Below are 72089 nucleotides of genomic sequence, written 5' to 3' on the forward strand. Positions count from 1 at the left end.
CCTTTCCGGGGGTTGGAATACCGTATAGTATGCCGGCAAAGCACTCCTAGTGTGGAGGCAGCATACCAGCCAAAGCTGGGCTTTGTACCCCTATAGTCAAACTACCCCCAGCAGAGCAAGCCATACCAGTGCAAGTGCAGCGGTGCCATTATAACACCAGCACAGCTGCGTCAGTGACGGATCCTGCCTCTTCACGCCCCTGACCGACAGAGCTAGGCCAGCAGAAGTACATAGTGTAGACCTGGCCTAAGCCTAAGAAATTAGGATCAGAGTTACTATTTTTTTGTTTTGTGATAGTATCTAGAGGCCCCAGTTGCAATCAGGACCCCATTGTGCTAGGCACTGTGCGGACACATAGTGAGAGACAGTCCCCGCCCTGGAGAGCTGACAACCTAAATAGTCAAGACGCACAAAGGGTAGGAGGGAGACCAGCGGCACAGAGATGTGGAGTCACATGCCCAAGGATCACTCAGCAGGTCAGTATCAGAGCTGTGAGTAGAACCCAGGCCCCCCGGTCCAGCGCCCTATCCAGTACCCCCCACTGTATTCCCAGCAATTTGTACAGCATGAGTGTGTAGTTTTGTTATTCTCCATGTGTGGTAGGTATTCAGTACAAGTGATTCCATTTAAAAATTTGAACCCAAGAGGTTGGCTCACAAAGTTACACGTGGCTCCTTAGAATGGAAACACTTTTGCCACCTTAATTATATGCATTACTATGCGCTCTGCCTATAATGTGTAGGAGAATATAGTGTATCACAGGAATATTTTGCACTGTTAATACTGCATAGTCCCTTACATCTGAGACCTTCAAGGTGCTTCACAAACAACAGTTAATTAAGCCTCACAAGGCCCCTAGTTGAGTATTATCCCCCTCTCGCAGGTCAGGAAACTCAAGCACAATGAGATTAAGCAATTTGCTCAAGATAACACAGGAAGTGCTCTTCAGATCCAGGAATATGACCATGATCTCTTGAGCCCCAGTCTTGTGTGACAACCAACAAGCCATTCTTGTTCCAACGCTTCTAGTACACACAGTAATAACTAGCTGTATCCCCCCCCCCCCCCATATACATCACAATGTTTAATTTACTATTGTATAGACAGAACCTAATACGCAGAAGGCTGGATTCCCTGGCCTATGCCTGTGTTAGCTCCATTGACTTTCATGGAGACACTCTGATCTACACCAGCTACGGATCTGGCCCAGAGATTATCCTACCCTTTTTCCTAGGAGTGCCCCGTGACTATCTCCTCAGTCATGACACTTTACAGGCAGCAGGAGCTATGCGCAAACACCAGACACCCGATTTTATTTCAGTGCAAGTGAAACATGCCTTCAACTAACACTTGAAGAGAAGTGCTTTTCTAGCACATAGACTTACATCGCCCACAATTTCGCCTGTCCCGCTCTACAAGATAGTTTTGTTGTTAGTCTCCATTTAAAAACTGGGGTGGCTTGGTGCAGTTTAAAGTGTTGAGGAACGTGTCACACCTAATAGGAGACTAAGGGCTTGTCTACACTTGAAACGGTATAGCGGCACCCCTGTAGTGCTTCAATATAGACACTGAGTGGTGCTACAGGAGGGTTCTTCCCTCACTGTAGTTAATCCAACTCCCCAAGAGGTGGTAGCCAAGTCAATAGAAGAATTCTTCCACCAACCTGGCACTGTCTACAGCGTGGTTTAGGGCGGCTTAACTACATCACTTGGGGTGTGGACGTAGCTGGGTCGACGTAACTTTTGAGTGTAGACCTGGTCTGCAGTAGATAAGATCTCACTCAACCAGGAGATGAGGTCCCTCCCAAACAGAGCTGAGGGCATTAGCAGGGTAGTGCTAGGGGTCTGTGAGGGCACTTAGCTTCCTAACTGCAGTGCTGCTTGTTGGCTAGGGCAGAACATCTCAGCAATGCAGAGAAAGAAGAAGGAGGAAAATCAATGCTGAGGTGCATAATGAATTTTGGTTTCCTGAAACAGGGGCCCATCCAGGAATGGTGGCTGCTAATGAATGACAAAGGAAGCTCTGCAAACTCAAGAAAGCTATTCACGCCCATGCACTCTAGTGAAAAATAAAAAGCACCCACAAGAGTTTAATGGGTGAAGACCGGTTCACAAATAATGTACCCCTGGACACCCAAACAGCTCAGGAAGAGCATACTTATGGGAGATGCTCCATGATTAGAAGGGAAGAAAGAGAAATTCCCACACACGCTCTCTATTAGCTCTTATTAGTTACTTAGAGCTCTATTAGCTCTAAGTAACTTCCCAAGCAAAGAATCTAGTATCCCCCTTTCCTTCTCACTGATTATTTTGCATGTGTGGTTTGCATTGTTCCTCTCTAAACAATACCAAATGTGCACTCCTGTCTACAACTTCCAGATCTTTGTGTGGCTGCTCCCCACCCCTTCTCAGAATGTCACACTTCAACCCCAGCTGGCTCAGATGCGGTCAGCCTGCGAGTTGGAAAATGAAGTAACTCAATGATTCTGAATCCCTATTGATTTCATACAATGGTGGTCCTTGTTTAAAGAAGTACAAAGCTGGTTTTGAGCTAGCGGGGCAGATTGGCAAGGAGGTGGCCTGCGTGTGTAATATGCCTGATGCAGCATTCTCAAGGAAATGGGAAGTCTCAGCTTTTGCTTCAAATCAGCAACACGGGTGGAACCAGTGTGGGGCAGGTCAGCAGCCCCGCTGTAATACTACTGTGAAGACACTCCTACGCTGATGGGAGAGCTTCCCTCGGCAGTACAGCTCATCAGTCTCCACGAGAGGTACTAGCTATGTTGGTGGGAGAAGCTCTCCCATCAACAGAGCGCTGTCTACACAGGGGGGTTAAGGTCGGTATAACTACGTTGCTCAGGGTGTGCATTTTTCATACCCCCGAGCAACAGAATTATACTGCTATAGGTCTGTAAGGCAGACCTGGCCGAGGTATCTTAATCAGACATCTCCCAGTAATTCTGCCTCACTGTCCTTCTCTAGCCTACTTCCTCTGGCCTCTGCACTTCCTGTTAGATACCTGTGGTCTCCACAAGATGGCACAATGCCACACCTTACTTTATGATACACAGCTGCATCTTAACTACAGACTGGCTAAGGAGGTGGCATTCTGGTTTTGCACAACTTCAGCTGAGTTGCATAAAACTAAAGCTACAGCCAGGGATACTGCAGGTAGAGATCCATTTTCTCAGAACCAATAGGGTTTGCGAGTGGGAAGGTCATCTAAAAAGTTCTAAGTTTGAGGCCCATTTCTCATCCATCCCTTTTAAAAACACTCCCCGCCCTCTAATACAGGCTGATGCATTTGCTACTGGGCGAAGGGCCTGCAAATACCTTTTTCTTTTTCTTTTTTTGGGTACAGCAAATTTACTATTCTCGCAAAATAAACCTTGAAATAGGCCATGCTTAGATACATGATAGCAATCCTGAGAGACTTTTAAGGACCTGTATGAAGAGGTGTGAACAGGTCTGCTAAAAGGACATGCAGAATAATGGCAAGCAGGCTGAACTGCAAGTTCTGGGAGGAAATTTGCTGTAAGCAACAGCAGGCAGCCCATAACAATGATGGCTCGAATTGTCTCTAGACTGAGCTGCAGTGGAGATGGGAGGAGGTGCCGTGTGGCGCGGAGAGGAATTATGACGGTCAGAGCCCTGCACCAAGCAGGATGCGTCCCAGGGGCTGCGTGCAGCACACCAACCAGCAGCAGTTGTTCCGCAGCACGTGTTCCCCATAAACCAAGCCCTGTGCAAGGCCATGGCCCCACGCCTCTCAGAGCCACCCTTCTGGAGCACGGCAGGCTTCCAGCAGTGCTAACACAATGCAGAGAATGTAGCCAGCTGCATGATGGTAACCCCTGACTCAGGACTTTGGGGAGGGGGAAGGAGATCTCTGCCCCTTGCCCACCCATGCTGGAGAAGCCATAAGTTGGCCCAATACATTTTGAGTTTAGGCTTCTGGGTACCTAAACCAAGACATTTAGACCGCCGTCCTCAGACACATGCTAGACTATACCTACGTGGACACTGCTCATGTGTAAATCTTTGCAGGAGCGGGGCTACAGGCCTGAATCCTGCAGTCCTTATTCAGGCAAAACTCCCATTACCTTCGAGCAAGGACCCATTCATTAAGGAGAGAAAAACTGGACCCACAAGGTAACAAGCCCAAATAAGGCAGCAGAAATAGAAGCAGAAATAGAGCATCTGTCTCACCCCCAATCTGCACAGCACCGCTGCACACCACAGTTTAGAAAGTAGCCCAGCTATAGCCCAGGGAAAATCAGACCCCTCTGCTGTGGGGGACGAGTGCAGATCTGCTATTCTCATCAGTGACAATTTGTTTGGTTTTTTTAAACCCATTAAATCTCCACAGGCTTGGGTTTATTATTAATCGGTGGCAAATTGGTGACAGGCAAGGAAAGAGTTAAAAGGGAGAGCGCAAAGCTTTTGCAATAGGCATTCTGTCAAACCGGGTGAAAACATGAAGGTGGGCCCCAGAGGAGTAGATAATTGGAGCTCTGCGGCGTCTAATTTAAATTAATAACTCAGACTGAGACAGCAAATGTAAGCTGGTTAAACCTGCTGGAGATACAAGCCAAGCAGCAAGGAACCTTCAACAGGATCTGCATTGTAAGTTAGGAATGGAAAGTGAGTGAAGAGCAGCAAATGTGGGTTCTTGTTAGCAGGAGACATCTAAGCCACGGGAAGCAGGACACTGGCTCTCTGGAGGACGTCTGGGAGATAGCTGACACACCCATGTTCAGCCCCTGTGGGATGTCAAGGCCACAATCACGGGGCCTGATTGCAGCTCGTGTGGACGTACCTGAGCTAGCGTTAATCTGGCTAGGTCGGGTACTGGAGCAACGACACCTCTGCCGTGTGGGCTATCCAAGCTGGCCTAGCAATTGGATCCTGGGTCATTAATCAGGCAGCTTAGCCTGTGTTACTGCCGCTCCACGGCACCATGATTGTGGCACAGACATACCTGCAGCGGCTGAATGGTGTGCGTCAGATGTCCTCCAGAGAGGCAGCGTCCTCCTTCACATGGCTGTGATGTCTCTTGTTAACATGAACCCACAGGTACAGCTCGTCACTCACTTACCATTCCTAACTTCAGGTCCTGTTGAAGGTTTCTTGGACATACCCTGAGAGCAAAGGAGACCAGGAATAGCACGCACAGGCGCCAAGTGGATCCCCCTTCACAGCCAAACAAACCACTGCAGAAGAAGCAGGTTCGAGATTAAGAAGTGACCATGTGATCAGAAGACCCCTTGGGGTTCAGAGGTGTTGGTAACTGACGGACGTCCATAGCAAGCCTCCGGTTTGAGTGAAATTCTTTTATTTAGCGACATCTTCACAAGTCTCATGATATCTAGTGTTTTTCTCAGAATTTTTAAGCCAATCTCATGAGTTTTTGAGGCTGGACTCATGATGTTTGAATTCTTGCAGCTGCCAGTAGAGGTCCAATAAGAAGCAAAATAATCTTTTCATCTGACAAGGGGTACAAGTCATCTACCCTGCCTCCAACCTAGACATTGCTCTTTGGATGTTTGAATAAGTGACTGTGTTAGTATGTGATTGCTATTTGAGTTTGGTATTAAGTTATTTTTTAACTGTGTGAGATTCCACATGGGGTGAGGGATGGAGGGAAGAAAGTATGTGTGTGTGATTGCAAAGCAGGGGAGGAGGTATTGTGCCCTGACATATGAGCAAAAGAGGGAAAATCTCACATATGAGAGAAAGAGGGAAACACACACGCAGGTTGACAGTGCGTTTGCCTGGGCTGCTAAAATAAATGCTTTTGACAATTTTGCAAGGCTGATATGTTGAAAAAAGGAATACAGTTAAACAACATCATTCAAGAACATCTGGATCTACATAGCTAAATATGTAAAGATCCAAAGAGCAACCAGCAAACAGAAATCCACTACAGTAAATTATACCCACTCACCCATGGCCTTGCAGACAGCTCAGAGAGACATATAGGCTAGACTCCTGTGTGAACAAGACATTTTCTATACTTCCTAAGCCTTACATTAATGTTCACTCTAAAGTTGAAAAGGCAAGAACCTGAAACTTTTCTCTATTTTTACCATGTTCCCTCACTTCCAGCAAAAAAAAGGTCGAACCAACCCAAGATATTCCTCAAATGGTCTGCAGGACAAAAATACAGCCCTAGTTTGTGGTTAAGGGAGCTGTGCTTAGCTAAAACAGCTCCGAGCTGAAAGTACAATGTTTCCTTTTAAAACAGCTTCTCTGGCCATGACAGTGGAAATTTTGCCTAGTGTGATTCAGCCAGAGCAACTCAGGAGAGCAAGGATATGTGACAGGGTTTGGGTAAAATACAAGCACTCTCGAGCCTTCCCCCATTCATAGAACTGGGTTCACATTCAGCATTTTGGCAGATCTGATTTTTTTTTCCCCTTCCCCCTCGCCCCCCTGCTTTTTAGCCAAGACCAGATCTGGATATGTCAAAAATATCACAAGAAATGCTGTTTTCAGAGAAGTTCCAGCTACCCACAGCCTGGGTTGTGGGGAAGCAGACCCAGATTTGAGAATGAGGAGGATCTGGTGGTTAATGCCCTACACTGGAACTCAGAAGACCTCAGTTCAATTCTCTGCAGAGCCACAAGCTCTCTGTGTGCCTCAGTTTCCCATCCATCCTATGTGTATTTTCTCTCTCCCACCCTTTGTCTTCTCTTATCTATTTGGATTTTAAGCTCTTCAGGACAAGAACTGCCTCTAACTCATTTCTGAAGACACTGGAATTGGGTAGTAGGTCACTGGAATTTCCCTATCTCTAATAATATCTTGGGTGGAAGGACGCAAGGCCTAAGTCCCAGTCTGTGGGCTGGGCGGGAGGGTCAAGAGGGCTACTGAGGAACAAGGAGTTGTATGGCACACAGTAAGTTCTCCAGAGGTTTTGATCCTTTTGATAAGCCTTTGGAATTTGGCCTGTTACTAGCAAAGACCAGAGAGATGCAGGGGGAGCTGGAATAAAGTCTCCACTTTGTTTTTTCCGCAGAGGGCACCAAAGAAAAGACCCAAGTAAACTGTAGTCCCCAGAGCTCAGCAGGGTGCTGCTTTACAGCCCTTCCTCAGAGTCATATGTGCAAGGGGAACATGTCCTCACACTGATGCACTGGGCTTCTAATGTCTAACCTCCCTTTTAGCGCCAGGGGGGAGTCACATAGCGACAGCACAGTGCATAAAGGCTCTGATTTAGCAAAGCACGTGCTTGACTTCAAGCACGTGCTGAAATTCCAGTGAGACTAAGAAGGTCCTAAATGTTTTTGCTGACTAGGGCCCTAGACCAAATCTCTTCTCCTTAATTTGAAGTGAATTTGAATGTGCGCATGGCCTACGTGTAGAAGACGCAACTTTTGGTTGTGACCCTGGAGTAATTTCACATTAGAGATAGCGAGACTAGTAATTTTGTGCATTTCAAATCTCCATCTAGCCCAGGCGTGGGCCAACCAGGTCATACCCATTCTTCAGCTAATACAAACAAAACAGCGGCTTATTTAAACTCTTCTATATTCTCCACATTTCTTAAGGAATTCATGCAATCCTCAGTAGCCAAAATAAGAAGATTGTTTCCCCATGTGAGGTTTGAGTTGTGGTATAAAGTGTACCCACCTAGATTCAGTTCTCTTGTGCTCTGCTGAATAAATACTGAGGAGTTCAGAGCCTTTTAAAATGTTACGACATTACATTCCAGAGATGACATGACCAGAGACTGAGGCCCTTGGAAATCTGTTTCATTAAGCTGTAAAGACTGTAAATTACTACAGGATATCCTAGCTAGGTAGACGTGGCCTCGGATCCAACAGCATTGCACCTGGCTGTGGACAATATTGATGAACTTTTGCTATTTATATTGTACAGGATGAAATTACAGACGGGAGCACAAGACACCGTGGAAGAACAAGGAAAGGACATTGTATCCTGAAACTCACACCATCCTTTTAAGGAAAACTAGTGAACGTCAGCATTGGTTAGACACTGGCTGTGAGCTGTTACTACTAGTGATCCGTGTTGCGGCAATAGGTAGCAGTCAGGGATTAGAGCCCTGTTGTGCCAGGTACTGTCGGTGGAGTGGGGGTGGGACGGGGGCAGAGAGGGCTTGAGCACCCACAAGCGGGAGCAGAAGTCGGCGCCTGTGACAGTACCTGGCACAACAGGGCTATTGCCCCTATTGCCCCTTCCCCCCAAGTCCCCACCTCCCCTCTTCTGACCCCTGCTCTGCCTCCACGCCGCCCCCATTCCACCCCTTCCCCAAGTCCCTGCCCCACCCCGCCTCTTCCCTGCCTCCTCCTTTGAGCGCTCTGTGTCCCCGTTCCTCCCCCTCCCTCCCGGAGTGCCACCAAACAGCTGTTTGGCAGCGGGCAGAAGTGCTGGGAGGGAGGGGGAGGAGCAGGAACGTGGTGCGCTCGAGGGAGTAGGTGGGGAAGAGGCTGGGGGAGCTTGGCTGCCGGTGGGTGCAGAGCACCCACTAATTTTTCCCCGCGGGTGCTCCAGCCCTGGAGCATCCACGCAGTCGGCACCTATGGGTACTGTACACACACGCCACAAGCCACGGTCTCTGCCCAAAAGCTTGTGGCTAGAACTATCTGCCTATGCAGGGGAGTAAACCGATCCCCTGCCACACACAGACCCCTGTCTACCTGGGCCTTTGCCTCTGGCATGCAGGAGTACATGGGCTCCTGCTCACCCCCTCACAGAACCAGGTGAACAGTAACTGGGCTGAGCCTTAGCTCCACACCCACAACACACCAGCCAGCACAGCTAGGCTGGCACAGGGGAGGCTGTGAACAGCTGCCGACACAGGCATGCCACATGCGCCACCACCAGGGTGTGTAAGGTACAACGTGTCCCAGGGCTACTGCTGGTTTGGGGCAGCTTAAAGACCAACCTGGGCTCAGGGCTGCATCCAAAACTGTGCTCTAGCCCTGTTAAAGAGTCAGAAACGCGGTTCTCGCTGGTGCTGTTCATTAGTGATGGAGAAACCTCAATAGGGTCATCAGGAATTCTGACCCACTCCCAGAGTGCCGCTGCTCATCCTAATTAACTAAAACCGCCTTGCTGACAAATGGATTGGAGCAGGAAGGCTGGTCCAATAGCACTAGCCTAGGACTTCGGAGGCCAGAGTTCAATTCCCTACTCCATCACAGGACCCCCCTGCCTCCGTGTGACCCCTGGGCAAGTCATTCAGCCTCTCTGGGCCTCAAGTCTCCATTTCTAAAATAGGTCGAATGTTTCCCTGCCTAACGGGGGTGTTGCAAGCATAAATATGTTAAGGATTTGAGTAGAGCGGTACTGAGAGAGATAATCCCATTTTGTGGGGGATTTAGAGATTTCAAAATTTGGTTTGGTTTTAATTTGAAATGAAAACCAAAAATTTCATAGCTATCTGCGAGACAATGGATCCCAGACTCCAGTTGGCTGCCCCACAGCTGTGGGGCCTGGCATCTCTAGGGTCCCAGGCTGCCAAGGAACCAAAAGCCTGGGCTCTCAAAGCATCTAGGCCCCTCATCACTCTGCCTGGTGGGCTGCTGGGTAGCTGGTAGCCTGGTGTTATGGACCAGGATGTAGGCCATCTGGCCCAGTGGTCAGAGCAAGAGTCAGGTCTAGCAGGTAGAGCAGGCATCCAGGTTGGGGAATGAAGCTGCGGGTCAGTACCAGCACTAACTGCCAGTTTCCAAAGCCAGAGATTAAGTCAGCATCAGAGCCAGGAATCAAAGCTGAGAGTCAGATACCAAATGCCAGAGCCCAGGATCAAGACAGTGTTAGAGGCCAGAGGCAGAGCCAGGACTGGTAACTGACGGCTGGGGGAGGCATAAGGGCAGGGACCGGAGGAGAGACAAAGGATCAGGCACAGAGCAGGAGCATGGTGGAAACAAGAGCAAAGACAGGAGTGAGGCAGGAGCGGACCAGGAACCAGGAACAAGGTTGGGTGCAGGAGGCAGGCACAAGCAGGGCCCAGTGCCGCCATAACAGGAAATCACCAAGTTGCACAGAGAACTTCCTGTGCCTCCTTCTGTCTTAAATAGAGTGGCTGGACCAATCAGTGGAGCTGGGAAATCCTCCAATCAGGGCTCCTGTGGGTGGTGCCTTGTCTGAGGCTGTAGTCTACTAGCTTCTCGCCCCACCGAGTTTCCGCAGCTGTTGGGTGGAGGCCAGGATGCAGCAGCTGCCTGGAAACTCCCAGGCTTAGATTTAAGACCTGGGATGTTACACCCGGAAGCTTTAGGAGCCTTGCAGAAGAGCAAGGAATCTGTGAGCTTCAGATCCAAGACTCCCGCAGGCACTTGGCTCCCTATGAGCCCACATGATGGGCTGCTGAGGAGGGGCTGGACGTGCAAGCCAGCAGGAAACCTGCCTGGCAGACAGGGTTCCATTTGAGCCCTTCCTACAGTCCATCACAGCCTTGCCAAAAGTCAAACCAGCTCAGCAAAATGTTGCAAATTGGCATTCTCTGCCTGAAAAATGTTCCAGTGGAGAATTTCCAGCCAGTTCTAATTGTGAGGTGCTCAAATGTTATGGTAATGAGGGCCATGTAAGTACATAAGCTAACTCTCCTGAGATCCAGCTGGCTTATTCATGGGATTTCCAGGGTTTGCTGGGTTTGCACAGAAATAGTGAGAACAAGCTTTCCTGCAGTTTTGGGGATCTCTTTCAAAAGCAAGAACTACTTGGGATGTACACACAGGGAGGGATAAAAATATCCAAAATAGTTTCAAATTCCAGTAAAGTTTGGGTTTGATTTCGGTTGCTTTGAGACTGTTCATCTGTCCTTACATGTAGATGTAAGGCCAACAGACCCCGGTCGTTGTCGGGCAGGATCGAACCAGGGACCTCTGGAGCTTAGTGCATGAGTCTCTACAGCATGAGCTAAAAGCCAGCTCCCTCTTACCTAAGGCTGTAGAGCAGACTCATTTAACTCTTTCTTTCTCTCTATCTCTAAGTGATCTCGGTGCCACTAGATGGGATCTGTAAAAGCGGCAAAGAGTCCTGTGGCACCTTATAGACTATTCGTCGGATAGCTTCAACAATTCCATTCAACCGACTTCAACTTTTTACAAGTCACTTGCAGAAAGATTGCAAAAGATTTATTTACTAGTTGAAATTATTCAGAAATTTCTTCCACAAATAAACCTGGGTCTGCGGATCACTTCCAGTTGGTTCATCTGGAACAATCAGATTGCAATTTTTGCTGCGTTTTCGGTAATTACACGAGCCATGTGGCATTGTTTCTTCTCCCTGATTGGATGACTCATGTAATTAGTTACAGCACAAACGGTCAAATCTGAAATTCGGCAAATATTCACACATCCAACCTTAAAATTTGATTTCTGTGAATGCTGCTGCAGAAAAAAAGCCACAAAAAAGGTCAAATTGAAATTCACTTTCACATTTCAACAAATATTGGTGGACCATTTTTCCCTATTATTTTCATCTTTACATACTGTCCATCTGAAGTACTGTCATTTCAAAACATTCCTTGGGATTGCAACTGCTCCACATCCTCACCGCAATTAAAAAGCTGTCTATTCAAACACATTTTCTGCAAACAACAAGTTTATTTGCTATATATAGATTAATGCTGTCAGTGGAGTAATTTGGAAGCATTGTTGATTACCCATTGTAATGAGGCCCATTACATAATTAAAAGAGTTTTCTCCTACCTGCATTTTACTGCTAATTAACATTTTATGCCATCTACAATGGACATACTGGGCTGCAACACAGACATAATTATGCAAGTTTATCCTAAGAGCAGTTTATGAATTATTAATTAATGTTAAATCTGTTGATTAAACGGTAATTTGTAAGTAATCCTACCATTGCTTGGAACATATTTCTCCCATAAGTATTCCCTTGAAATATGCCCCAAAATAACATGGATGAAAGAAACGGCGGAAGTTTGGGAGCATGCAACTCAGGGGATTGGGATAATTTATTTATGAGAACCTTTGATGTTTTTCCAGAAATTCCAGTTGTCGGTATGTTAATTAGACAGACTCTTCTGAACTGTTTTGTCAAGTCCCAGCAGGACTCATCCAATTAGAGCAATATCTCCTTGTTCTTTGAATAAGTAAAACAACAAAAAATAAATGTTATCTCGATACAGGAAATTTAGACAAAAGAAATAACAGGAAGGCATGGAGCAATTCAAACAAACAGCCTCTGGCAGGCATGGAGAGATGTCCGAATACCTGAAGTGCCTTAAATGGAACATAAAACACTGGCAAGTGGGCTAAGTCAAGAAAGATTAGAAATATGCACATGGGGACGCTTCCCAGTGCACTTGTGCCTCTCTGGGAGATGTCAGTGGAGTGCATTTGTTTCAATAAATGCTTAGGGCAGAGATCAGTCAAAACAAGCCTCTTATTTAAAAAGAAATAGAGCCAAGCAGTGAAATTCTGGTCCCACTGAAGTCAACGGACAAACTAACACTGACTTTGATAGAACCAGGGTTCTCCATTGGCTGAATTCCATTGCAATCCATAGAAAACGTGCTCCAGAGTATTTAATCTGCACTGGCAGCACCCAGCTCTGTTTACAATTAAAGGTGAGCCCCAGGGGCACGGATTTCACTTTGGTTTTGCCGAGCCAAATCAGTCAGGTTTTCGGTTTCGAAGAGCCGGTTATGGTCGTGACAGGGTAGCAGTTCTGTTTTAAATAGATCACTAACGTTGGGGGAGAGAGAGGGTTTGGATAAAAAGGCTAGTTTTGTCCCATTATTACAATGGGAAAATTGGAGTCGTTTTGCAAAAAGAATAAACTGGCCAAAGTGGTTTTGTAAAGCAGAGAGAATTCAGATCCCAGTTCCATTTTATCAAACCACGCAGGGCAGACACAAGGGTCCAGTTTTTGGCCCATCTTTAGCCTGCTGGATTTTTAAGTCTTTTACTCTTGAGGCATGGAGTCACAAAAGGGCATAATGTGCCAAGCCCACCCAGTAGGCCGGGCATTGCGTTACCAGCATCAGTGAATTACAAGTACTAGTGCCACTTCTGCTGCTCTTACTTTTCTTCACCGCAGGATAGTTATTTCCGTAGTGACTCCACAGCTTTCGCATTTAAACTCAGGCCCCTTTGTACTGCAAAGGGGCCACAGAGTAGGAGTAAATTACAGAGCAGTGTGCCAGGGTAAATGAGAATCGGCCCACTGCACCTCCTGGAGGTGCAATACAGAGGCTATAATCCAGGGAATGAGGGTAGGGGCTTCATGCCACCTTTGCACCCTCCAGATCCTTGCACAGCCTGGTGGTTGCTCTCTCAACATAAGTTACAGCTGCCTTCTAATTTACTGCTGCCTGTCCCCGGCTCCCTGCATAAGCAGCCGAGTCAAACTGAGCCCTGGCATATCCCCTGTGCCCAGGCTTATGAGGCAGCACTGTGTCTGCACTGGTGGGATTTCCCTGTGGCTCTATCCAGAGCAGGGTACAGGGACTGATGTAAGGGACAGAATCTGCACCAATCCTTTGCGGAGTGGTCTCATATCATCATGTTGGGATGTTCCCTTCATTAATAGGGATATAGATGGGGAAGGGGGATACCTGTGGGCACCAGTGAATACTGGGCATATTGGGAAATCAATCAGAGGAATGAATGGGTATTAGAAAAATACAAATCCATGCATTTGTTTTTCAGATCAGACAAAGTTTTAGTTGGCAATTCAGTTTGCCACAGATTGTGTCTATTTCATTACAAGATACTGGATCATTCATTTTACATGATGTAAAAGAAGTGAGCTGCAGAAGTTATCTCTGGGTCTGTGTAAAAAACTCCACAGGGTTTTGCGAAGTTCACAATGGCAACCAGAGCGGTCAGCATGGAGCATTGTGGGCTGGCGGCTGGAGAATAGGTAGGGATAACACAGTGTCTACGCTCACACTGCATAGACCTAAGTACACTGACCATGGCTCTATGCCGCTCGGGGAGGTGGGGTTACTGTGTCAGCAAAACAGGGGGCTTACAGCGGTCGAAGACCACTTTAAGTGCGGAGACATGCACAACTAGGTCGACGTAAGCTGCCTTGCATTAACCGTTGTAGCGCAGACCAGGCCCTAGCCTGTTTTGTTCCCGCATTTCATAAAAAGCCCAGAATAGAAAAGTGAAATAAGCCCCCCGGAAAAGCCAGGCTCAGGGCTCAGATACGGGTACGAGGCTTGTGAACTGGACAATGCTGCACTACCCATGCACTGCAAAAATCAAGACTCGTTCATCACACACGTGAGGACGCGGCCCAAGGTTTCAGCCCAGTGAACATTCAGGAGAACGCCCCCCGCACCCAGGATCTGTTCGTTTCCTACGTATTCATACTTAAACTGGCTGCGTCCTGGCAAGTGTAATATATCTGTGACGTTCCCCACCACCACCGCATGGTCAAGCTGGAGACTGCTGAAATCTATTCCGTATGCAAATCAGCTCTGGGAAGGCAAGGGGCTGCTGGGATGCCTTGTAGGCCGTGATGGCCTGTCTGGAAAACCAGCATGTAGTGTAAGATCAAGTGTAAGTAGTCTCTTGGCCTATCAAAGGCCATGATCAAGTGTCTTGATGTTTTTGGTCTTTTGGCCTCGAGATGAAAACCTTGTCTGTGTCTCTTGGACCTTGAAGTGAAAAAATTATCTAAGTGATTCTTGTTTACTAACCTCATCAGGCTCCAGGAGCGCTGCGTGTTAGCGTGTTAGAGTGCAGCAATTAGAGCTAATAGCAGAAACATCACAGGAGGAAGGAGAAAGGGCAAGAGTTTACGCCTTGGTGTCTATTGTATGGTCAGGACCTAAGCTGTTTGCCATCCCTGCAATAAATTACAGCCTGTTTGCACATCCGAGTTGTTTTAAACTCTTATATTATAATCACATTGCGGCTCGTGACTCATGTGGAAAGCAAGAGAGTCTCACTGTCAAGTGAGTGGGCAAGTTCATGGTAGAGCGTGTCACGTTAAGACGGCCAGGGCGCATGTTGCGGACGTGCACACTGGCACCTTTAAGGGCCAGGGACGGTGGTGTGTTTGTGAAGTGTAGCAGAAAATGCGGCACTCATTCCTCTAGGTTCAGAACAAAGTGGTTCTGATCCCCACAGAGCAGAAAAACCTCCCCGGTTCTTGGTTCAAGCCAGTGCTTTGACCCCTGGGATTAAAGCCATCTCTGCCTTCTCCCTTCCAGTGCCCATGGGATTATCCATGGGAAGCCTGACTGGACATGTGGTCCTCACCTTATACACCTGGTTGTTAACCCCTTGTTTGCTACAATCAATGGTCCTTCATTGCTCCACCCCTACAAAGCACATACGGAGTTGCTGAGAACCATGAGCCCTTGTTCCAGTGATACTTCTAATAAAACCTGCTAACTACATAGAGCCTTGCAGAGAACATACAGATTGATGTAAACCTGCCTTTTGCTTTGTTTTGGCACCTTTGACTTCTGCAGTTACTCTGGATTACGTTATGCAGAATTCTTCTCAGCAATGCAAAAAGCATGCTAGGCTAGTTTTTAAAGCCCTAAGGGACACAGTGGGCTTATCTTCACTAGAGGTTTCTCTCTTTTTTTTTTTAACCTGAAGTTGGTTTTGAAGTATGCAGTGTACAAAAGAGGGGATATTTCCCTTTTCCTATACCTTATGTATGGATGCCTAATACAAAAGTTTGGAGAGTGTCAACACTAGCCTTTTCAAAGGTGTTAAGTACCTCAGGTTAGGCAGCAATTGCTTAACTCAAAGTAAAAACACCCTGTACAGATATCTCTAGTGTTGCCAGTTCTCTCCATTTTTGCTGTTTTTCTTAAAGCCCCAGATCCTGGAGTCATGTGTTTACAGGGGGAAAGTCAGCTTTTTTTTTTTTAATATGGGTTTCTATTTCTAGCCCTCATGGTCACAAAGGAAAGCTTGAAAGCATGACCCAAGCACATCCTACAGACTCAGAAACTAAAAGGCAAACACAAAGAACCCAACATTTATTTTTGTTAACTCTTGTGATTTTTAAGCCTATCTCGATTTTCAGAACACTTGGAATTACAATAAACAGCACCCCCTTTTTGGAAGCTAAGGGAAGGATCTGTCGAGGCACTTGACCCTACTTTCAGTAAGTGCTGGAGGACGGAGAGCAGCATGTGGGGAAAGAAGGAATAAAGCCCGAATGATGCACTCTCTTGGGAGTCTCTGTCTTTTTCTGCTTTAAAACTGAACTCCTGGGGCTGGCAATATGGGCCTTCTCCATGATCATCCTGCATAACTCAGGCTTTGGAAATTCATGCAGCAATCTCTGAACAGAGAACAGTAACTGGTGGTTGAGCACTTTTTTAAAAGGATATTCAGACACGATTTAAAGACTTCAATGATGGAGAATCTACCACATCCCCTGGTAAGCTTCCCCCTGTGGTTAATTTCCCTCATTGTTAAAACGTGTGCCATATTTCTGCTCCCGCCAGACAACGATATGGGCAGTCGAACACTGGGGTATTTGCTGAAATCCAGACTACAGCATTAGCACCTTATAAAAGAATTAATGTCGATTGGTGTATGTGAGCCTACAAAGAATTGGATTGTGTTAGGGCAAAGTTAGCACCCCAGCATTTTCCGACTAAACCGCTTGTGCTCAAAAATCAACCCCCTATCCAATTTAATACACACTGGCAGCTTTCAGCCTGCAAAAGACATATGGAAAGTTATATGCCATCTGACCCGTGGTATTAAATGCTAATGCACCATGAAAAATTCCAGTGCTTTATAATCTGTGCTTCTGGTTTTCAGGGTTTACTAATATTTTAGTTTTATGTAGATATCCAAAAATCAGAGGAGCTCAAGGCATTCTCTTTGTATATACTGTAATGAGCAATGTATAGAACATACATTATTATTATATACCTTACTCATTACAGTAGTATATACTGTGATGTGTAATCTCTCTATAGCATTCTTTAATGCGTGTTAACATTGAAACAGTACTATGTTAAAGCACACTATGGAACCTCTAGTGCACACCAGCCCAGTTTACATGGACCAATTAATGCATAACTCATTAGTGCACTTTAGAAATTACACCCCCATAGTCCCCACGACTGCACCGTGGAGCCAAGCCCTTAGATGCCGGAAACCATTTCTGGGGTTTATTAGATAAACACTGATCTCCTTTTTGTTTCCAGGGTATTGACTGGTGTTTATCCTTTAAAACTGAAAATCGGAATCCCTGTTAATGATTCATGCAGTAGCTAGCACCACTTTTCCTATTCGAAGGGCTACAACGTTTTTATATATTATACAATACTAGGCATCACCTTTAGGTCTTCGCTGTAAGCGCTGGGCCTATCTGTATCAGTGCGGAAAGACCAGCCCCCTGATTCAGCGCTGTCATAAATAGAAAGGGAAGGGTAAACCCCTTTAAAATCCCTCCTGGCCAGAGGAAATCTCCTCTCACCTGTAAAGGGTTAAGAAGCTAAAGGTAACCTCGCTGGCACCTGACCAAAATGACCAATGAGGAGACAAGATACTTTCAAAAGCTGGTAGGAGGGAGAGAAACAAAGGGTTTGTGTGTCTGTCTACATTTTGACTTTGCCGGGGATAGACCAGGAATGAAGCCTTAGAACTTTTAGTAAGTAATCTAGCTAGGTATGTGTTAGATTATGATTTCTTTAAATGGCTGAGAAAAGAATTGTGCTGAATAGAATAACTATTTCTGTCTGTGTATCTTTTTTGTAACTTAAGGTTTTTGCCTAGAGGGGTTCTCTATGTTTTGAATCTAATTACCCTGTAAGGTATTTACCATCCTGATTTTACAGGGGGGATTTCTTATTTCTAATTCTATTTTTATTAAAAGTCTTCTTGTAAGAAAACTGAATGCTTTTTCATTGTTCTCAGATCCAGGGGTTTGGGTCTGTGGTCACCTATGCAAATTGGTGAGGCTTTTTATCCAACATTTCCCAGGAAAGGGAGGGTGCAAGTGCTGGGAGGATTGTTCATTGTTCTTAAGATCCAAGGGTCTGGGTCTGTAGTCACCTAGGCAAATTGGTGAGGCTTTTTACCAAACCTTGTCCAGGAAGTGGGGTGCAAGGTTTTTGGGAAGTATTTGGGGGGGAAAGACGTGTCCAAACAGCTCTTCCCCAGTAACCAGTATTTGTTTGGTGGTGGTAGCGGCCAATCCAAGGACAAAAGGGTGGAATATTTTGTACCTTGGGGAAGTTTTGACCTAAGCTGGTAAAGATAAGCTTAGGAGGTTTTTTTAGCAGGTCCCCACATCTGTACCCTAGAGTTCAGAGTGGGGGAGGAACCTTGACAAGCGCACTTTCATGTGTGTTACAGATCAGGGCCGCACTGTGCTAGCTGCTGTACAAACACAGAACAAATCGTCTTTGCCCCAGAGAACGGACAGTAACTTGGGACTGTGTTGTTCTGATGCCGACAGAGGATGAGGAACACCATTTCCCTACTGCAGGGAGAGGCATAAGTAGCAATGCAACTCACTGAAAATTGTGGCCGGGAGGAGTTATAAAGCATCATTTTCATACCTGTCTCGATCTTCGGTACTTATGCAGCCCTCTTATGGGGGGAACTCACCACCACAGCGCCACCTCGGCCAGGATGCAACACTGCAGGGATATTCTTCCACACTTTTGTCCATTGTTCTTCAGCCGTTTTCTGCGGGGCGACTCAGCCCTCTGGCCAGGTCACACTGAAAGTTCAGTCCCTTCTCAGGGTCCCAAACATCCAACTAAACATCCTAACCAACACCCAAACAAACAGTTCTTCTGACCCTCTTGGGCTGCCTTCTGGGCCCAGGTCTCAGCCCCTTCCAAGCTAGTCCTACTGGTTCCCCACCAGGGGATTCTAGCACCTTCTCCCAGGGACCTCTCTGCTTCCTACTGACCCTACCTCTCACAGCAACCTAACCTGCTCCCTGTGGCTCCTGTTCCCAGCAGCTGCAGCCATGCCAATACCTGATCCCATTACTCCCACCCTCTCAAGCTGGGCTGGAGTGAATCACAGCACTGGTGGGGCTAGCCTCATTTCCCCTTAAAGGGGCCAGTCACACCATCCCCCTAGTACTTGAGCACCTCACAGTCTTTTATGGATTTATCCTCACAACACTCCTGTGAAGCTAGTAAGTGCTAGTCCTGTTTATAGATGGGGAACTGAAGCACAGGAAGATTAGGTGACTTGCCCAAGGGCACCTCAGAAATCTGTGGCAGGGCAGGGGAATCAAACCTGGGTCTCCCAAATCCTAAGCTAGGGCTCTAACCTAATAGAAGAGACACAGGCACTTATGAAAGCTTACAAACATTTGGTAGCCAGCTTGCGTACAGTGCCCAACTCAGGATCAATACTGAACGAGCTGTGTTACTCTACCCAGAGCATGGCCATAAACACCGAGCGACCAATGCTGACACCAATCCTGGGTAATCTTCTTATTCTTTCTGCTGACATGACACCACCGTCCTGACAACTCTTCACAGCTGGGGCTGGGAAGGGAGAAGGTCTCCTGCCACATATGTGCTATCTCAGCCAGGGCTAGTCTCAGAGGCAGGAAGGCTGCTTAAGCTTGAGCAACGTGACACCATGACCTTCTTTTCCCTGCTTGTAGCCGTCCCTTGATACTCCCCTAGGTCGATGCCTATGTGTGTCCAGGTCAGGGCAGGACCTAAAATACAATGTGAAAGATGTAGCCATCAGCCTCCCCTGGGATGGAAGAGACTCACTCCCTTGCTTTCATGCCAAGCACAGCTATCCTGCCTATCAGCACAGACTGCTTCTTTCAGCACAGCTGGGCTGTGATTGTATTTGGATGAGTGCTCTACTCCTTACAAGCATCTCCCTCTAATGCTCATGCTGTGATCCGGCTAACTCATCTTCTACCCCACTTATCATCTACCCGGCATAGGACTCCTCCGCGACTTGCCTAGTGGAGCGTGCTGCAGGCTGGTTCTGTGTGTTCAGCGACCAAAATTTGCAATGCTGGCAAGCCCTCTCTGTCCTTGTAAGAGGTCAGAGGAGCTGGTGTTAGAGGAGTGACACACAGACAACAACAAGTGGTTCCCAGAGGCCTTTTCCAACCGGGTGCAGATCCGCCTATTTCCTTGAAGAAAATATTGGAGGGGGCGGGGAGAAACCCAAGAGTTTTCCCACAAACTAGTGAGGGATACTTTGGTTTCCTGGCACCTGACCTTTCCTAGAGGTTAGGCTCCTGTGTTAAGTGAAAACAGAAGAGAAACAAACATAGAAACCGTCTCCTGAGTTTTCCAGCTTTAGACAAAAAAGTGACATACTGTCAATATTTTAACAAGGAGTGCCCCCCAAAATATCTCCCGTAGCCCGGGAAAAACCCACGATGAGCAGCGAGATATGCGCTTGCACGAAGGAGGGGTGACTCTACTGTTCTTATCTTTGTTTGCATTGCAGTAACACCTAGAAGCCCAACTGAAATCAGGGCCCCAGTGCACTAGGCACTGTACAAATGCATAGAAAGATACAGTTCCTGCCCCTGAAGAGTTAACCAGATAAACAAACAATAGATGCAGATTCTTATCCCTGTTTTACAGATGGAGAACGTAGGCTCAGAGAGATTAAGTGATTTGCCCAAGTTTACAGAAGACGTCTGTGATAGAATCAAGAACAGAACCTAGCTCTTCCAGTTCCTAACCTTAGCCCCGAGGCCATCCTTCTCATCTGTGCTCAGCCCCGTAGTTAAACACCGATACTTTCTCGGAATCATAGCAAAAGAGAAGCGACACCTCTTGGCAAACAAACAGACCATGTGAACCGCACTGGTGCCTGTACCTCGAAATATATCCAGCTAGTAAAGAGTAGCACAGTGTTCCCACTGAGTCATCTGAAGGAGGTGGAGCTTGGCAGGTGATATTCTTCTATGCAATCCAGAGTCATTCTCCCCTCAGAAAATATTTCCCAACACCTGGCCCTTGGTAGAGTCTGGCGCAGTTCAAAGATTTTTAAAAAACTTTTCTGCTCCTCGGAAGTATTTTTATGAGCCCCCAGGGCTCTAACCTTCAGCAGGGGATGATTTAGCAGTAGCCAGGGAGAGGAAGAACTGTCAGGTACAGAAGTCACCCCAAACCTCCCGGCAGGGTGGTGGCAGACTCAGAAAGCACTTGTAGGGCAAAAGAAAGCATTCCCCGGCACTTCAGTAACAGGAATCAAAACAGTTGTTTGCCAGTTGCTAGATGAGAATAATTAACCCCCAGTTCTCCAGGGTTACACTTTCATCTGCTTCATTTGTAAATCCCTGGAGCTTTCAGCTTGTACCATTAGTGCTTGGAGCCTCCTGCCAGTGGCCAAGGAGGGGAGAAAGCAGGCCATCTGCTATATGGTTGTTATTGAAATATGTTGTGAGTTTGGGAGTTGCCTGCTAGTTCTCCAGTGACAATGTAAGAGGTGACCCACACCCCGGTGGGTGTTAAATGACCATTGACCAGCAGGGGAATTGTAAATAAGAGATCTACAGTTCAATAGGGACGGCTGCACAAGCACCACGCAATTGGGATTGCTTAACTCTGACTCAGCAAGGCCCACCAGGACATGAGTATCCCCCCAGGGACATGGATTAAGAGTATAAAATAAGGGACAGTGGCATCGTGAAACCAGCTCTCTCCTCCCCCATCTATGCTGAAGGCAACAAGGATGCTGGAAAGACAAAGACTTGAACTGAGGAGACTGGTCCCAGGCTGAGCAGGAAATTCAGCCTGTGTATTAAGAACTGTAACCTACCTGCCACATCCAGTGAGGTGACAAAAGCTGTTTGCTTCAACTCTTGTTTAGTCTAAAAGTTTAGGGCTTAGAATGCGTGTTTACTTTTTACTTTCTTGAGGTAACTATCTCTGACCTTTATACCTACCACTTATAATCACTTAAAATCTACCTTTCTGTAGTCAATAAACTTATTTTAATGTTTTATCCTTACCAGTGCATGTGTCTAAAGTGCTTGGGAAATCTGCTCAGATTACAAAGGCTGATGCATTTCCACTTTCCTTTCATGAAGTAATGAACGGGTAGTGATCAATGGCTCCATGTCTAGTTGGCAGCCAGTATCAAGTGGAGTGCCCCAAGGGTCGGTCCTGGGGCCGGTTTTGTTCAATATCTTCATTAATGATCTGGAGGATGGTGTGGATTGCACCCTCAGCAAGTTTGCAGACGACACTAAACTGGGAGGAGTGGTAGATACGCTGGAGGGTAGGGATAAAATACAGAGGGACCTAGACAAATTGGAGGATTGGGCCAAAAGAAATCTGATGAGGTTCAGCAAGGACAAGTGCAGAGTCCTGCACTTAGGATGGAAGAATCCAATGCACCGCTACAGACTAGGGACCGAATGGCTCGGCAGCAGTTCTGCAGAAAAGGACCTAGGGGTTACAGTGGACGAGAAGCTGGATATGAGTCAACAGTGTGCCCTTGTTGCCAAGAAGGCCAATGGCATTTTGGGCTGTATAAGTAGGGGCATTGCCAGCAGATCAAGGGATGTGATCGTTCCCCTCTATTCGACATTGGTGAGGCCTCATCTGGAGTACTGTGTCCAGTTTTGGGCCCCACACTACAAGAAGGATGTGGAAAAATTGGAAAGAGCCCAGTGGAGGGCAACACAAATGATTAGGGGACTGGAACACATGACTTATGAGGAGAGGCTGAGGGAACTGGGGATGTTTAGTCTGCAGAAGAGAAGAATGAGGGGGGATTTGATGGCTGCTTTCAACTACCTGAAAGGGGGTTCCAAAGAGGATGGATCTAGACTATTCTCAGTGGTAGCGGATGACAGGACAAGGAGTAATGGTCTCAAGTTGCAGTGGGGGAGATTTAGGTTGGATATTAGGAAAAACTTTTTCACTAGGAGGGTGGTGAAACACTGGAATGCGTTACCTAGGGAGGTGGTGGAATCTCCTTCCTTAGAAGTTTTTAAGGTCAGGCTTGACAAAGCCCTGGCTGGGATGATTTAATTGGGGATCGGTCCTGCTTTGAGCAGGGGGTTGGACTAGATGACCTCCTGAGGTCCCTTCCAACCCTGATATTCTATGATTCTATGAACTAATTAATAAGCTTGCACTGTTCAAGAGAAGGCCTTGAGCAGTGTAAGACGGTATATTTCTGCATGCAAGACTGGGGACTTGGGAGATTTGCTGGTGTTTCCCTGCGTATAGTTCGTGGGGGACTTGGAGAGTATTCATGCAATTTAGCTGGGTGTGCCTCTGCATGCTGGTGGCTGAGTGGTAGCGCCTGGAGGGTTTTGCTGCTTGTCACTGGCAAAGCATTATGGGAGACAGCCCAGGCTGGAGAGTTAAGGGGGCACAGCAGTCCCACAGTTCCAGGTTGTACCCCGGGGATCCTGTCACGTCCAGGCACTATTGTAATGGGAGCACTATAGCTACGCAAGATAGATGGATAGACAAATCACCTAATGATAGACAGGACCACAGACCCCCAACTCCTTTTCTTGCCAGGTGGAGTCTGACAATTTGGATTAGGGGAAAAGAAATTCCATGGCAGAGCTCTGAGAGCAATTAGAATTGCATCGATTCCTACCCCCTACTGGGAGAGAACTACATACCAGCCAGGAATCTGTCCCACCCCCAATTTATGGCCGTCTCTCACTGTGCAGTTCCCTACACATAGTGAGAAGCAAGAATGTCCTTCCATGATTTATCACACAACTTTAATAAGTGCATTTTATAGTTTAGGTCATATCCGTTCATGAGTCTCATCATTTTAGACTAGTTTTATAGTAGCAAATATGTGCCATAAAGTGTCTTTCTCCACTGGAGTCAATTAGCTCTTCAGTTTAAGCACTCCTCGTGAATCTGAAGGAAGGAATTTTGTTTGTCAGTGTTAAATAAGATACTAAGATGACAATTTAAGTGCTTAAAAAGGTAGCTAAGGTTATTCCAACGGCATTTGAGCCTATTGAGAGAGGCTATAAAGTCTCTCATTCCCCACGGAGAACACTGGATATGCTGTCTTTTTATAATCTTCTAAATCATGCCCCTGTACAGAGGTGACACATGTAGGGGGGTCGTGTGGGGTCACATGCCCCCACCTCCCGATTCCTTGGTTACATGGTGCAGCCAGATCCCCTCCCCGCAGGGCAGCTGAGCTAATGAGCTGCAAGCTGCACCGGGCACAGAGAGGCTGAGGCAGGAGAAACAGCTGGAAGCTGCAGGGAGGAGCTGCTGCTTTCTGGGAGGTGGGGGAGGCCCTGCTTTTCAGGAGAGGAGGCCTGCCTGAGTGGGGGGCCTGACTCAAGCTGTTCCAGGGTTGTGCCCCCCCACTATCAGCAGGCACAGGTCATCTCTGCCCCTGTAGACAGCTGTGGCTATAACGGTGTTCTCACTCATGCTGGTTTTATACCAGTGACACTCCACATGGAGTTTATTTTTGATTTACAACCAGGCAAAGGAGATCACACCCAGTATTATGCCCTGGAAGATTAATCATCAATGGAACAATTCAACACTCATTGAAGTCAATGGGAGTCTTTCCAGAGACTTCAATGTGCATTGAATTGGGCCTTATATTTCTTCTGTGAATAAGAAATAACAAAAGTCATGAGAAGGGCCACAACCAGAATCATTTATCCAGAACTTGGCAGTTCATATAAAATTAGAAATGGACCCAAGCCCAAACCCCAGCTCCAAACGCCCCTATACTTCAGGGAAAGTTCAGCTCCAAAGTTTGCTATGCGTGCCTATTGCTAGGTAAACTAGAACCCAGATCCAAACCTCCCTGGCCTGGCTTTTACAAAACCCTGACCTGTCAGTCACAGAATCATAGAATCATAGAATATCAGGGTTGGAAGGGACCTCAGGAGGTCATCTAGTCCAACCCCCTGCTCAAAGCAGGACCAATCCCCGACTAAATCATCCCAGCCAGGGCTTTGTCAAGCCTCACCTTAAAAACTTCTAGGGAACGAGATTCCACCACCTCCCTAGGTAACACATTCCAGTGTTTCACCACCCTCCTAGTGAAAAAGTTTTTCCTAATATCCAACCTAAATCTCCCCCACTGCAACTTGAGACCATTACTCCTCGTTCTGTCATCTGCTACCACTGAGAACAGTCTAGAGCCATCCTCTTTGGAACCCCCTTTCAGGTAGTTGAAAGCAGCCATCAAATCCCCCCTCATTCTTCTCTTCTGCAGACTAAACATCCCCAGTTCCCTCAGCCGCTCCTCATAAGTCATGTGTTCCAGTCCCCTAATCATTTGTGTTGCCCTCCGCTGGGCTCTTTCCAATTTTTCCACATCCTTCTTGTAGTGTGGGGCCCAAAACTGGACACAGTACTCCAGATGAGGCCTCACCAATGTCGAATAGAGGGGAACGATCACATCCCTTGATCTGCTGGCAATGCCCCTACTTATACAGCCCAAAATGCCATTGGCCTTCTTGGCAACAAGGACACACTGTTGACTCATATCCAGCTTCTCGTCCACTGTAACCCCTAGGTCCTTTTCTGCAGAACTGCTGCCGAGCCATTCGGTCCCTAGTCTGTAGCGGTGCATTGGATTCTTCCGTCCTAAGTGCAAGACTCTGCACTTGTCCTTGCTGAACCTCATCAGATTTCTTTTGGCCCAATCCTCCAATTTGTCTAGGGCCCTCTGTATCCTATCCCTACCCTCCAGCGTATCTACCTCTCCTCCCAGTTTAGTGTCATCTGCAAGCTTGCTGAGGGTGCAATCCACACCATCCTCCAGATCATTTATGAAGATATTGAACAAAACCGGCCCCAGGACCAACCCCTGGGGCACTCCACTTGATACCAGCTGCCAATTAGACATGGAGCCATTGATCACTACCCGTTGAGCCCGACAATCTAGCCAGCTTTCTATCCACCTTATAGTCCAAAACTGTGGGAGATCGTGTCAAAAGCTTTGCTAAAGTCAAGGAACAACACGTCCACTGCTTTCCCTTCATCCACAGAGCCAGTTATCTCATCATAGAAGGCAATTAGATTAGTCAGGCATGACTTGCCCTTGGTGAATCCATGCTGACTGTTCCTGATCACTTTCCTCTCCTCTAAGTGCTTCAGAATTGATTCCTTGAGGACCTGCTCCATGATTTTTCCAGGGACTGAGGTGAGGCTGACTGGCCTTTAGTTCCCCGGATCCTCCTTCTTCCCTTTTTTAAAGATGGGCACTACATTAGCCTTTTTCCAGTCATCTGGGACCTCCCCCGATCGCCATGAGTTTTCAAAGATAATGGCCAATGGCTCTGCAATCACATCCGCCAACTCCTTTAGCACTCTCGGATGCAACGCATCCGGCCCCATGGACTTGTGCTCGTCCACCTTTTCTAAATAGTCCCGAACCACTTCTTTCTCTACAGAGCGCTGGTCACCTTCTTCCCATGCTGTGCTGCCCAATGCAGTAGTTTGGGAGCTGACCTTGTTTGTGAAGACAGAGGCAAAAAAAAGCATTGAGAACATTAGCTTTTTCCACATCCTCTGTCACTAGATTGCCTCCCTCATTCAGTAAGGGGCCCACACTTTCCTTTTCTTGTTGCTAACATACCTGAAGAAACCCTTCTTGTTACTCTTAACATCTCTTGCTAGCTGCAACTCCAGGTGTGATTTGGCCTTCCTGATTTCACTCCTGCAAGCCCGAGCAATATTTTTATACTCTTCCCTGGTCATTTGTCCAATCTTCCACTTCTTGTAAGCTTCTTTTTTGTATTTAAGAGCAGCAAGGATTTCACTGTTAAGCCAAGCTGGTCGCCTGCCATATTTACTATTCTTTCTACACATCGGGATGGTTTGTCCCTGTAACCTCAATAAGGATTCTTTAAAAAACAGCCAGCTCTCTTGGACTCCTTTCCCCCTCATGTTATTCTCCCAGGGGATCTTGCCCATCAGTTCCCTGAGAGAGTCAAAGTCTGCTTTTCTGAAGTCCAGGGTCTGTATTCTGCTGCTCAGTACACAACTGCCCCATCTTTTGCCCATCTCTAAATATATGAAATGCTCCGTGACGCAAGAAAAATCTGCAGTGAAGGATTAAGGTAGTAGAGATGCTGTATAATACCAACTAGTTGTCTGGTTAAAAAACAAATTCATTTCACCCATCTAGTTATTGGCAAAATGATTAGGTCCTTGATATATAGTTAGGGTTGGAAGGATTTGATTTTTATCAGTAAATCAGTACAGATTTTTATCAGTATCGATTTCACCATACACACACACACAACGCAAAAAATATTTCCATTGACAATCGTTGAAAAGTACAGATGTCAAAGAAAGAAACATGCTGCTTGAGAAATCAAAGCTTGATTGAATGCTATTTACCTTGTGTAGTTTGGCATGTGATGCTGCCAATTTGTCTTCTGATGGCTAGAACTTTTTGAACCCCAAATCTACCGGTATTAAATGTTTGTCTGATCCCATGCATTGTCTCACCTCCCCCATAATTTCCCACAACCGTGAACATTTAAATTGATGAAAATCAACTACAAAGGCTGAAAACCTGCCATTTTCCACAACTGGGAAAGTTTAAGTTGATAAAAAATTGAAAAAAATGCTTAAAAATAAACACTATTATCTGTTGAAATTAAAAACAAAAATTGAATTCTGCCGAGCCATCTATAGTATTTGTTGGGATCCAGATATTAGGTCCCGCTCTGCAGCACTTATGCGTGTGGGTCTTCCTTCTTAAAACAATATTTACCAACCTTTGTAAACATGTTTTGTTCTCTCTGGGTGAAAAGTGCTAGGTATTATTATTAATCACTGCAATTACCATGCAATCAGTTTATAAGTGTAAAGAACCTCTGGAAGCCAGGTTTCCAAACTCTGATGTTTTTCTTTATCGGTGATTTTATTTATGACTGTTGAGGGACAACAAACTGTTGGCAATGACAGATGTGCTCTCCCGTCACATTCTCCTTTCTGCCATGGCACGAAATCAGAGCGGAACTCATTGTCTCTCTTCAGCCGCATTAGTCTGTGCTTGCCGGGCCCTGATCATATCACTCAGTCTCTTGCCTTCTGTGTCAGCAGCCACAATTGCATATCTTCTCTCTGAAACTCCTCAGCCTGAAATCTTCCACTGCTCCAAACTTTTGTTCCTCTTGACATTCCAGTCTCAGCTTAATCCACTTCCCACTTTTGTTCCTCTTGCCACTTCCCAGTGTCTTTTTCTCTATGGCTGACCTTGAATGACTAGCTTTTAACAGTTACAACCCCGATCACGAGAGGCCTGACCCAGCTCCACTTAAAGTTAATGGGGGCCTAATGAAAAAGCTCCCGTTCATTTTAATGCACTTGGATTGGGTCCCAGCAGAGTAAGAGGACCAGAAGAGGGGACCATACAACAGTGAGAATCCAGAGAGACCTCAGGAAGAGGACATCTCTGCCATCCCCACATCATTCTTCAGGCGCAACCCCCATCCTCCTCCATGGACTAGGTGCCCTTAACGACAGAGGCCCCATGGCCTCTGCAGCAGCCTAGAATGACAATTTCCCCCTGCTCCCCGACCCTATGGAGGGGGTGCTGCAGGAAAACGGCTGCCATTCAGCCCACACTGCATGTCTTCTCTGGGTAACCTGTATGATTCCACAACAGGGACCACTCCTGCATTGCTTCTGCTGAGCTGCTCCTGGGGGGCATGGAGTTAGGAACTGTGCACTGCGGGGGAAGAATCCCTAAATCACATCAGAGTGGAGTTCTGGATTATTGCTGGGTGACATTTTTCATACACAACTTTTTTCAGTGAAAAATGCTGATTCCATTTCACTGAGACATTCTGCAAATTTGTGTCCATTTCACCAAATTGTTTCGGTCAGAAAAAAAAAAATCCTTAAAAAATCGAAACATTTCATTTTGACATTTTTGAAATAAAATGTTTCGATTTTTTGGTTCAAAAAATTCTGTGTGAATCATATTTTTCTTTAATTTCATGTAAAAAAAATCAGAAATGTTAAAAAATGCTGACAATTTAAATGAAACATTTCAATTGACCCCAAAATGTGAGTTTTTTGGTGGGGGGGGTGGGGGGGTACTTTTTGATTCACCAAAAAATTTGAAAATTGTTGGTTAAACTTGAAACAATTTTTTCCCTGTTTTTTTTTTCTTCCCAGAATTGCCAGTGAACGGAGGAACCCACTAGTCACCCAGCTGCACTCAGGATGTTCATAGAATCATAGAACTGGAAAGGACCTCGAGAGGTCATCTAGTCCAGTCCCCTGCACTCAAGGTAGCACTAAGTATTATCTGTTAGCTTCGTCCTCCTACAAGCGTCTCCTATTCTCCACAACTCAGGTCTTAAAATCATAGAATCTCAGGGTTGGAAGGGACCTCAGGAGGTCATCTAGTCCAACCCCCTGCTCAAAGCAGGACCAATTCCCAATTTTTGACCCAGATCCCTAAATGGACCCCTCAAGGATTGAACTTACAACCCTGGGTTTAGCAGGCCAGTGCTCAAACCACTGAGCTATCCCTCCCCCATGTCTGGTGTATATAGCAGGTTGCAAGCAAGAATAAAGAATATAAATCCTTAGGCTGCGTATGTGCCTTGCTCTGAGCACTTTAATTCTGGTTGGAGTATGTGCAGCAGAAAGTTGTCAAGAAGCATGTTCATTTTTCTCAACTGTCCAACACCTTTATTCATTTTTTTCTGCCTCTACTCACCGGTGGGAGATTTTACTATCTAATTTGAAGCCAGGCAGTAAAGTAATAAAAAGACTTTCTGAGACTCGATGGTCATCTTGAGCGGAAGCTTGTCATAATTTGAGTGAAAACTGGAATGCTATAATTAAAGCCTTAAATACAATAAAGAAGATGCTACTGAGAAACCTGTTACACGTAATGAAGCTGCAGGCCTGCAGCGAAAACTCCATCGACTTGAGGCAGCTTTTATTGCTGTATTTTGGAGCTCACTCTTGGAAAGATTTCAGATAACTAGCCAATAACTGCAAAATGTTTATATTGATATACAGAACTCTACAACTCACTAATAGGATACATTAACTCTATACGGGACTTGTCTGATATGTACGAAGAGACAGCCAAAGAAAAATCTGAAACTGAAGACTACGAATTTGACACAAGGCAAAAAAGAAAGCGTAAACTTCAACCTGATGAGACGCGAAGTTGAAATGTGTGGTAGAGATAAATTTAAAGTAAATACCTTTTTAACAATACTAGACCTTGTATGCTCCAGATTAAAATGCAGAAGTAATGCATATCAAGAAATTTAGGGCAGATTTCAGTTTCTCTCTAACATTACCAATACTTCAACAACAGATAAAACAGTTCACGCTAAAAAATTACAGCTATGCTACCAAGGAGATTTAGAAGAATCATTCATGAATGAGTGTCTACATTTTCGATCGTATCTGGAAGGTGTCGAAATTCCAGAAAATGAAAAGAAGTCAATTTTAAGATTTGCAGCCTTCTTCGACATCGAAACATTCATTCAGTATGTCCAAATATTGATATTGCCTTCCGAATGTTCATTTGCGCACCTGCTACAAACTGTTCAGCGGAATGACCATTTTCGGCATTATAAAGGGTGAAAAACTATTTGAGGGCTAATCTCAGTGAAGAAAAATTAAACTCCCTTTCTCTTCTGTCAATTGAAAAGGCTCTAACAACTTTTCTGGATTATACAGAATTAATTAATAAGTTTGCTGCTCAAAGGTGTAGGTGTAAACAAATGTAATTACTTACTACTCACATACTTTTATTTCTTTTATTGTATCTACGCAACAAAAAATAAATATTTGATATACAACGGACCCCCGCTTGAACGCGGGGTTTTGGATCCCTGCGCAGTCCCACGCTATAAGCGAAATCGCGCTATACGGACGCGCATTCAAGCGAGGGTCTGCTGTACTTGTAATTTTATTTGTAATAAAACTTGTAAATGTTCAATTATTTTAATGATATTTAAATTCATTTTAGTTCAAACAAATTTGTAAAAAAACTAAAACAAGTTCATATGGGGGGGGTGGCGACAATTATTTCAGGGCCTAGGGGCGGCAAAATCATTAATCCGCCACTGGGTACAGCCAACAAGGGAATTAGGGTGAAGCTGGAGAGGGCCGGAAAGGCTCTTAGTCTGAAGATTTGTTTGGACTTGGTCGTGCAACCCTGGAAGGGTTTAGACTTTTATGTGACGTGACCAGAGTCAAGCCACACAACACCCAGAGAGGGAGTTGGGAGAAAAACACAGGCTGAGACAGGCCATTGTAGGCCCAAGGATGAGCCCAGTAAGGGGGTGCCAGAGACGAGGACCACATGCAATGCCATGACCAGAGACGAGGGGTACCCACAAGGTGAGGATGTGCTACTACACACCCCAGCTCAGCTGTCCCCGGTTGCCCCTATGCAGATCTTTATGGAGAGTCAGCTGCATGACTGGGATGGGGAGTGGTGGTTCCCCTGGGGGACTGTGTCCTGCTCCTTGTGGGAGTGGAGTGACCCACATGTGAAAGATTGCTTCCACCAGTGGGCCTTGGGCCTCCTTATTCTGAAACTGCATTTCCCTAGTGTACAAACAGAGGCAAAATCACTCTAAAATGCAGTGCCATCCCAAATGAACAAAGCAGAGATAAACTGAAGGATTAAATAGAACGAAGCAAAGGCTGACTTATTTTTAAAAAGCTGGTCAAGGTGCAATAAATATTTGGGGGTGTTATGTACATTTCACTGATAGAATGAAAACCCAGCTGTCAGATAGCAAGCCAAGAAATTCCACAGCTAGGATGTGATCAGAGGGCTGTAACTGACGGCTAAGCGTTTCCTTGCAAGCTTTTGAACATCTATGTTTTCCATGGGCTGGAATAGATACATATGCTTGTCCTCTATTTATTGTATTGGTAATGATTAGATACAGGCCCACAGTCCAAAATGTGGATCTGGATTTTGGTCTTTCCAAAGCTGAGGAGTGTTTAGATCAAATCTAATTGACGTGGTGATGAGAACAACTGCTGGATAGTCACCTACCGTACAACTCCACAAGTACAGCCAAACTACGGGTAGCAAGGCCAATGGGCAGAAGGGTATTGTGCGGTGAAAAGCCATCTGTGATCCACAGACTAAATCTTCTCTCTCACACCACAGATCTTCCCCCACATCCTAGGCACAATACCCAGTATTGCCGACTCCACGTACTCAAAAATCACGAGTCAGCTCTCCCCCTTGTAAGACTGGCTTTAAAATGTGGTGGGTTTTTACGTGTTTTCCGGTGCTAGAGCCCTTCAGATTCACTTTTTCAAGCTTTTCTCCACAACCATGGTGGCTAGAAACTTGCTTTGATTTTTAAGTGGAAGCCAAGAGTCTTATGTACATGAATGAATCCAGGAGCGGAGGGTTCAGCTGCAAAACACCATATCACACATGACAAGATAGAAATCACATAACTATAACAGCCTAACTAGTACTCACACTCTCCCAGTTGGAGCTATATGCTTTGAGCTACATGACGTCTGTGACGCAATACATTTCACGCGAGCTCCCTCTCGCACGTCTTCCATTGCCTTAGAGGTGAACTGAAAAGTTTAGGTCAACGCTGAGATAAGCAGAGATTTATGTGCTGAATTCACCCATTAAGCCGCAACCTGGAGGAATTCCGTGCATGGAAAAGTTTCAATGTGCCTTTAAAAAAAGATTGGTCTTTTAAAGCAAAGTTATCACCGTCTCTTTGCATCCGATGAAGTGAGCTGTAGCTCACGAAAGCTTATGCTCAAATAAATTGGTTAGTCTCTAAGGTGCCACAAGTACTCCTTTTCTTTTTGCTAGCATTGTTGGCAGCCCCATCAGAACAGTGAAAGGCTGAATGAGCCTGGAGATTGAAGAGGAACACCTAAACCTGGAGAAAAACAACAAGGAGTCCAGTGGCACCTTAAAGACTAACAGATTTATTTGGGCATAAGCTTTTGTGGGTAAAAACCCCACTTCTTCAGATGCATGGAGTCAAGAAGTTGGTTTTTTACCCACAAAAGCCTATGCCCAAATAAATCTGTTAGTCTTTAAGGTGCCACCAGACTCGTTGTTGTTTTTGTGGCTACAGACTAACATGGCTACCCCTTTGATACTAAACCCTGGAGGTGATCGCTTCAAGCCAGGGATGATGCGTTATTGGCAAAGCTCTGTCAAAGGCAGCGGACAATAGAAATGATCCCCCACCGACCATGGCAAAAAAGAATAATGGGTGTGAGTGTCAGTCCTACAGTCAAAAAAGTCCATAGCTAGGACTTTGCAAATTTTGAGCCATCATCATCCCTGGGGCAATTCCACCACAGCCAGTGGGATTTCATCAGAGATCACTGGCCCATTGTCTGACATTTTAACACACTTCCTATCCCCGCAGTGAAGTTACACGCCATGGGGCACATCATCAGCTGGTGTAGATTGTCGTAGATCCAGTGAACCCAATGGCGCTGCGGCAATTTACAGCAGCTGATGAGCTGTTGACCTTGCAGACAGAGGCGAGATGCTATGCTTTACGAGTGTCGTTCAATACTCAGTAAAAGTTACCCAGCGAAAACGTATCTGGGTGTAAATTGTGCCCGCACACACATACACTCGCACAAATGCTCTCTCTTTGGGTAAAAGCGTGGCACCGTCCCGTGACATGAGCGCCGAGCATCGTAGAGTCAATTATTCATTGCGTGCCTCACACGGAGATCCAATGCGTCCCAACTCCCTTTAAGAAAAGGAGTACTAGTGGCACCTTAGAGACAACCAATTTATTTGAGCATAAGCTTTCGTGAGCTACAGCTCACTTCATCAGTGAGCTGTAGCTCACGAAAGCTTATGCTCAAATAAATTGGTTAGTCTCTAAGGTGCCACAAGGACTCCTTTTCTTTTTGCGAGTACAGACTAACACGGCTGCTACTCTGAAACCAACTCCCTTTGTGTCATATTTTGCAAACATTTGCCCTCAAGTGGTTGTGTTACTTTTGTTGTATATCCAGACTGAGTCCTTCAGGGAGAGCTTCACTGTGAACAAAGAGACCTCTGCTAAATAGAGATACACAAGAGATCTCGACAAATAAACACACGAAGGTAGAGGAGTCTTGGGCATTATGGGCACAACATTCAGTCTTTTATGTACCTGCAAATTACACTCTGCATAATGTCGCACAGTAACAAAGAGTAAATCTCCTTAGAATCTCTGCCTTTCTGAGCCTGGCTCTCTGAGTTGTTTTCATTGCAAGCCTTTGATTAGATAGGTTAAACTCTGTTTTCTTCATAGATATAGCTATTGTCTGCCCAGGCTTTTGAAACAAAAATGAGGAAAACAGGCTAAGCAAATACATTTGAGGATTCTGATTTAGATCTAATTGTGGATTGATGTGATGAGCTCCTAATATATTCTAGACACACAGATAGCCGGCATGTCAGACACCATACAGAACATATGACGTGCCAGAAAGCTTGGGGAAGTAATTGCTCCACAGAATCTCAAGCTTTATGGTTTTTATGCATAATGAATATTTTAGAATTGCACTTATCGCCAAGCTTTCTGGAAGATCATATGATATTATGACTCACAGATAAATCAATTGTCAGCTCTCTCGTCCCCAGGATAGACTGCATAATAGGTGATGCTGTATTATTTGTATTGTAAATACAATCAAATTGTAAAAGCCTCAATTGCAGAAACTTCATACCTGACAGCATTGCTGTGACGCTTTCTTGGGGTGTCCAGAACTGTAAGTCACCCTGTTATCCCTCTACCTCAGCATGAAAGGGATCTGCTGGTGTTCACCTGAGTGACAACTTCCTGCCACTCCAGTTTGTTAGCCAGCCCCATGGATTTCTCAGGACCCCGCCAGTCCTAACTTTGCCTAACAGGTGCATTTCAGTATCTGAGCTCCCCAGAAGCACCTCCCTTTGACATCCAGCCCATCACTGAATGCTCGTAGAAATTACCAAGTCCGCTGTCTCCAAAGTGACAGTGTACACAGCAGTTTACTAGATTTAACGAGGAATTCACACTCTGCTTAATATAACACCACTGAGATATACTGGAGATAAAACAAAGAGAAGCTCATTAGCCAAGCACTGAGATTTAAGTGATACTAAGCAATAGCAGTGGAGACAGAAATGGTTACAAAAAAACCAAACGTATAATACACTTCTAAGTGACTGAAACTTGACAGGCTACCATCCTTGACTAAGGTAAATTTCTTACTTGAAGCTACCTTCTGTGTCATCCACCCACATGGCAGGGGATCTACGGTTCAGAGATACAGAGCGCTGGCCCCTTTGTCCCAGGAGCGATGGATCACAAGATGCCCTTTTGCTTCTCCTTATATTCCCCAAAGTTCATTGTCTTTGTCTGAAGAGGCAGGATGTTGGAATTCGGACTGAGATGTGTCTTCCGGAGTGCTGGTGCCATAGTATTTCCATCAGCCCCCTGAAAACTGGTGTTTACCTCAGGTGCAAATGTATCTCCCATTGTATTTGCCTTATTCTGCTGAATTTACATTTGAGACCTAGGCAGGCAGACAGGCACAATTGACAATCCTTTGTCCAGGACAAACTTATCGACTCTGCCCTCAAAAACATATTTTAGGAACACATTTCCAGCACACATACGTAATGCTTCACACACCATCCATACATACATCACGCAATAATATTAATGACCAGCATGTCACCAGCTTCCATTTGATACTTCACACTGCACTCTTTACAGAGAAATACTAGGCCAGCAGTGTATTAGGTGTAGTGAGTGTGTTGGGCCTGATCGGAGTTACAGAACCATGGGCCCTCTGCCAGCTGGCACTGAAGGGCTCTGAGGGTCACAGCTGCATCGCACTGCTACTGCCTGGCAGTGGAGCACCACCCCCACAGTTTGCCATCGTTTGCGCTAACCCAGCAAGGTGGATTAGGGATTTGCAGGCCCCCCGGGCCAGAACAAGTGGGGGCCCACCCCACCCCTTCCCCATACAGTCCCCCCACATCCCCTGGTGCTCTTTTTAGGGAAATGGGGTTGGGGGTAGGGGGCTTGTCCCGCCCCACTCTCCACCCGGTGCTCCTGCCAGGGAGCGGGGTCAGGGCACGGGCTCTTCCCCCGCCCACCTGGCGCTCCTGCCGGGGAACGTGATTGGGATGCGCAGGCTTCCCCCTCTCCCCGGCAGGAGCGCCAGCTGGGCGGGTGGAGCACATAAGTGTGCAGGGGGGCCCCCTATTGGCCAGGGCCCAGGGCATGGGTCCCAGTGGCTAATCCGCCACTGCCTGCAATATGCAGTTATGGCCTCGATCCTGAAACCAGAACTGTGGGCCCGTGGAGCTCCTGATGGACACAAGGTTCTGTCTGTACTGATCCAACTGCCGGGGCCATAATCCATTGTGCATGCAGGTTCCACGTCCATGGTACATCTCTTTGGGGAAAAAAATGACAGCTTTTGCTAAGCAGAAAGGGAGTTTGTTTTTAAGGCCGTACCTTAAGCCTAAAGCTGTAACCGTTTTTTCCCCAAACATTCCTGGCTTTATTCTAATATTTATCATGTGGGGAGGGATGCTTGGGTGAGAGCAATGGGTAGCCCCACCTGGCAGAGGCCGCAGCAGCCAATTAACGCTCTCGGAATCATTTGACTTGCTCTTAGTTGCTTTCAGTGCCTTTCCCTGTGTTCACAGAGAGAAATGCTAGGCTCTTAGGGAACCAGGTTCAAAAACGTGTAAGTGACTTATTAGCCTAGATCCAGCTCCTCAGAGGTAATCTGCTCAGGCACTTTTGAAAATTCTACTAGGTTCCTATCTAGATTTTAGGCACCTAAATATCTTTGAAAATGTGGCCCTAACTCCAAAGGTCTTGAAATGGGACCTGGAGCTCAGATCCTCAAAAGGTATTTAGACACCTAACTCCCATTAAAATATGAGGGCGACATCGGTTTGCTTTAGAAGCCTTTCAACCTAAAATTATTCGACGTGCTGGACCTGACTGCAGCAGCCTTCTGTAAGTGGGGCTGCAAGGTAGAATATATCCCTGGCATCCTCCCTTGCTCTCCTTCTCTTAACAAGGTAGCCCTACAACAAGATGAATTTCCCATTCCTCTTCTTTAAGCCACATTATCAGTTGTTGGTCCCTGCCTTATCAGCCATCAAAGTGGCGTGAAAACACTGAATAAGATACAAATTGCAAATTAAGCTTTAATTAGACCGGCACCTGCTTCCTGAGCATGCAAAAAAAATACAATGAAGACATCTATCTATATGTTGCTATGGCAGTCCAAAGACATAGATTTCTATTTCACTGCCCTTTGAAGACAAATTTACTCAGTGCTATAGCTTGTGTGCCAAAGTGATTAACACTTTAATGCTACTATCAAGCTGGCGCAGTTACACACATTTCATTCATTAGAAGGCATCATTTTTCAACTGTCTCTCTTATCAGGATGTAAATTAGATTTTGACTCTTTAGTTGTCTGCTCCCAAAGCACAGCCAAAGTGAATTCAATTAGTGTGATTTACATTCCAATGTGATGCACCAGGCTGTGTCCGACTTGATAAGGCCTCCAAATGGGAGCCAGACTCCAAACGCAGGTCTGTAGCACCTTTACCTTCTCGGGAAGGCACTAGCTCACCGGTTGGCTTTTAAACAAAGAGTTGGATAAGGTCAAATCACTGAGTAAGGTTCAAAATCAAGACAGAAGTCTCAGGTGTGCTATATAGCAATGTGTGCTACAGTATCATTTCTGTCCCAGGACAATACCGAGGAGGCAGCCACAAAACAACTCGCTTTGCTTACTACACTAGGCCAGGTCCTGACTCTTGCTGATGTGCCCACCCATCAACACGTTCATTGCAACCAAGTGCTTTTCCTTAACTTATAAGTAGTAGCAAGGGGCTGTAGGTACATGGTGCACCCATCTCTGCCTGCATAGCATGGCTGAAGGAAGAGGAATTTACTAACGATGAGCTATACACTGCTTCCCAAGGGAAGCCATGGAAGCCCCATTGCTTGACACTATAAAGGCTGGACCGGCTAAAGCAGCAGCAATCTTGCTGGGTAAATAAATCACTTTCATGTAGGGACATCCAGGGCTGTGACAGAGTGCAGGGAGGTGGCAGGTGAGCCAGCACTCTGATCACTCTGACACTCATTCATTCTCCGGAGAAAGCTGATTGGGGTAATCAGGCCCACAGGCTGGGGGAGCGAACGAGCCAATTAGCCCATCAGATCAAGTCTGATAAAGAAGCACAGGAAGGGTGTGCCAGGGGAGAGGAACAGGGCTAGTTGAACCCTGTCTCACAGAGGCCTCAGGAAAGGGAGACCCCCTGCTCCTCTTGGGACACCCTGAGAGAGGGCTGAGGAGATATTGTAAGTGGCACTGTTGCAAGGGACGGTGAAAGGTGTTGATGGAGCGAGCTCAGATAAGGGGCATGGTGGATATACAACCAGTGGAGGCCAAGCTGGGGTCTGTGGCATGAAGACACAGGACTTGAGCATGCCCTGCCAGGAGGGCTCAGTCCTGCACCAGGGAACTTGTGGGAGTGGTGGTACTGAAGAAGTAAAGTCACTCACATGCGCTAATGTTTGCAGCGAGGGCTCTCAGATGGTAAGCTTTTCAGGCCAGGGCCCATGTTTGCGTCTCCAGTGCCTAGCACACTTTAGGTCAGCAGGTAAACTTGGGGGGGGGGGGGGGGAAGCGGGACTTGAGGGCAAGGCATTCCCTACAGCTCTCCCTCCTCCTTGGTTAGTGCCATGAGAACTCCCCACTCCTGTTCCAAACTCCTTTAACCTCTGCTCTGGGTATGATGATACTGAATAGTGTCTGGGGGCCTACGAGCCTCCCCACTAGGCTAAAGTATAAGCGAGATCCTCCACCTTGGGTGCCCTAATGTGTGAATTTCAGTCTAAGGTGCCCCTCTCTCCCCATTCATCGTCCAGGGAGCCTGACTCAGGCTTTGTGAATCGCAGTTTGGTTCCTCTGATTTTTCTAGGCACCAAAAAGCTAGGTGGTGTGATGCTCAGCATAACAATGCCTAAGTGCCTTTCAGAATGTAGGCCTTCAAGCCCAAAGCTCCAACCTCCTGCAATAAAGGCCAAGAATGCTGGTGTCAATGGCCCAGGAGATGATTTAGGCAGGATAACTTCCCAGTCCCTTTCTAGGTACTTCTGAGAGCCTCCCCACCAGAGTAGCCAACCCCAAGCGCTATCCCATCTACAGCATATGGGTAATTTGGGAGATAAATAGCTCTCAACGTTGCACTAAACCAGAGCTAGGCAGAGAGGATGAGACAGGAAATAAGGAACAGCATAAGAAACCGTAATAGAGAGGTTTCAGAGGAACAGCCATGTTAGTCTGTATTCGCAAAAAGAAAAGGAGTACTTGTGGCACCTTAGAGACTAACCAATTTATTTGAGCATAAGCTTTTGTGGCTCACGAAAGCTTATGCTCAAATAAATTGGTTAGTCTCTAAGGTGCCACTAGTACTCCTTTTCTTTTTGCGTAATAGAGAGGAAATCTGCTGCTTAGTGCAGGGGGCCGTGCAAAGGCCAGCTTTGGAGACAGCTGGTTCTCTGTGCTAGGTTTGACAGAAATCCTTGCACAAGCAGCGAGACCCTACAACTGTGTAGAATAAAGTGGGGAACGACAGGGGCTGAAGCATCCGCAGCTTTAACTACTGACAGACAGACCCAGTGAATGGCTGCACAGTGCTCCTGAGCCTCAGCTACCCCCAGAAAACTTAACAGAGCAGGAAAGGTTCTCGGGATCTGAGAAGAAACCGAAAGCCTATCAATGAGCTGCCAGCTGGGAGAGGCATCTGGTACATTTAGCGACAGATTTTCACAGCAGCTCAGGACCTGCACTGGCCTGTTCACACCTGAACTCTGGTCTCCCCACAGTCATGGATACTTCCTTAGCACCGCCCGGGCTGGATCTCACATCAGATTTGGCGTCCAAGGAATCTGACTGAAGTCAATGCGAGCGACTCTGAATTCACACCAGTGTGAATGAGATCAGAATCCTGCCCTATCATCTTCAGAGGACTATAAGGCAGATAAGCATTATTGCCGTTTTGCAGAGGAGGGAAACTGGAATAAGTGAAGTGACTTACCCAAGGCCACACAGCAAGTCAGTGGCTGAGCTGGGAGTGGCATTGAGGAGACCCTGGCTCCATACGCTGCATTCAGATCATCAATGCCACACCGTCTCTTCCAAGCAGCGGATGCATCAGTATAACTGAGAGGTTCTCATCCCCTTTTTTTTCCGCTATAGGGTGCTACCCCCTCGCCTATAGTTCCCTGTAGGCTGAAATCACTGTATGGTAACCATTCACTTCCAAAATCCTGTTGCTGCCTTGGATCTACTGATGCCACGAATAAAATTGTTTCAAAGAGGAGATGATCATTTTGGAGGCAGGAGATTGTCCTTGCATTTGTCTGTACAACACTCCCTCTGTCTCCTCCCGCCCATTTCAAAGCCATTTTACAACACACAGTTTGCTGTTTTAAGAACAGTTTTGCCTTTCACTCTGCTAGAGTCCCTCTGTTTAAAGCCCAAGTCCAGACTATGATATTTCCAGGCTTGCAGGACTCTCCGGTGGACACCTCCCCTCCAGATTCAGTGGGGGCGCTGGAGGGAGACAACACTGCCACATGCAAATCCATTGCCAGCCTGCTGACCTCACGTCGAATCGTTGCCATTTAATTTCCTCAGCACTGGTGGATCAAGAGCTCCTGTCACCAAGCATGGATGCATTTTGCAGTGGTCACATTGAGAAATCCTGACACCTGGTGCCCAAGGGATAAAAGGATAATTAAACTATTATTTGTTCAGGATGTAACAGGCAGCTAGTCAGCTACCTAGTCACAGCCATGCACAGGGTGATTTTGGCAGATCATTTTATGATCTACTCTTGAAGGTAAATCCTTCTGTTATACTTATAAGAAGCACGTGGGATCTTTATAGGGGAGAAGGCAGCATGCCACATTTATTGAGAATACAACAGTTAGCATATGCTTTTCAATCACACACACAGACGCACACGCACACAGTCCTGCCAGTTGATGTTTATAGTTACAGTCCAGAGTCTGGATCAATCTAGTGGCCAGCCGGATTGGTCACAGAGGAGAGCAGGGCTCTGTCGGTCACGATCCGATGCTCCTGGAGTGTGGCAAGACGAACCCAAAGTCCCATGGCCAAGCATCCTGTTCTTATAGTCTTTTTCTCTGTTGATTTGTGACCAGTTACTTCTTAATTGGTGTATTTTTTAAGTAAACATTCCAATACACCTCCGAGAGGGTCATCCTGTCCTGGTTCCGATTTAATCAATTGTCCTGTCTTTAGGGGTGCCAGCCTTCACCTCAGGATCATCAATCTGCCCTTCCTTCATTATGGATGAGCATTGATGGTTCTCTGATGTCGTTAAGTCTCTTCACTTCTTCTTCCTTGACCATCTGGCTATAACAATGGCCTTCACACCTTATCTTTTCCTGATGCATGCATTCCTCAATTTCACAAACAGTCTTTTACAGAGACCTTCAAAGGTATATAGCACTTTTTAAGTTGAGCAAGAAAGGCATTTTAAATTAAACCTTCCTCTAATCTCCTTAACATAGACACAATACAAGATCCTGTCTCTTACTTACTAAACCTTAAAACAAAGAAATGTATATTTAATGAGAGTGCCTAATTTGTAATACATATAGGAAACCATAGTAGACACTATAACTTATCCTAAAACAAAAGGGTGACCATAATCAGTCATAAGGATTGTTCTGGTCTGTCCCTGCCTTAACATCAATACAGACACTGGCAGTCTGTCAGATGCATTTCTACCAATGTCCCAGAGGGTCATTCCTTTCTGCTATTCCAATGGGGTGGCTGGAAAAATAAAATCAAGACATTTTTATAGTACAAATATAAAATCCTGCTCCTACACTTCTTTGTTCTAGAGGTAGTGACACGAGTGAGCCCCTGACTCTTTAAAGCTCACCTTAAAACCTGACTCCCCACTGGGAGCTTGCGGGCCAGCTTAAAATGGCTCACGAGCCGGATGTGGCCTGTGGAGCATAGTTTTGGCACCCCGGATCTAGAACCCCAAGCAAGGATCAGTTCCCCACTGTACGACACAGACATCTTACAAAGAAAATAGTCCCTGCCCCAGGGAACTCACAGACTGCATGTCAGAATGGACACAGTAGGTGAGTAAAGCAGACAGACTGGGTGGGATGACAATAGGACAGTTTACCATAAATCCCAGCTCATCTCTTGCCTGAAGAATGGAGCAATTTACAGCTTCCATGCTGTTTCTTTGCCTTCTCTCTTTCTCTCCAAAATTTCATTTAAAATCACTTGTTTTGTTTTGTTTTTAGCATGGGGGGGTGGGGAGGGGAGGGGAATAATCATGTTACTGCTTTGTACCTGAGCAGATAGCAAATATGTGGGGTCTTGCATGTTTCTATTAGAAGAATAAACTGATGGAGTCAGGTATTTCTTGGATGTGATCCCGTTTGCTTAAAAGTCCTGTGCCTCCGAACACAGTAGGAATCAAAGAGGAGGCAGTTTCCTTGGTAACAGTTCCAAGCCTCTTTCCAGTCAGCACTCTGCTCAAAAAGCTCTCTCTGAGCCACAGTCCCAGTCCTTCTGATTGTCTCCTGGTTCTCTATTCGCTTTTGACTCAGAGACAGGCTCCAATCAATAACCAGCCCCCTGTGTTTGCATTCAGTCCCCAGGGAAACCCCTCTGACGGCATAGGTCAGTCAGATTTGGGTGGTGGCTTCTGTTGTTTCAGATATTACTGAACAAAGAGCCATTGAACTGCCCCCTTGTTTAATAATAATTATACCTAGCTCTTTTCATCCATAGATAACAAAGTGCTTTACAAAGGACAGTATCATTAGCCCTGTCTTATAGATGGGGGAATGGAGGCACAGAGACAAAAAGTGACTTACTCAAGGTCACCCAGCAACCCAGTGGAAGAGCTGAGCACAGAACTCAGAACCCCTGAGTCCAAGTCCAGTGCATTGTCCACTAGTCTATACTGCCTGAAGGTTGACTGTCAAGCCTATAAGCTTCAACAAGGCTAGTGACTGCCCCTAGCTCAGAGACACGCTCCCTGGTAGCTGCCCAGCCTCCAGTATAACCCACAAAAGCTTATGCCCAAATAAATTTGTTAGTCTCTAAGATGCCACAAGAACTCCTCGTTATTTTTGCTGATACAGACTAACACGGCTGAAAATAATAATGGGTGTGAGTAGTATGAATAGTCTCAGATCCAAACACTCTCACGCCTGGAGCAGTTCAGATCAGGGTCCAGCATAACAGATGGAGACACAAACAAAAGCTGAGAAGTTTAATGCTAAATCTGCTTCTGTATTGCTGCATAAGAAGAGAACAATTCCTCCGCTCCATTAGGAAATGCCCGCCTGATGAACGGGGGGTTCTGTCTCTACCACTTCTGAATTTTTGACGATTTTATGAAATTGTGTCATGAAATTACTGTGTCACCCAAAGCCTGCCTGTCTGTGGACCCCCCATGAATTAGCAGAGGCGTGTCATGTCTCGGCCAGGCCAGACACACTGGCAAATGATCAGCACTCCGGGTTGGTTTACTCAAAGTCAAATACTTTGGGACAATAGGTTTGCTTTACTGGGAGAAGACATTTCTTCCTTTTGTCTGAAGGGAGAGGGGTGTTTGGGAGTAATGGAAAATTACCAAAAACAGAACAAAAGCAGCAGGCAACTGCAGCAGGAGTCTAGAAAGGGACTCACAGGAGGCAAACTGGGGAAGAGAGAGCGATCTTACACCAAGGTGAGGTGAAGGAGGCTGCTACAGGGGTAGGATAGACAATGGGGTGAAAGACACTGACCTAGGAAGCACAGATGATCCTCTCCCCCCTTCCTCCCCGACTCCTAAAGGAAGGGTGAGCTAATGAGGGACATCGCATTTGGGATGCTTTATTGTTTGCTCGCTCTCTTTTGCTTTCCATGATTAGCTGTAAAAAGTATAAAGTAGATCGACTGAACAAAGTGGGGTGCGGGGACTGCCTCATCACTGAGGGAGTTAAACTGTAAACCGGGAGCTTCACACCTGCTTGGTGGAGTTCTAGGAGAGGAGCATGTTGAAGTAATGGGGAGTCTGAAGGCTCCCAGAGAGGCTAGGCGGCTGGACAGCACTCGGAAGGCAGGTGCCAGATAGGAGGTCTGTGCCCCAACAGTGTGCTTAGGAACCCCAAAATTAGGGCAGTGGCTGGACTCCATTCAGACTCCAGGATCTTGAAACACGCAGGTGATCAAGAGCACAGAGGCTTGGGTTCCCTCACAGCAGGATGGGGCGCTTTCTAGGAACTGTGACAGGCTGGCTTTGGGACCCCAGTTGTACCAATCCATGCCGGCTGGGTAGGGGAAGGAACAGAGTGGCTAGAGATTCTGTCCTGACGTTTGTTAGGTTTATGGCAGACCTTTAGCTAGATCTTAACGGGCATCAGAACCTGGGGAAGCTGACCATATAATGCTGCCAACTACAGACTACGACCCCTCGGACTCCAAAAATCTCAGTGCTTCTCTATCAGTTCTCCCCTTGGGGTCAGAATAGTGCGTTAGGTATTTCTCATCCACACCGAAAAGTTATGCCAGGGCAGCTGTGGTGTAACTGGCTTCATTTCCTTTTTCTAGTTCCCCTAATTGTGCTAGGCACCATCTAGAGAAGCAGGGAAAGGCAGTCCCTGCCCCAGAGAGCTTACAAGCTGGGCTCGGTAGATTGGCAAGAGATGAAGTGAAACTTTGCATTGCTTCTATCCCTATGTGTAACCCACCGGGGAGCGTGTGACGGGTCTCCCTTTAGCTGATCCACACAGGGTGCAAGTCTGTTACAGCCTCAGGAACAAGCCCTGGCTGTTTTGCTCAAGCTGTAACAGCTCATGCTTTTAGCTGGGGAAGTCCCTTGCACGTCAGCCACTGTAGTGGCCATTCCACATGTGTCTAAGGGGCGAGACTGGCATCGTTTCAAAGGTCAAATCAAATCAAAGCCACCCATCAAGAGAACACGAATCCTTAACTTCCCAGTTTGAGTCCAGCCCCCAGATGCTCCCTCATGGTCACTGTATCCGCCAGCCAATTCTTCATTCTCACTGGGGACCCCTTTCTGCAGTGAACCCCTAGTTCAGGACAACCCCTTGGGGCCTGAATGATTTATGGAACATTTCTTTCAGTGTGAGGCTGAAAGCCAGATTCTCATTACACAGGATGCACAATTTGGACTCATGGGTAATGTATTGCTGTGTTCAAAGATAAACACTTGGTCATAGTTCCCCAGCAGGCGGGATTTTATTACTTTGTTTATGCAGCATGGCTTGTATTCCTCCCATCCTGCAGCAGGTAACTCACTAATTCCACCTAATGCTGGCCTGTCCTTTGGAACAATCGGCAGGGCCAAGGCCTGGGTAGCGACCAGGCTTTAAAGCAATGCCAATATTGAGTGACTTGTGGGTTGTGCTATGGCATAACAGTCATGGGTCTCTCACAGCATGGCCCCTTTCTAAAGGCGCATGGTGTCAGGGGTGCGGGCCCCTTGAAGGGGGGTGAGGGCCCAGGCCACCACTGATGAGTAGCTATGGAACCCCTGAGCCCAAATTTACTTGGAACCCCCACAAATGAATTTGTCTTTCACCCTTTTGGACTATGGGGAGTCCTACGGGGCCCTGAGCGAAGGGAATCTGAGGCAGGGAGTGCCTGCGGCACCACAGTAAGTCAGCAGGGGGCGCTATAGGGCAGGCATCAAATAAAGGCCTAGTTTCTAGAAGACCCCTGCTTTAACAAGTGTAACCCGCTGGTTAACGTGTGCATGGCTCTGGCACAGGGGGACAGCTAAGAGAGGGTGAGAGTCTGCTCCAGCCTCAGCTGCAGAGCCTGGCTTTTTCACTCAAGCTGTAAGGGCTTGTGGCTTTTGGCTCTAGAGCAGTGCTACTCAAAGTGATGGTCCATGGACCGCTGCCGGTCCGCGAGCCATCTGCTGCCGGTCTGTGCGCACATTGGAAAAAAAAATGCCAGTCCCCCACATCAGATAGAATCATAGAATATCAGGGTTGGAAGGGACCTCAGGAGGTCATCTAGTCCAACCCCCTGCTCAAAGCAGGACCAATCCCCAATTTTTGCCCCAGATCCCTAAATGGCCCCCTCAAGGATTGAACTCACAACCCTGGGTTTAGCAGGCCAACACTCAAACCACTGAGCTATCCCTCCCCCACGAGAAGCACTGCTCTAGAGGGCCCTGCTGCCAGTGAAGAGGGTGGCTATCACCCACCCATCTGGCCGCAATATAACGCCTTCAGTTCTGAAGACGGACAGCTACATTCTCAGTCATTGCCTCCTAAAACGTGGGGCATCTCAGCGTCTGGGTGCCTGACAAGCAAGATACCTTGGGCATGATTTTCAGAAGTTCGGAGTGGCCATTGAGCTGGGGTTATGGCATTTCTGTGGTGGGGAGAAATCTGGCCATTTGGACATACTCCTGGCCTCCTAAAAGCCAAGGAATCCCATCTGCGTGGCAAATGCTTGTGATTGGAAATCCTTTTGGGGGAGCCTGGCAGATTCCTGTGAAATCAGAGAGAATCAGCCAGCTTCACTGAAACTCAATGCAATTCTAGCCTAGCCTATCTAGCTACTTACATAGCCCTCAGCACAACACAGTCATTAATGAAGCGACATCACCTCTCTGATAAGTCTAAAGACAGTTAAATCCACAGCTGACTGGCAAGAGTTACAAAGGGATCTCAGGTTTCAGAGTAGTAGCAGTGTTAGTCTGTATTCGCAAAAAGAAAAGGAGTACTTGTGGCACCTTAGAGACTAACCAATTTATTTGAGCATAAGCTTTCGTGAGTACTGCATGCAGTTCTGGTTGCCCCAACTCAAAAAAAGTATATTAGAATTGTAAAAGGTAGAGAGAAAGGCAACAGCAATGATGAGGGGTATGTAACAGGTTCCAGAGGAGGAGGGATTAATAAGACTGAGACCATGCACTTAGAAAAGAGAGGACTAAGGGGGGATAGGATAGACTATAAAATCATGACTGGGGTGGAGAAAGTGAATAAGGAAGAGTTATTTACCCCTTCACATAACACAAGAACTAGGGGGTCACTCTATGAAATTAATAGGCCATAAGTTAAATACAAACAAAAGGAAGTACCCATCAACGGCAATCAGCTGTACAAAGAACCCATTGAGAGACACTAGGGGCTATGCCTATGAATCAGCAGGTCATAGAGGAACATGCCTAAGGCCAGGGGACTCCAAGTGCTTTTCCATGCCCATGTGCTGTGAGCTTGTGTTTGGGACAGAGGATGTACAAGCCACATGGCCGAGAATGTAAAAAGGTAGCTGCATCACCTCCATTTTGTCTTCAGTCTTGCTTCTCACCTCTGGAGTAACTTCTCTACAACTGAAGCTTTGACCAAAGGACTGAGACCCATCCAAGTTTTGGATGTGTTCCAGAGAGTCTTTACGAGCCAGCAGACTCACCAGTGCTGCTAAGAACCTGAGATATGGAATCTGAAGTCTCATGTATGTATCTGATTGCTTTGACCATTTAATAACCCTCTTCTCAAGCTTTTCTTTTATAATAAACCTTTGGTTTTAGATACAAAAGGATTGGCTGGCAGCATGGTATTTTGTGTAAGATCCAGACTAGTATTGATCTGGTATTGTGACTGGCCCTTTGGGGATCAGAAGAACATTTTGTATAGTGAATAGAGTTTGAAATAATTTCTCACTTTATTGGACCTATTTGCTGATTGGGAGCCAGAGACTGGAATGCAATAAAAGGGGCTGAGGTTTTTTTTTTTTTTTTTTCTTTTCAGCTTTTGATAACCATTGTGGAGGATCAGGAGCACAGTTTGTGACTGGTTGGTGAATCTAACAGCAGTGTTAACCACCATTTTGCGGGGAATCTGCTCTGCTTTTTGAAGCCTATCCTGACCTTTTTTCAGAGTAGCAGCCGTGTTAGTCTGTATTCGCAAAAAGTATTCTGCATCCGATGAAGTGAGCTGTACCTTTCAAAAGCTTATGCTCAAATAAATTGGTTAGTCTCTAAGGTGCCACAAGTACTCCTTTTCTTTTTGTCTTGACCTTGGCATTTTCAGTGTGGGCTACCCTAAGTACATTGGGTCACAAATGTCTCATCCGATGAAGTGAGCTGTAGCTCACGAAAGCTTATGCTCAAATAAATTGGTTAGTCTCTAAGGTGCCACAAGTACTCCTTTTCTTTTTGCGAATACAGACTAACACGGCTGTTACTCTGAAACCTGTCACTGTGAATAAAGTCAGTTACATTCCTCATTTGCCTCCAGACTCATCTTTCAATTTTAAATACAATACAAGTGAAGTCTCGGGCAGACCATCTATGCTTAACAGGTACAACTAATGCAGTCGAGTTGTGACTTGACGGGGTCACATTAGCCCAGATAGCAGAGCTATCATTTATTCACTCCATGCTCTCATAAGACCATTGAGCAGTTAAATGTCTCACCTGTGAGCAGCATTAACCTTTCTCTGCAAATAGAAACTTTCCATAGTAATTATTCCCTCTATATGGTGGGTTATTGATCAATGTAAAGAGGAAAATAAATAGAGCAGAAAACAAAATGAATGCGGAGGCTGTTCCAGTCTTTGACTTGGGTCTATTCTAGCCTATCTAGCTTGTGGTGAGCAGCCCCTTAAACCCAGAACAGAAAGCCAATTGTTGCGGAAAATCTTAAATGTCTTTAGTTCAAAGAACATGCAATAAATGAACTCCAGTTATCGTTGGGTCTTTCTCAAGTCTCATTCAGACTGAAAGAACTGCCTGCTTATTCATGCAAATTAGCTATAACCAGCTTATGCACATTATCCAGTGCAAAAACCTGAAAATAAACAAGCCACATATAGGAGATTAACAGCGGAGACTCAAAGCCTTGCATCAGCTTGTTTAACTACAGTGCTTTTAAATATCCTTATTAATGAATGGATTGGACTTGTATTAAGAAAATATAATAGACCCTTATTGTCTGAATGTATCTGACCAATAAGGATGAGAGAAGTAATACCTTCGTGCCATTGCTTGCAACAACTCTTTCAGGTTTCAGCAACTGCTTATGTCAAGCTCGAGAGGGCCGTCCCTAGAACTCCAGCTCCCGGAGTTAGGTGATTACATGAAAATCTAAGCTCCCAGTACACACACAAAACCCACTTTAAAAATGTGACCTGAATGTAACTAGTTCAGTGATACCCGCCTGAGTCTGCAGACAGCCTGAAACGATAGCTCTGAGGTGTGAACTTCCCACTTCATTTTAATACTAAACACAGATTGAAGGCACTCACATCTCAATGGATCAAAAACAGGGCGTCAGAAACTGCATGTAAAATTTTGAAAGATGGACCAAATCCCGAAGCTTTTACTTAGGCAGAGTCAGTGTGTAGCAACTTGCATGGACCTTGGGGAGAGGAGCACAGGTTGCAGGAGGGAAGAGTTTGGAAGAGACACCAGGAAATCAGTCTGTGTGCACATGGTGGAATGCCAGCTGCAGCATCACAGTAAACAGCTCTCTGGCCAAAGAGCCAGTTCAGCTTTACAAGCAGAGTCCTTTCGCATTATTACCCCGCACACAGTACCCGAACCAATGAGAATTTGTCTGAGGAAAAACTGAGCAAAACCTTGAGTAAGAGCCTCAGGATCTGGTCCTTAGTTAATTGTTCAGTATGCCCATTTGTCCATCTGCCTCAATTTTTGCAGTCACATAATTCTAATACTTGGCACTTACCTAGCACCATCCATATCATATTTTACAAGCTAAATTACTTCCTGTCAGATTGGGGGAAAATATTCTCCATATTTCACAGATCGGGAAACTGAGGTACGAGGAGTTTTAAGTGACTTCCCAAGGTCACCTAGGAAATCTGTAAAAGAGCCAGGAACAGAACCATGATCTCTTGACTTCCAGTCTCATGTAAGAACCACAAGACATTGCTTCCTCCATTGCACCTTATAGGTCAATAAAGCAGAGGGTTTCCTTAGATAATAAGTTAAAGGGACATTGTCAAAGCCGATAGGCCAAAAATTAGACCTGTCCATTGTGTTTTAATTTGCTCGGGCACGCAACAAAAGTGAGCATGTGCACAACCCACTGCCAGGGTACAAAAATAGAGAAGCGCTTTGTAAATATCAGCATTCCCACCTTTCCTGCTCTCTAGCCCAGCTTATTGTTGGCAGGTCGCCCAGCACAGAGGTTGGAATTGTGTCAGTCCTTCAGCCTATGTGTTGGGCAGTGGGATCCGGTACTGACTGCAATAGCTGTTTACTCTGACCCTCAGAAACCACAGTGCGTTTGCATTGCGTAGGGCATTGTGCAAGGAAAAATAAGCTTCCCCAAGCTGCTGGCGTTACATTCACCATATGTAAAGAGCAAAACATGCTTTTCAACCTGAATGATTTATTGTGGATTAAGGAAAACAAAGAACCAATATCAAGGGCTAGAAGAGCCTTAGAGGCTGCATGGCCACAGCAGAGTCAATGTAGCTGAGGATTGGACTCATTATCTTCATAAGAGAGCACAATGCATTTCTCCCTCTGGTAGAATCTCCCAATTCAAACCTAGCAGACAGGAAGGGAGACGTCTTACATGTAAAGAGGTGCAGTACACAGGAACACAGTCACTGCCACACTCTCCAGCGTTTGATTTATGAAGTTTCCACTTAACATGAGAAATCTCATGGAGCTGCTTATGGATGGCAATATTTGTTTTCTGTTCTCACGGCGAGACGGGATAAATTGCATTCTGATTTAATTGAGGCTCCTCTGAGCGTAGCCTGCATTCTATCCCCGATGTAAAAATGCAATACCAAGAATTCGCAAAAAGAAAAGGAGGACTTGTGGCACCCTAGAGACTAACCAATTTATTTGAGCATAAGCTTTTGAAAGCTTATGCTCAAATAAATTGGTTAGTCTCTAAGGTGCCACAAGTCCTCCTTTTCTTTTTGCGAATACAGACTAACACGGCTGTTACTCTAATACCAAGAATTGTATCCAGAGGAGCGGCCCCAAACACTCAACCAAGAGAATCCAGTATATAATTGATCAGCTGGCTCATCCGCCCTAATCAATACTTGCTTCTTCTCCCAGGCACTCATCTATCCGCAGTGTGCAGACAATAATGAGATTGGCTAGGTGGCCTACTTGAAGAAATGCCTAATTATTGGGGGAGTTTTAAGCATTTCCACGTGCAGAACTACTGACATGTTCATGGATTTTCATCCTTCGTTACCCATGCCTCTGTGATCTTTATACATAAAACTTTATGAGTCATGGCTTGTAAGACGGATGCACAAAGCACAACTAGCCAGCTCACAAACAGGCTGGGAGGCTTGCGTTGGACATTTAATGAGTTCCCAGGGCCTGCAATGAGTTCCCGTACCTGCATGCTCCCCTCTGTAGAGCCTCCTAAGTTATGCAGTCATGCAACCAATTCCATTCCATCCTTTTGTGTTTATGGCCTCTCTCCAGACAGTACAGATGGAATTGTCAAGAGGGTGCAAGTAACTTAGGGTATGTCTACATTGCAATGTAAACCCAGGGTTCGAACTCAGGCTCAAACCTAACCCCCTCTCTTCTGTCTACACACAAACCCAGGGCTCGGAACCAAGGTCTCAGGGCCCCCTGGGATGGAGGTTCTGAGGCTGAGTCAAGCCAGGACCCTGGGTTCAAGCCATATTGCTTTGCAGTGTAGATGCAGCCATAGGTGCAGGAACTAGAGGTGCAGGGGGTGCTGCAGCACCCCCTGGCTGGAAGTGGTTTCCATTGCATGCAGGGTTTGTAGTTTGGTTCAATGACTCTCAGCAGCCCCACTATACAAATTGTTCCAGCACCACTGGATGCAGCCCCACCAGACTCATGCTCTGGGAGTCTGCCAAAAGTATCCCACAATCCCACAGGCTGACCTTCTTTGTCCTCTGGACAGTCAAGTTTGGGGGACAGTCAAGTTTTCCCACACTGCACTACGAACAAAGTGCTAGAGCAATCACATTTTGGGAGGGAGCTAGGAAGTCTGGGATATGGGTGGTTGGATTCAGGCCTGCATAATGCAATGTAGATACTGGAGACCCAGAGTTCAACATCTCCTAACCTGGGATTACAAATGAGTGTAGATGCTCAAGCCATAGGTTAACAAACCCAGGGTCTGCTAGCTTGAATTCTACTGACCATGTGCTAACATTGCAGTGTAGACATACCCTTCGGAGCACAAGTCCTACTGATTTCCCATGCTACTGGAAACTTTCCCCTTTGGTGAGTAGAGGAGTTGCCGTGGTGCTACAACTGGCTAGAAAACAGAATCTGACCTTTTTTAGGGAAGAGCAAAATGCCTATGTTCATCTGGCAATTTCACCTTAGGGGGCTATTCCCACATGCCCTAAGGAGTGGTTATGTTGGGTTTGCTGATGGTGGGGAAGGCAAAATGTAGTCACCTGAGATCTCAGAGAGACTATGGGTGTGACAGTCTGTACCCCTGTGTTCACGCCTTTTACAGGACTATGATACATTTTGTACAAAGTATGCCTTGTGAAGTATCATTTGGAAACTCATAATTTGCTGATCATTATTATACTGGTAAAATATATGTGGTAATGTTGTATGTAAAGTTATACGATTTTACTGTATGACATTACTAAGATATGTTCTAACTGGGGAGAGGTCACAAAACAGTTCCCCCGAGACAAAAGGCTAGCCAATGCTTCAGCCAGGCATCAACAAAATCAAATGGACCATCACCCGGTCAAGTGGCCATTCTTTGGCAGGAATGTGGGTGAAAAATCTACATCTTGATAAAGAAACAGCTTGGGTTGCTGTCCACACAGACTTTGTCTCCTGAAGCTCAGCTGGAGATGATTCTCAAAGAAAAGAAGGGAGAGCAGATGCCCCAAATTATTCCTACCTTTCTCTCTACCCACAACATCCCCAACACCTGAACAACAAGGAAACAGCTTTGGACTGGGGGAGGGATCCTGACTGAAAGAATCCAGCCAGTATGATGACTAGAACATGTGATGAGAGAGACCTTTGCTTTGAATTCACTTAGCTTGTTAACTTAGGCAGTAGTTGCATTTAATTTTTATTTTCTTGTAACCAATTCTGACTCTTATGCCTGATTACTTGTAGTCATTTAAAATCTATCTTTCTGTAGTTAATAAATTTGTTTTAATATTTTATCTAAAGCAGCATGTTTGGACTGACGTGTTTGGGAAATTCCATTTGAGATAACAGGATTTGTGCATATCATTTTCTATTAATAAAATGATGGACTTTATATGAGTTTGTGTTGTCCAGGAGGGTGCTGGGCAATACAAGATGCACATTTCTGGGCGAAAGTCTGGGACTGGGAATTTGCAGGTGTTCTTCTGCAGTGTAATTCAAGAGTGGATGGCTATCGCACTCACTCAATAGAACTGGGAGTAATTTATATGCTGGAAGCTGCATGTGAGCTGAGCAGGAGATCACACAGCAAAGCAGTATATGGGGCATCTCAGGTTGGAGGACTGAGGGGACACAGCCGTTCATTGGTCCAGATTATAACCTGCGTAATGTCACCATGGGTTGCCTGATATATTAATGACCCTAAATTCCATATTTTGAGTTCCTAAAAAGCTATTCACGAAACCACGTCTCTGTCTCCATGCCCCACATTCCCTCCTCTATCATCCCATTCTCTATAATGCCTAAGGATCATTGCTCTTGTAATGGTGTCAGGAGCCATCTCCCTCCCTCCCCTATGCAGTAGAGAGGTCCCTAGTCCTGCTTAGGCCTCAAACAGCTAGCCAGGCCTTCCTTCAGTGACATTGAACCAGCTGGCAGGAGAGATACTGAGAGATTAATCCAGTCTCTAGCTCAGGAAAACCTAATTCCATGCTCTTCCACCTCCTCTCTTCCCCCAGGTCCAGTATTATTATTACAGTAGAACCTAGGGCTCCCCAATCTCAACCGGGGGTCCGTTGTGCTAAATACCAGGGATTTAACAGGGGAAAACAGAGAAATCTCCACCCTTTCCCTCTCCCACGCTATCCGTCCCCGGCTCCAACCACTCAATGATGGCCCATCTCAAAAATTTATTTTTCCTTCTCTCCTTTCTGTGATTCATGGTACTGTTCACTGTAGCTTAGGGGTCATTGTATGATTCCTCTCCCAACAGGAGTTTCACCTAAAAGCCATTTAATATCCCCTGTTCCTTCTTAGGCATCATTCTCAGACATCAGAAGATCCCATTGATTTCAGTGAGATTTACAAGTACCAAGAAGAGGTGGGTGAGTAGCTGATTTTTCATTTTGGCCAGCAACCTACCTTATGAGAGGAGACTCAGAGTTTGGCTTGTTTAGCCTAACCAAGAGAAGGCTGAGGGGAAGATATGATTGTTCTCTATGAATATAATAGGAGGGATCAATACCAGGGAAGGGGAGGAGTTGTTGACACAAGAACAAATGGATGATAAACTGGCCATCAATAAGTTTAGGCTTGAAATTACACAAAGGTTTCTAACCATCAGAGGAGTAAAATTCTGGAACAGCCTTCCAAGGGGAGCAGTGGGGACAAAAAAACATAACTGGCCTAACTGATCCCTATATTTGAGGTTGGGAAGGAATTTTCCCCCAGGGTCAGATTGGCAGAGACCCTGGGGGTGGGAGTGGGGGTTGCCTTCCTCTGCAGCATGGGGCACGGGTCACTTGCAGGTTTAAACTAGTGTAAATGGTGGATTCTCTGTAACGAAGTTTTTAAATCATGATCTGAGGACTTCAGTAACTCAACCAGAGGTTATGGGTCTATTACAGGAGTGGGTGGGCAAAATTCTGCGACTGTCAGACTAGATTATCAGATGACCCCCTTCTAGCCTTAAAGTCTATGAATCTAGGAGATGTATGGGTACCAAGTAGAGCTGGGTGAATAGTGATTTTTTGTTTTGGCCAGCAAACTCAAATCAGGGGAACTATTCACTTCCAAAAATGGTTAGAATTGGTCAGTGAGGAAGAAGAGTTCCTTTTAGGCCAGCAAACTGTGCACACAGCCACCCATGTCTTTGTAACCTTTAGGCCAGTGGTTAGAGCATCTGCCCAGGATGCAACACCCAGGTTTGAATCCCCACTCTGAAGCAGGAACTTGAACTCAGAGCTTGCCCGTCGGAGGTGAGCAGTCAGGCTATAAGCTATTTTGGCGGGGGGTGAGGAGGGGTGCTCCCAGTCTCTCCAGTTGAAGCTGTTCCTCTTTGTATAAATACTTAAATATTCACTGGGCCAAAGAGAGAGTGAAAGACTATATAGCCTGGTGATGATTACAGTCACATTAAAAACGTAACATACTCTTGCTGGAAGTTTGCAAGGTAACACTACTTTATATCTTAGAATTCAGAATGATAAAACAGAAAGAGACAAAGTAGCTTGCTCCCTAAAAACAGCAAGGCAAAATTCACCCCACTTTGCTCTAGACTGGCTGTCAGCAAACTGACTGCTGCTAGGCCCTGATTGCATGCTTTCCTAACAAAGCCCCCTCGCTTGCAAACAGGACCAGCAAAAAAGCATTTAAAGTGACAGCTTAAGACAGCACAGTGATGAAGGCACTCCCCTGGAAGGTAAAAAGCGTGGATTCAGATCTTCTCTCTGCTGGATTCTGAGGATAAATTTGAATCCACATCTCCTACCTCCCAGGCTTTAAAGTCATTCTCACTCTTTGGCCCCATGAATATTTAAGTATTTAGTGGAACAGGAGAGACTGAGACCAGAACAGCCTATGTAGTCGTAGCTGTGTCAGCCCCAGGATATTAGAGAGACCGGGGAGGGAGGTCATACCTTTTATTGGACCAACTGAAGGTAGCCTAATAAAAGATATTAGCTATAGCTTGACGATTACAATGCTCACCCAGGAGGAGGGACATCAGAGTGGGGATTCAAACCTGGCTGAGCTCCATCCCCAGCAAGTACCCTAACCACTGGGCTAAAGGTTATAAGCAGAAGGGTGGATAGACACACACTGTTTTCTGAAACTGACCCTGAAAAACTTTTCCCCAGCCAAACCTATCAGGTCAAATCCAGAAATAGCTTCAGATCAACCAGTGCTTCATTTTTCAACGAATATGCTAATAGTCTGGCAAATTCTAGTACTGGCACCATCTTGGCTGACTCCAGAGACCTCCTCTAAATGCACAAACCTCTAAAGCTTGAGCTAAAGAACCAGGCTTTATGGCTGAGGGCTGTAAGTGACTCACATCCTGTGTGGTTTGGGCACAGGAAGAGAGGCGAAACCCACGGGGCAGTGATTCTGCTTTCATGCTGGCATAACTCCATTGACCTTTGTAAATGGGATTAGAGACTGGCCCAGTGGGGTTATACCAGTGTTACATTGGTATAAATTAGATCAGAATTGGGCCCAAGAGGTCATATTCTGCTCAGTGGCATTGGTGTAAATGTAGAGTAACTGCACTGAATTGCAATACAGTTAGTCTGGATTCACACTGGTGTAACTGACAGTAGGGTTTGGCCCAATAATTTTAAACTCTCGAGGTGGTACAAGAAACAGGCAGAAGTGTGTTAAGTTCAGAGCAGGCATCGGAAGTGTCTAGACAATTAAACAAAATTCTTTAGAATGTACAAGTAGCTTTCTAGGCAGGTAAAGAATAAGTTTGAAGATACCCAGTCAGTAGCCTCACGGCAGACAAAGGTGACACTCCTGTGCCAAAACGTAACACACTGCAGAATGTGTGACGTACTCCCTGCTACTGATCTGCTCTCAAATAGCGGCCTACTACAGCTGCCATTTAATAATCGCCGACTTTTAGTTTCAGTGGAGAGGTCTGTGCTTTGGTGCTGAAAGTCCCAGATCCCAGCCCTGCTGATAACCCGTGCTGGAGGGAGATCATTACACCAGGGCAGGAGCTCTGTCTCTTCAAGAGCCTTTGCTTCACAGTGGAAGATTTTATACAGATCCTGCATCGCCATCAATTTGCAGTAACAACTAGAGATGAGCCAGAGCTGCAGAGTTCGGCTCCTCCAACATTTGAGGGTTGTTTTGATCAGGGCTTTTAGTATGAGCCCATGTCAAATCCCAGCTGGGTTTGTTGAGCAAACCATGACAGTTCATGCTGTTGCATCAATGAGCTATAGAGGGTTTGTACACGATGCACACGCAATGCTTGCTCTCATCTGGGGGCTTCACTCCAGGAAAGAGGAGGGCATTTGGAAATGTATTCTTTTCCGCTTGTTATTTTCCTATTTAACAAGACCATGGTGGCAACAAAAATACCAACTTCCTTTTCCTTATCAGTTACAGGGAAAATAACAAGATTTGGACTGTTTGTGCTACTCTGGTTAACTCCTTTGTGCAGCCACGAACAGCAAGATTTATGTGCACAAATCTCTGTGCTCAAGATCCATGGATTACAGCTCTTCTCAAGGGTTTAGAATGTAGACAGAAATATCCCCGCTGTCACAGACCAGCCAGAAGAAGAACTGGATTGTTTTTAACTAAATGCGCTAAATTATTGGAGTGCCATGAAAGCAAATGGGAGCTTTAGATTTTCAGGAGCAGGTTTTGTGATCCTATCATTCAAAAGCATCTTGGCACCTAGAGGGAAGCGATGTCAGCTCTTAGTTACAGTGTAGACTGGTGCCTTTGGGAGAGAGATATTTGAAAAGCTTGAGACAAACAGCACAGTTCTTTGCATCTGATCAGAAGTGGGATTCTTTGGCTTTTTCTGACTAGGGTCTGATCTACACCTAAAACTTAAGTTGGCCCAGCTACATTCATGTCCTGTACGACATAGTTAGGTCAACCTAACCCCCACTCTAGGCACCGCTAGCTCTCAAGGGGTGGATTTACTACAGTGATGGAAAAACCCCTTTCGTCACTGTAGTGTCTGATCCATATACCAGCTGAGGGTCAGCCCAGAACCACCACACCCCTCATTCCTATCCCAGGATGGGCCGTAGGAGGTGCTGGCTCAGGATCCAAGTCTGCAATGGGAATTTTCTGCTGGCCAGCTACAACTGGATTCCAGTTTCTTTGTGCCTCTTAAATGGCACAGAGGGGCCATATCATAGTCTCCCATCTGACCCAGTGCATTCTCAGTTGAGGGGGTTTGACTCTGGAATAAGCACCCCAAAAAGGTCAGAATAGGCCAGAGACTGACACCCTCCAGGGTGCACTGGAGGACTGCCCTCTCCAGTTCCAGACTGAGAGGGGAGGTGGAAGCATAAGCCAGAATTTTCAGGCCTGGAAGTCTGAAGTCAGGCCCCTACCTCTACACTTAAGTTCCGCGTACATCATGAGCTAGGGGTGTGATTCCCAGCTCACTTACGCCTACTCACCTCTCATCTGAGCTGTGCAATCAAAATAGCTGTGTAGCCACAGTAGCATGGCAGGAGCGACCTGGGCTAGCCACCATGAGTACAAACCCACCTGACCAACGAGGGCCTGACAGCCCTAGCTCATAGTGTAGACAGAGCCTTACACGCCAAAAACAAAAGGGGAGTGACTTCCAGAGGTGCTGGACACCAGCAGCTCCCACTGACTTCAGCAAAACGACTTGCTTGAGTGAAAAAAAGCAAGTGTTTGTAAGATCAGGCCAGGTTGTTCAGAGAGATTTCAGTTCATTGCACAGTATCACCAACCCCCAGAATTCTAAAACACATCAGCTGTCAGTATCTCTGCACCCCCCCCCCCACACACACCCATATCATGAGATTAAAAAAAAAATTCATGACTTTTAAGGCAAACACATTTGCCTTCTAGTTTGGGGGATAAGTTGGGTCACTCCCCCCAGCTTTTCTACATAACCTTAGAAACTCTTAAAAAGAAGTCAGGAAAGGTGAAATTCTCATAATCACATCATCATAGTCTCAAACTCACATGAGCTGGGGCTTTAAGAAAGACACAAAATATCACAAATTTACCATGAGATTTCGCAACGCTGGGTCCCCCCCCCCCCCCCCCCGGGTCAATAACTGTCCCACTGTTTGTCTCCTTTCATCAGGGACCCGGTGCCGCGGGAGAATGAAGGTTTCCGATACAAACTGCCTGAAGCCTAAACGTTTGACTTCCCACACACCATTGTGCCTCCCACTTCAGAGCAGCAGTGCAAGGGGAGCGCTAGCGTTGGATGTGAATGGTTCCTACACCAGCCCTGCATAATGCACAAGGCAAGCTCGGGGCACTCACGCAGCCCTAAATGAGTCCCAGGAAGCATTTCTCGCAGTTGTGAACAAACGCCAACAAATCTAGCGAACAGAAATATCCAGCCATAAAATGAACTCATGTGGCTAGAACTCCTGAAAACCGCTGCTAATTAAGCCTCTTGCTGGTAAATTATTTTAATTGCATCACAGATGCATTTTCAGATGCGAGCAACCTGGCACGGAACAGTCACACACTGAAAATGACTGCGAGCTTTCCCCAGCGACAGTCCTTTGGCTCTTTTGTCCCCATTGTGTGAGTCTGCCGACAGCCTCGATGAGCTCTGAAAACAGTAATGGTAGAGGAAGAGCTGCCAACCCCAGCCAGAGGCTGGGAGAAGACTCATATGGGTGTTGCTCTAGGGAGATTTGGATTTAATAATAATACCACCTAGCGGTTTTCCATCAGTTGATCTCAAAGCATTTACGAAAGGAGGGGAAGATGAAGTGACTTGCTTAAAATCACCCAGCTGGCCAGTGGTTGAACTGGAAATAGAGCCAAGATCTTCTCAGTCCCAATTCAGAGCTCCATCCACTGGGCAACATTGCCTTCCTTTAGGACTTTGCTCCTACACTGGTGGTGTAGCAACCAGGCAAGATACTAACAAACTTCAACAGGACTTTATTTTTGAAGTGGAAACCTCTTTACCAAGCTGCACCCTCGGTAGCTCTCACTCCGCCTCCCCAACTTCCCCCCCTTCCTGTTTCCTGTCCTTTCAGACTCCCAACAGCCAGTGCTCCCAGTTCTAATAATTACAAGCAGCATCTAAACACTGCAACTCCTACCCTACCTCTCCTACCCTGTTTTGTACCTGGGCCAAAATTGAGAAGCAGTTCTGGGTGCCCAGCTGGAGGTGTTTAAAGGGGTACAATCACAAAACACCCATCCTCTGACAACCAGACCACCTTAGCGTGTCTTAAAATTGAGGCACCCCAGATCACGAGTCACTTTTTTGAAATCTTGTCCCTTGTTTCTGCCTCCCCACCACTTTACTAGTGGGATACCTGCTCCCTTCTCCCTCCAGCTTCCTGCTCACGATACTCCTTAATTGTGCTGGAAATAGGCAGCCAGGCCTCAGAGCTGTGCTCAGCTGAGCAAAGAGCTCACCTCCCTTCCTCCTTGGCTGCCCTCACACCGCTAGCAGGACTGGGGAGAGGACTGGCCCTGGGAAGCTGATCCTTCGGGTCCAGCTGTCTTTATGCTGCAAGGAGGAGGGAGAAGTACGGTTCTCCTTAACCTCTGAGAATAGGACAAGCAGCAATGGCATAGGCGCCGACTCCGTGGATGCTCCGGGGCTGGAGCACCCACAGGGAAAAATTAGTGGGTGCACCCACCGGCAGCCAAGCTCCCCTCTCCCCCACACCACCTCCTCCTCCCCTCCCACCCCCCGCATCCCCGCTCCTCCACCTACATCCCAACACTTCCTGCTCAGCCGCCACCAAACAGCTGTCGGCAGCGTTAGCACGCTCCAGGAGGGAGTGGAAGGACCGGGAACGTGGCGCGCTCAGGGGAGGAGGCCGGGCCTGGATCTGGGGAAGGAGTTGGAATGGGGCAGGGAGGGGGCGGAGTTTGGGGCAGGGGGTGGAATGGGGGCAGGGCCTCATGGAAGGGCTGGAGTGGGGTGAGGCCGGGGGCAGAGGAGGGGTCGGGAAAGAGGGGAAGTCAGCGCCTATGAACAATGGGCTTAAATTGCAGCAAGGGAGGTTTAGGTTGGACATTAGGAAAAACTTCCTGTCAGGGAATAAATTGCCTAGGGAGGTTGTTGGAATCTCCATTGCTGGAGATTTTTAAGAGCTGATTAGACAAACACCTGTCAGGGACGGTCTAGATAATACTTCGTCCTGCGATGAGTGCAGGGGACTGGACTAGATGACCTCTGGAGGGCCCTTCCAGGCCTATGATTCTCCCTGGGTGAAGTCATGGACAGAACTCCCATTAACCTCAGCGGGGCTGGGATTTCACCCCTCGTGCTTATTTTAACTAGGCCTCAGCAGCATTCCATTCCAGTCTGTCCTCCACTGGTGGTTCTGCTTTCTGCACGATTCGCCCTTTCTTGGTCTCCTTTGCCATTCCTCCTCTCTCCCACCCTTGCCCAGGCTCACTTCCCCTGATGCCTCACAGCTTGTTCTGCTCTACCAGCAAAAAAGCAGGACAGCAACAGGAAACTTACCAAGGTCAGGCAGCATTTACGGGTCAGCCTTTCCCTGTGGGACAGGCAGCACGCTGGATTCTGCCGCAACAGAGCAATACCAGGATGGGGAAGCGGGTCACTGGAACAGGCCGCGGGTCATTGGCGCTAGTGGAGGTGACAGGAATGCAGGCAGGGGAGTGGGAGAAAGGACCCAAGTGTGGGACATTCCCTTTTCTGAGAGGAGCCATGAAGAATAGTTCTGAGTATTCAATCATCTGCTGAATGTTTAAAGAGACCATCTGTCTTATCGAAGTTTAGCCACTAAACAGGTGCAGCATGAGCAGAGAACTTCATTCCCCAGGGCTCCCCCGCCAGCAACGGTCACGGGGCTGAGCCCTAAATTCTTGCAGAACATTTAAGAAGGAAGGAAGGAGAAGTGAATTTAGACTCGGAAGACATTCAGCTCTGGGGCTATTTGGGATTCTGTGGGCTACTTAGGGCCTGATTCACTGAAATCAAGAGGAGTGTTGCCACTGACTCAGATGAGGGCCCTTCAGCATGTTTTACTTGTAGTTTCTGAAACATTAAAACAAAGAGATACGGTTCTGCTATTGGGAATCAGCTTGTAATGGGTCCAGGAGTGAGATTTCATACCCTGCCCAACAGGGGTGAGCTTTCATGAAAGAATTGATTCGCATTTGTAAAGCACATTTCAAAATCTGTCAGTGGGTGGTGCTACAGCAGTGCGAAGTATTAGTCGTCATGGCAAACCTCACAGCCAGTGGGAAAGGTGCTTTCTGCTGTGGGTACTTACCATCCGCAACATCTGGCTGGGTCCCTCAAGGAGATGGTGGTGCTGGCTGCCTCTTGGTCACCACAGTTGGGACCAAACCCAGAGTCAGGGCAGAAGACTTCATTGTGTGACGTAAAGGACAGCGTCCCCAGGTGGAGAGCTGTCGCTGACTCAGCCTCTAACATAGGGAGAGACGCCCAACCCACAGGCTGAGCAGTGGGCATTTACTCTCCAATCCAGCTCAAATACCAGAGAAACACACTCCTGGCCTCTTTCCCCTCTGATTCTCATGCCTTACCCGGTACGTACACACACAACCCAATTAAGAAAGTTAGCCTTAAGCATGAAGCTGGCCATCACTACCTTCCTGATCTCATTCTGAACTATTTCAGCAGCCCTACTGGTGCCTATACTTGGGCAATTTGACCCTGTTAGTGGCTTGAGGTTATAATTATCTGTGCTTCTGTTAGGTTTATTCACCATCACAAGCCCGACCAGCTAACAGGACTCCACTCACAAGCGCAAGGGGGCTGGTTTCCTGGCTCTGCTAGCCATGGCCCCACTTTTGGGGTGACATAGTGAGATGTTATTAATAAGGGAAACGGCACACACAGTGTGCCAGCCAGAAAACTGCAATTTCCCAGGCTAGCCAGAGCACTCAGCTGGGAGGTGGAAGGCCCAGGTTTGAGTCCCTGCTCTGAATCAGATAGAGCAAGGATTTGAACCTGTATTTCTCACATAGTACACAAGTACCTTAACCACCAGATAGTGGCAGTGGGCCTTCCCCTGGCCCCCAAAAATATCCTATATCTGAGAAATATTCCCAACGAGACTATCAACAATGATACATTTCCACGAAACATTTGGGTCTTGACAAAACAGCGTCCCCCCCAAGGAAAACATTTCATTAAAACGTTTTTGACCAGCTCTAGTGTCCGATCGGTTCAGTGGTAATACCCACATTCAGCTGAGGCAGTCCTTGGTTGCTGGCTGCCGTGTCTAAATGCTCTCATGGGGGACTGCACTGTGTTTTTCTGTATCTAGGAAATAGTAATTAAGGTCTATTTTTGAGCATAATGTCAGCTCCCGTCCCCTGTTCTGAGACCTTAAGTTATGTGATGGAATTCGGAGGCAGCTGTGAACTGAATTTCAGGACAACTTCTGAATCCGAAGGCAGTGTCAGTCTCAGGCTTAGATATATACCCTGCCTCTCTTGGGAGATCCAACTGCAAATGCCTTTGCCATATTCCTGTTCTACTCCACCAAGAGAATTCTAAATGCCTTTTCAACTCAAAGCAAACGTGATAGATATTATTGAACATTGTACCAATCATCAGTGGATGAAGGATAGCCCTGTAGTTATAGGCAGGATCATTGGGATCTACTTTGGCTCTGCCACCAACTTCCTGCATGAGCTAGGGCAAGTCATGGTCAGAACAGTGACTATGAGTACATCTGTGCATGCCCAGCTAGCATGGGTATAAATAGCACTATAGAGGGTCAGACACAGCTGAGGCAGACAGAGTGCCCTGCACAGCTGAACCCTAGAGTACATACCCTACACAGGCTCTCTGCATGCCCAAGCAGCGCCTCCCACATCTACACTGCTCTTTTTGTCAGTGTCGCGTCCCCCTGCCGGAGCCTTTCCCCACCGCAGTGAAAGGCTCCAGCAGAGGGAGCCTTTCACCGCAGCACTTAACGTCCCCCTGCTGGAGCTTTTCCCCACAGCGTCCCCCTGCTGGAGCCTTTCACCGCAGCACTTCGCTCCAGGTGTTGTGCCTGTACTCCACACACCACCATAAGTGTAGACATAGCCCCTGGGTAGAAAAATCACATCTTACTGAGCACATCTCGTGTGCTGTTCATCCAAGGTCACAGCCATTTACTTTAGTGGCAACATAGGGCCGGGGGTTAGACTACTTTTATTTACTTCTGTTAGATCTGTAGAACAAAGCACCCCTCTCTGTGCCAAACCCACAGAAATGCAAAGCTGTCACAGCAGCTGCTTATGCAGCCTGTCTCCTTAGCTCAAGCTGTAGATACTTGGGCGGTCAGCTGTGGAGGGTCCTGGTGTCAGCCAAGATGATGATTCTCGCACCAACACAGCTCCCTTCTGGGAAAGGGATGGGTTTTAGCTGCAGAACTATTAAACAAAATCGACTCTCATTCACAGCTCAAGAAACCCACTAAAAAGGCTATAAATGGGGCAGCACCCAGTTCAGACTCTGGTTGCTAGTAGAAACCAGAATACAACTTGACTGTCAGGTCCCAGGCTGCCAGCCCTATAACCTCAGCTAGAACACAGGGTTGTGCATGTGAACTGCACCCATTTGATCAGAAGTCACTGAAAGCAACGTATGCTGAGCCCCTCAAGGCAATCAGCACAGCCACAGGAGAACTGCACTTCCCTTCTATCACGGACTGGTGGAGCTTCCTCATCGTTGTTCGGTCAGGGAAGGTACTTAGGTACCACCTATTGAACAATCACAGGATTCAGCCCTAAAAGCCAGAGAACCATCCCAAGCTCCACGCAACCCTTGAGACTCCCACTGCTACCCTCTTAGCTCCCCTCTCCCTGGTAGCATTGCCACTGGTTACCTGTCTGCACAGTAGCAACTACAGAGGAGACCTCAGGGAGTTTTAGCATTAACTACCTGAAGCAGCATCGATTCTCAGTTCGATTTCCAGTGGGAAATCTGCAGGGACTTCTATCCCCCTCAAGTTTCTGCGGAGCACTGGAAGATGCAGGATTCTGGGCACCATGCCACAGAGTTGCTACTGACCCCTATTTTCTTCCTCCTCTGAGTAGGAGCCACCACTCTAGAGTCTGGCCCAACTTCCTCACCCATAACTTGAGGCGAGTGATGTTAAGAACAGCAGTAAACAGCTTTTAGATCCCTGAAGTAGGGGCACTAGGCAATTGTCCAGTATTGTTTTTACTATTAACGCTAGGACTAAAAGCCTGATCTCAGTTACCCTAGAGTAACATCACGGACATCAATGAACCTACTCAAAATTTGCCTCTGAACCTAACTCATGGGAAAGGTGTTAGGACACAGCAGCCACATAGCATTTCCCCACATACACACAGAAACACACCCCAGGCAGCATAACCCAAAACCTCCTCCCTTTCCTGGAGCTTACATTATTTTTAACTGAAGTAACATAACCCTAAAACAGGGCAGTACCTGTCAACATAAAACCTGGCCTAAACTGACTACTCCTAAGTGTTTCTTCAGCTAGACTTCTTCCAGCTCTCTCTTTCCCCACTGAGCCTTTTATCGGCCTGAAGAGGTACTAATGCAACTCACCTGGTCTGGCTTCCACGATGAGTCAGCAGAGTAGCTCTGCCACTCTCCACATGTGCCTAGAGTCTGACACACAGATTGTACTCTTGGGGCCAGATTTTTAAAGGTAGTTAGGCCTTATTGGTTTCAATAGGAGTTAGGTGTTTTGAAAATCCCAGAAGCACCTGCAATATTAAGTGCCTAAATACCTCTAAAAAGCTGGCCCTTAGAGCTTACATGGTGCATTATAAGAGGTACAATAGAGAGATAGAACATGAGAGATTATTACAGTTCCATTCCTTCCTTTTGTTCATTATGCTAAAAGGTGTTAATGGCTGCCATCAATCACAGACATAGCTGAGGGAGGTACTAAACTTCCTTTGTTCAGGTTACCTGAAGGAGCAATTAAATGCCCGTTTATGTAGTGAGCACTGAAACAACAGAAGCCACAGTCCCACGCACTGGCCATCATGGCTATGCCTGAGCAGAAGCTGAGACATGTGGGCTGAGGGGTTTCCCTGGGGACTGATTGCAAATGCAGGGGTTGGGGCATTGATTGGTTGCAGAGGTGTGTGTGTGTGAGAGAGAGAGAGAGAGAGAGTGTGTGTGTCCAAGAGAGCTGAGGAAAACCAGCAGAAAGTCAAGAGGAAGGCAGCAGGCAGTGAAAGAAGCAGTCATCAGCATGGGCCTGAGAGGGAGGCCCTAAATATTAGCTAACCACTCAGGCCCAGGTACAACGGTACCATACTAACTAGCACAGAAATCTACATTCTTCTAAATCAACAATCTACTCTGTTACAATATGCATATTTCTCACAAGTGGCAAATAGCTTCCACCCCAAAGATCTCACATTCCTATTGTGAACAAGGTCATGCAGAAAACTGAGGGATTATCTAGAACTCCTGCTGCTGAAAGGTTTTGGGGGTGGGTTTTTTTTTTGCTTTTTTTCTTCCCTCCACACTTGCTTTCCAGAGTTAAACCAGCAATAGTTCTCTTCAGCAGCGAAGAACAAACACATGGTAAAATTAGAAGATTGCGTCCGAAAAGCTGCTGCCTGGATTGTTAAAAAGCTCCTGAATGGGGCCATTTCCCTTTGGAAGCACTTTTTATAATGCCATTATTCTTCACTCAGAGACACAGGACTATTACCCTGTACAGGCTGCAATTGAGGGAATGATAGCTCAGCTTTCACGCAGGCACTTTGCCATTAATGGTTTATTGCTTTTAAAGCGCTTACCAGCCTCTTCTTTTCTTTTCTTTTCTTTCCCCCAGTAGAACAAGACGTTTCCTACCTTTCCTAAACCTGCACACAAAACCTGAGAGCCTGAGGCCAATCTGCCTCCCAGCCCTGAATCGTCCCCCACCAGACCTGGAGAGAGGCTGAGCACCCTCAACTTCCAGTGAATTCCTGGGAGTTGAGAGCACTCAGCACCTGGTGAGGCCTTTGTACAATTCAGAGCCTAATCCATCTCCCACTAGAGGCAACGGGAAGCATTATATTGACTTCAGTGGGGACTGGCTCAGACCCCAACGCCCTGCTCCTCCAAACACTTCTGAACCTGAGCAGTTCTGCACATGTCAGCAACCTCACGGGATGAGTCACATGACTAATGTTATGCACGTGAATACATGCTCATAGGATCAGGGCCTAAATGATGCCTGAATGTGAAGGCAGCAGCAACCCTCTGGAGAAAGAAGATTCTCCTTCTCCTGCAGAATCAGAGGCCCATCTCTTTTCCTTTCCTCAGACATGCTCCATCCTCCCAGGAGGATGTTGGCAGGTGAGAGCTGGGCCGAGCCTTTGCCTCCTTCCACAGTGATCTCCTTTCACTCAGGCACATCCAACCTGCTAAACTGCACTCGTGCTGTGCCACCAGTGTTTCAGAGAGGAACGCCAGTGATCATATCACCTGCCCTGCTGCATTTAACATTATGACACTTGAGTTCAGTGGGGATGGAGGAGCTGGGACCCGTCGTCAGCCTAATTCTCAGAGGATGGATCACAGACCTCCTCTATCAAGCCTAGATGCTCTGTAATCCTCCTCTTGCCCTCATAATTAATTCCATAATACATCACTGATGGCATTCCAGGCAAGGCACGAGTCCCCGTCTGAGTTTATGGTTGGTTGTGGGCAGTTTATTAAATTACTTGTCTAATACTGGTATATCAATACAATAGTACTAATGTATCATAGTTGTATCATGGTACAACAAATGGCTCCATTCTCAAAGTCAAACTACATCAGGCGAGGCTGAGACTTTCTTTGAAGCCAACTGGGTGTTTAAACGGCTTGATGCTCATTGTTGATGTCAAGGTAACCTTCTGACAATCCTAGAACTTGCTTCCACGGCCAACATGGCATGCCACCAGTGGTGGGAGGGAGCATATATGTGATTTTGCATTGAGGTCAGAACAGCAGCCTTCCAAAGCTGGGCTCATATGTTACCATTCCAGCAAAAATTGAGAAATTTGCACTCAGGTTTCCTAAGGCTTGGTCTACACCTAAATCTTAGGTCGACCTGGTTACGTTGCTCAGAGACCTCGCAACATCGCTGAGAGATGTAGTTAAGCCAGTCTAAGCCCTGGTGTGAAAGGCAGGAAACCTGACCCCAATCTAAAATGCAAATGTCCATTAATTAAGCAATATCATCAACAAAACAGACCATTGTCACAGGATAATAGTCTCCTTGCCACTACATAAATACTCAGGCAAAGACGAAAGTGCTTATTTTCAAGGCAGGAGAAATGGATCCTCTAACACTGTTCTATCACAATGACATTATTTCTGTTATGCCTAGTGACTGATGTAGATTTAATCATTTCATTTGATGGATGTAGGTGCACTGGAGTGTCAATTGCATTAATGACCTGCTGTAACCCAACTGCTTTAGAAAGCAGCAGCATTATGTGCCTCAGCCAATGAGAGAATACAGTCTCTTATCCATAAAAGCACATTTTTAAGGGGTGCCACACTTTTATGAATAACCTGATTTCTGACTGGAGGAAAGATTTATTTTTATTTTATCAGTGGGCAACGGTGAGCCATCCCAGCCATCTGATTGGCTGGCACGGATCCCATTTGGGGTAATGAATGCACGATTATCATTCAGTACTTTTGAAAGGACATGTGGCAGGCATCAGAATTGTAAATGAGTTTATCACCACCAGCGCTGGCACAATAAAAATCAAATTAATGCAGAACAATGGGGCATCTCAAATACAACCAGCTGTTGTCCTCCTGCTGATTCACATTCTAATTTATCCAGGGGAAATCAGACTGACTCAGGATAATGCTAAAGTCCCAGGAATGCTCCAATGTACAAGGGAATAGAACATCTTTGCACTGGCCCCATTGTAACTGGCCTGCTACATTCTCCCCACTTTCAACACCGTCATTTCTGTAGGGAAGAAGTATTCTGTTCTTCACAGCCTGCATCAGGTCACCATCTAGTGCTGCAGCATGTGGTGTGAATACTAGATAATGTGATTGTGTAAGATCCTTGGGGCAGAGATGATCTTCTACTGGGGGCTGGATGTTCAAAAGGGCATAAGCAGTTTAGAAGCACACGTCCCATTGACTTAGGCCACGGCTACGTGACCACGCATGTCGGCAAAACTTATGTCACTAGGGGACGTGAAAAAAACATCCCCCAGCAACATAAGTTTAGCTGGTCTAAATGATCGTGTGCACAGCACTTTGTCAGCAGAAGAGCTTCTCCCGCCGACATAGCTACCACCGCTGGTTGAGCTGGTTTTATTATGTCGACAGGAAAGCTCGACTTAGAACGGCTACACAAGTGATCTTACAGCAGCGCAGCTGCATCGGTACAGCTGTGCCACTGTAAATTTGTTAGTGTAGACGTGGCCTTAGCCACCTCAGTGCTTTTGAAAATCCAATGCTATAATATACAGCACCTTGCACAGCAGGGACCCAACCTGGAGGAGGCCTCTAGGTGCTACCACAACATAAATAATAAAGAAAGAAAACACCAACAAAGTCACCCCGACACGTTCCGTCAACCTTCGCTGTAGAGTCAGCTGTGGTTCCATCATTTCAGGCCCAATGCTGAATGGTGCTGAGTGTTTCCCGTGAGGATTACTTGCTTCTGTGGGAATTGGGGGCACGCTGCACCTCGGGCGATCAGGCCCAGGGCTTGGGAGATGGTTCAGGACAAAACGCACAATGCAAATGTACATCAACAACATTATCATTGCTGCTGAGTCATTGACTGCCCCTGGACTTGTACAGACTTTCCCTTCTGTTGCAGGATTTCCCACTGAGGGGCTACTCAGGTGCCATGGCATAGAGCTAATCTGCTCGCTAGACTCCTAAAGTGACATAATTCACCATGGAATATTCAAGCTCCCCAATTTATAGCAATGAAGGAGAGTGGAGAACAGTACGACGTGATCAAAGAAAATCCAGGAGCAGATTATCTAGAAACTGATTTTAAAAAGACGCCCTGAGATGGGAACTGCGATAGATCAGAGAGAAAAATCCACATTAAATCTCCATTACGTGACCAGAGAGGAATGATGGTCTTGTGGTTAAATCACTGGACTGAAACATAAGCATTAAAGAAAGGCTACATGGCCTGGGGGATAGGGCACCGGACTCGGAGACCCACCGTCTGTTCCTGGCTCTGCCAGTGACCTGGTGTGTGACCACAGGGAAAATCATTTCACCTCAGTTTGCCCACCCATGCTTTGTCTGTTTCAACTCTAAGTTCTTTGGGACAGGGACTGGCTCATATTTTGTGTACATACAGCCCCTAGCATGGTGGGGGCCCCATCCTATCAGACAAATAATGAATAAAATAACAAAAAGTTTTTAAAAGCACAAAATATCCCTCAGATGCAGAGACACGGAGAAAGAGACATCTCAACCCCGAACAAAACCAGACACACGCGTTATATAGGCATTTCCAAAGAAGGCGGGTGGGAAAAAAGGAACGCAACCCCATATAAATGTGTGACTATAATGCAAACTTTCCAACCAATGAACATTTGTGCCGGGGGGAGAGGCGGTGGTGAGGGAACGAAAGGCTAAATATCCCGATTTTACCTCCTCAAGCAGAGAAAGAACTAAACATTGTATGGCCTATGTTACATGAATTTCACAGTTCATGTGAGGGACAGGAAAATACAAACTACAGTAATTATCTGTTACAGAACAAAGTTAACGATTAAGTTGGGAAGATGTTAACAATCAAGCCTATTGAAAAGATTACAAGGGTTTCAAAGTGTTTCCTGTGAACCATGTGATGGCAAATTGTTTCAAGTAGCCTGGTCTTAATTCAAATGCTTGTTGTCATGGTGATAGGAGAACACCCCTCCTATTCAGCAGCACCACACAAAAGCCTACTATTTGCTACAATAAGCTTTTTCCTTCAAGATATACTTTATAAATAGCAAACTCTGGAAAGTAATACCCAACCTGACCTTCTCCCTCACAACTGCACGGAGCCCTGAGATTGCAGGAGTGAGCCAAATATCAAGAGCGGGTAGAAAGGGTTGGGAATATAACCAGAGGATTGCAGAGGGATGCCGCCCAGACTTCAGGTTCACTTGCTTTGTTCACTGGACGCAGGAGCTTTGAAGTGGGTGGGAACTTCCTTTTTAGGTTCGAATGCCACAATCAAGGTCACCGCCCATTTGTGCTGTCATTAAAAAGCAGTTTCTAGCAGGAGGAGTCAGTAAATGAAAACAAATGCAAGGGAAGATGTCTCTCAGCTGGGCTCTGGGTCACATTTGTGAAGCCCTGCAAATCCCTGGCTATCCGCTTCGTATCCATGGACCATTTTTGCGGAGAGTGGATTGGATGCAGATACAACCACACAGGGCTCTACTCACCGGCGGCACCTGGCCCACTGTGTCCGGTTTGGGCAGCTCGGGGGGCGCAGCACGCTCGGGCTGGGCAGCAGGTTGGAGTCGGGGCTATCCAGCACCCACTCACGCGCCGCTTCCTGTCCAGCTTGGGCCCCTCAGGCAGCTCCAGTGTCCCCAGCCCAGCAGCACTGGTCGCGCTCCCTGTCCCGGCCCACCAGCTCCTGGGCAGCAGGGCCCGGCCACAGGAATGGAGCAGGCGGGACCCCAGTGTCCCACCCCTCCGCCCCACTGTGATGCAACATGCACTTCTGCTGCCATGTGCCATTGCTCGTGAGCCCCCAGAAGCAGCATGTGATGCAACGCCCTTCCTCCCAGACCCCCCCCTGCGCCACCCCTTCTCCTCGAGACACCCCCCTGCGCTGCCCCTTATCCCAAGTCCCCACTCTCACACTGCCTCTTCCCTGCAAGATCACACCCCCCGACTTGCTCATCTACTCTCCCTTCACCCCCTCCCCCCCGCTAGCCCTTGTGAGATGGCTTGCTGCTGTGGGTGCAGATGCAGATGGGGGTACAGGGAAAAGACGGCTAGCAGATCGCAGGTTGATCCTGGCGGACGCGGATCAGATGCGGATCCACATTTTTGTATCCGCGCAGGGCTCTACACATTTGTACTCACACTTTCTTAGGCTGGCAATAGAGAGAGAACTATTTAAGGGCTGGACTGTGTCTTTACAATTTGCCCTGAGAAGCTGCTCTGCCCAAGGGGCAAACTAGGAAACTGATTTAGAGTCAGAATTCAGTGTGGCGTTGCTGTAATAAATAATAGCAGGGGAAGTAATCTGCTGCTGGTCTATAGCCTAGCAGGGCCAGAGTAAGTCATAGGCAATACAGACACATGCGTAGAGTCCCAGCTGCTGGAGTCATGTGATTA

The sequence above is a fragment of the Natator depressus genome, chromosome 6 (genome assembly GCF_965152275.1).
Source record: "Natator depressus isolate rNatDep1 chromosome 6, rNatDep2.hap1, whole genome shotgun sequence".
Lineage (NCBI taxonomy): Eukaryota > Metazoa > Chordata > Testudines > Cheloniidae > Natator > Natator depressus.